This window comes from Mesoplodon mirus, assembly GCF_964341445.2.
Source record: "Mesoplodon mirus genome assembly, chromosome: 5".
NCBI classification, from domain to species: domain Eukaryota; kingdom Metazoa; phylum Chordata; class Mammalia; order Artiodactyla; family Ziphiidae; genus Mesoplodon; species Mesoplodon mirus.
In genome coordinates, this window is record NC_138980.1 from 25987677 (window position 1) to 26059765 (window position 72089).

The window sequence follows — 72089 nt, forward strand, 5'->3', positions numbered from 1 at the left end:
TAGTGTACATGTTGAAGTACATAGAAAACACAATGGAATCTATAGAAACATTCCTAGAATTGATAAGCTAATTTCAGAGTACAAGGTGAATACGTAAAATCAACTGTGTGTCTATATGTTAGCAATAAAAGATTAGAATTTAATTCTCCCCAAATTAATCAACAGATTCAATACAACCCAATCAAAATCCTAACAGACAATTTTCAAGAAATTGACAAGCTGATTTAAAGGTTTATATTGAAAAGCAAAGGACCTAAAATAGCGGAAAACCTTGAAAATTAAGAACAAGTTCAGATCACTTATACTATTGATCTCAATATTTAACATAAAGATTCAATAATCATGACAGTGTGGTATTGGTGTTAGATAAACATAGAAATGAATGCAACACACAGAAACTCCAGAAATAGAATTGAATTTCAACAAAGGTGCAAGTATAATTCAATATGGAAACAGAAATCTTTTTAGCAGGTGATGTTGGAACAACTGGTAATCAGTATAGATAAAAACTAACTCTAATTATTATCTCACATCATATTCACTCACGGAAATGAATCATAAAGTTAAAGACAAAATTCTATTAAACTACTGGAAGAAAACATGGTACAAAATATTTGTTACACTGACTGAGGCAAAGATTTCATGAATAGGACATAAAAAGCATAATTTTAAGGGGAAAGAGTGATAAGATGAACATTAAAATTAATTTTTTTTCTTTTCATAAGGCATAAGAAAATTAAAAGCAAACCACAAACTGGGAGAAAATATTTGCGAAATTTACAATTGAGTCCAGAAAAAATAAAACTCAAAACTGAGAAGAAAAACAGCTCAATAAAAATAGACAAACAACCCAATAAAAACGGGGAAAATATTTGAACATAACTTCACAAAAGGGGATATATGAATAGGCGATAAGTATAAGATGCTCAACATCACTAGTTATCAGAAAAATGCAAATTAAAACCACAATGAGATATTATTATACATCCAGTAGAATAGTTAATGTTAAAAAGACTGACAAGGGCTTTCCTGGTGGCACAGTGGTTGAGACTCCGCCTGCTGATGCAGGGGACATGGGTTCGTGCCCCAGTCCGGGAAGATCCCACGTGCCGTGTGAGCCATGGCCACTGAGCCTGTGTGTCTGGAGCCTGTGCTCTGCAACGGGAGAGGCCACAGCAGTGAGAGGCCTTCATACCGAAAAAAAAAAAAAAATGACTGACAATACCCAGTGTTGATAAGGATGTGTAACAATTCGAACTCTCAAATATTGCTGATAGGAATGCAAACTGTCCAGCTATTTTTTGCAAAAACGGTATTGCAGTATCTTATAAAGTTAAAACATTTACCATAAAAACCAGTAATCACATTCCAAGAAAAATGAAAGCATATGGCCACACACAAACTTCTACAGAAATATACATGGTAGTATTATATGCACATTGTATACATATATAGTGATATGCATACATATTATACATAATAGTTCTAAACTGGAAACAAACCAATTTCCTCAACTGTTGAATGGTTATAAAAATTGTGGATCTCCTTACTATGGAATACTACACAGGAATGAAAAGGAACACAATGTTAATAAATGCAACAAATTTGTGATACATTGACAACATGGATTAATCTCAAAAGCATTATGCTAAGTGAAAGAATTCAAACACAAAAGACCACATACTGTATGATTCCATTTATATTAAATTCTAGGAAACACAAAATTGTAGTGAAAGAAAGCAGATCAGTGATTACCTGGTCATGGAAGGGTGCTAACTTCAAAGGGAAACAAGAAAACTTTTTAGGGTGATATAACTGTTGTGTTTCTTGATTGTGGTGGTGGTTACATGACAACATGATTTTAACATTCATCGAAGTGTAACGTAAATGGGTAATGTTTATTATCTATCAATTATAACTCACCCCCCCAAAATTAATTTCAAAATATGGAAGGAAAAGAGGCATAAAAATTAAGCAAATGATGGCCTCCCTGGTGGCGCAGTGGTTGAGAGTCCGCCTGCCCATGCAGGGGATATGGGTTCGTGCCCGGGTCTGGGAGGATCCCATATGCCGCGGAGCGGCTGGGCCGGTGAGCCATGGCCGCTGAGCCTGCGCGTCCAGAGGCTGTGCTCTGCAACGGGAGAGGCCACAACAGTGAGAGGCCCACATGCCACACACACACAAAAAATTAAGCAAATGAAAAAAATAGGCAATTATTAACTTCAGGAACATTCAAAATTTGTGCCAGGAAAAACAAAAGGATTAGTACACAAACGGTGTATAACAGAGTCAGAAAGTCAATAATAGATATTGACATACCTCCAAATTGTGTTGTGCCTATAATAGGAGCATTTGAGGAAGAGGAAAAGGGATGGTGAAATGGTATTAACTCATCACCTGTCAAAATGGGAAGACAATATATTGTAAATCAATGATCAAAAATAGCATTGTAAACATATTATTTAGAAATATATAAAAGTATTTATATTGGGAAGTTGGATCATGGAGTGGAAAGATAGGTAGTGAACTACCTTTCTCATTTAAAGAATTGTTTATCTTTTAAAGCTATGCTAATATATTTATTTGACTAAAATAATTTTAAAATAAAAATTCTTGATTAAATACTTGATTTATTCAGTTTTTATATTCCTTTATTATTAATAAGAGCATTTAAGTCTATTTTCCCATAGCTTTTTATATTTTTTCTCTAATTTATGAATCATTTGGTTTAAACTTTCTTTTTGATATGGGGATTATGAAGAACACTGTTTTAAATTTTATCAACTGAACATTTCTTTTTACATTTTGATTTCTGGTTTCTAATTTTTGGCTTTGTGGTGAAGGCCATAAGAGAATATATCTTATGAAATCAATGTTTGATTTCATTGATTCAGTTTTCATTTCAAAAACTCTATTATAAAGTTTTTGTTGTAGTCAAGAAAATGGCCAACATTTATAATTATTCCCTGGGCTTAAAATAAGAATATATATTTTCTATTTTCAAGGTGGAAATATGTGTATTTTATATGTATATATATATATATATATATATATATATATATATTTTTTTTTTTTTTTTTTTTTTTTTTTTTTTTTTTTGCAGTACACTGGCCTCTCACTGCCGTGGCCTCTCCCCTTGCGGAGCACAGGCTCTGGACGTGCAGGCTCAGCGGCCATGGCTCACGGGCCCAGCTGCTCTGCAGCATGTGGTATCCTCCCGGACCGGGGCACGAACCCATGTCACCTGCATCGGCAGGCGGACTCTCAACCACTGCGCCACCAGGGAAGCCCTATATATATATTTCTAACTGAGGTATAGTTGATTTACAATGTGATAATTTCTGCTGTACAGCAAAGTGATTCAGTTATATATGCATTTTTTAAATATTCTTTTCCATTATGGTTTATCTCAGAATATTGAATATATTTCCCTGTGTACAAATCAAATTTCTTTGTTGTTTAAACAAAATCTCTGTCATATTTTTTAATTAACTACTTGATCTATCAAATTCTGGGAATTGTATATTAAAGTCCATCATTAAGACATTAATCAACTTCTTTAAAATTTTTTTAAACCTTTGCCTAACCTATTCCTATTCTACATTGCTGTTGCAAACAGTTGCTACATTGTTTTGTTTGATTTCATAACTGTGATTAAGTTTTATGAATTTGTCCTTTGTTATCATAAAATATTCCTCTTTTGTGATTTATGCTTTCAGTTGACTTAATTATTGCTTTATCTGTAATTAATAATGCCACCAATGTTCTCTAATTTTTGCACTTGCCTAACACACCTTTGCCCAATTTCATATTTGTGTTCTTTCATTTTTTAAAATTGGTTTTAAAACTCACTTTGTAAAAATTTTGCTATGTATATGCACACAAATAGAAACTTAAAAATACACATCCAAGTGCCAATAGCCCACAGATATTATTTAGATGACCACATATATAACCCACACCCAGTATTCCCTACCCCCGTCCACAGGCCAGCATTTCTAAGTGGTACCTCTGGTTTCCTATGTCAGGGACACAGCAACTATTACAGAGATTAACTGAGACAGAATTGAGGGTCTGTTCTTAGACCTTACTTTCTTACTATAAATTGACAAACCTTTTATTTGAAAGAAGAAAGAGTGCAGAGTCCTAAAGACTTAAGGATTATACAAAAGGGAGTCAGTGTAGAGCCTTGGAGCTACCGTGAATATCTGTGGGCCAAGTTCACTGGCTTCACAATTTTTCTTCAGATCAATTCTGAGCACAGAACAAGGGACCAAGTATATTTTGTCTGTGACATGGGTGTGAGATGTACTTGATGCAATGGGAAGCAACAAGTCTGAACACTAAACTGATTCCCCTCAGGCTGAGATATCTGTTTCCAGAGAGGATAGGAACAAAGAACACTTAGTATGTGTGCCTTTAATGAGGAGCTGTGGGGAATCCACCTGTCTGAATCTAAGTGTTCTCCTCCAGGGAGAAAATCTTTCTGACTCCCCCACTAGCTGTGACATTCTCATGATTCAGGGTCAGGCAAGGAGCCAGTGGAGACAGGGGTCCCATGATAGCCTCTCACAGCAGCAGAGCAGCCAGGTAAGAAAATCTGGGAAAGCAGGTGAGGACACAGTTATCTCCCACAGAGACAGATTCACACAGACAAAAACACATACATTTACATTTGGAGAAACACACACTAAATGCTTCAGCATCTCACCAAGTTCAAACGGGAAACATCACCTGGTTTAACATGTACAAGCCTTTCCTCTTTCAGGATGTACTGCCCATTGCAGAAGAGAGCAAGCATGTTTCCAAGGTGGAAACAGAAAATTAAGCAGTGGGAAACGAAAGAGGTAACTAAGGGCAGCATTGCTAAGATCAGTGATGGCAGGCTCTTAGAAATTCTGGCCAAAAGCTCAGAGCCAAGAGCCACCCTCTTTCCTCACAAAAGAGACTCTTCTGTCAGACATTCAAGACCCTCCTATTCTGCCCTTAAGCTCCACCGTTTTATTAGTTGCTTCCTTGTGTACCTTCACTGTGGTCTATGACCACATTACAGAAGTGTCTCAGAGGGAGGTTGCTTGGATGCCACATGGAACCCCACAGAGGGGGTCAGCTTGAGCTGCGGTCCAAGCACGAAGCATCCTCAGTTTTAAGGTCCAGGAACACAAACACTCAATGCTGCAAAACATGAGATGTCTCAGAGACAGTCACAAACTAAAGAGATTCACAAGGGACTAATATATGAAACCAGGCCCTCTTACCATATTGACTTGGGGGTTGGGGCCAATGTTGCTTGTACTCCTGGTAGGACTATCTCAGCAAACATTGACAGGAAGTGGCTAACCTTAATGCTGGCAGATCTCTCGACCTAGAGTCTGGGTTATTTAGAGCCTGTACACCTGTTTTGGCCTTTGCCAGTTCCCAGACAATAGGAAAAACCCTACACCATCCTGCTATACTTCTTTCACATTCTACTACCATTTCCATTATGGGAAATAGCTTACAATTAAGACCCTAATATCAACATCTACTCTTTGGAGCACAATGAAAAAGTCTGCACAAATATTGTTTTGGTTTTTCCTTGATGCAACCCCTGTACCCCACTTCTACATTCGACATCCTTTCCCTGAAGTACTTTCTTTCAATAGCTCTGGGTACTGCCAACTACTGCCTTTCTACCTTTTAATTCTGATATAATTTATGAGAAAATGGCTTCAGATCTCAGAATTTTACATTGGTTTTACTAAGTTAACTCTCAAAATGCTGGATACTTTATAGTCACCATACTATATACATCCTGCAACCACTCTCCTAAAAGTATTGCCTGTGACATCCTTTATCCCAGTCAGTCAAGACATTTAACCTGTAAATCTCCTCCCCTGAAATGCCATCTCCTCTCCTCTTTACTATTCGAATACTGTGTATTCTTACATATTCAAAATTCTCTATCTGACTCTTTCTGCCTGCATGAATTCCTTAAGGCTGGGATTATCACTTGGATATGCCCCCATAACTTGACTTTCTCTATGAATCTCCTTTTCCTCTTCAAAAATAATACAAATACCAGTGATCCTGTTTTGGCCAGCACAGGGAGAAAAGAAGTCTCTTCACAGAATGCAGTACATAGCAAACTCACTAGCATGCTTAGCTCATCCAAGCCAACATTTGTGAGCTACTGCAATGACATTTTGATGCTATCCAGTTACAACGTTGAGGGAAAACTGCCAGGCAGATCCTTCAGTGCCTAGAATTAGTATAATCCTGAGAAAATAAGAGAGATCCAGAATGAATTTGAGTGAGTTGTATAAAGTTATTCGGGTAAAAGAACTTATGACTTTAAACAAATAGCTAAATCTCATTGCTTCATTTTTCCCTTCTGCTTAATGAAGCTTGTTATTTTTTAAATTTACATATTTTAAATCTGTAAGAAATGTATGTAAGGCAGGAAGACACTGCCTGGCACTTGGTTATAGTCTCAATAAATGGTTGATAATTGAAACTTGGAAGTAAAACTAGGGAGGAATATAAAGAAAAGGGCATTTCAGCTGTTTCAAGACTATAAATGTTACGCTTTCTTTCAATCTAATCTGTCATCACCTAATTTCCCTGAATCCCAGGTTCTTCATCTCTGATTCTTCTTCTCAGGGTCCTCACTTATGAATGATGGATTACAGAAGTTCCTGGTGGCCTAGTGGTTAGGATTCTAGGCTTTTACTGCTGTGGCCCAGGTTCAGTACCTGGCCAGGGAACTGAGATCCCAAAAGCCATGTGAGGCGGCCAATATATATATATATATATATATATATATATATATATATATATATATATATACACATATATATATATATATGTATATATATATATATATATATATATGGATGATATGGATTAAAAGAGATTGTGTATGTGAAAATAACTTGTATATACCAGATATTCATTAAATGTTATTGAAGTATGAATTAAGCTGCATGAAATCAAAGATAATTAAACAGCTATTTATTTCATTAAAACTCGCTTCATAGAATTATCTAATGTGAATTAATTCTCAATGACAAAACAGTATCATAAAAAATTTGCTCCAGTGATGACATTATCAATCTCATCTACTTTTATATTTGAAGTGTTATTAATTAAGAAATACATTTTGGATCTGGTATCATTAAAAACTTGTAATCTGTAAACAATATATGGAGCCTAATTAAATAAATATTTCCTTTTACTTTTGACCACATCTTCTCCCCTGCAGACATGGGCAGAGACAACCAGACTGGAGTCACAGAATTCATTCTCCTGGGACTCTCTGGGCAGTCAGAGCAGGAGGAGGTTCTCTTTGGGCTGTTCTTGTGGATGTACCTGGTCACCCTCATTGGGAACTTTCTCATTGTCTTGGCTATCAGCTGTGACAGTCATCTCCAAACACCCATGTCCTTATTCTTGGCCAACCTCTCCTGTGTCAACATCTGCTTTTCATCAGTAACAATCCCCAAGAAGCTGGTGAATCACATACTGTGAAGCAAGTCTATCTCTTACATGGAATGTACGACCCAGATCTACTTCTTCATCATTTTCATCAACATAGATGGGTTCCTCCTGAGTGTGATGGCCTATGATGATTATACTGCCATCTGTTGCCCACTCCACTACACCATGATCATGAGGCCCAAACTCTGTGTCCTTCTGGTGGCTGCATCTTGGCTCAGTATAAATCTGCATGGTCTCTTACACACTCTTCTTATGGTGCAACTCACATTTTGTTCCAACAATGCTGTGTATAACTTTTTCTGTGACCCTTATCCTATTCTAAAACTCTCTTGTTTGAATACCTTTATCAATGACCTGATGGTATTCACTGTGGGTGAACTGGTATTTATGACACCATTTACATGTATCATCATTTTATATGATTCCATCTTCTCTAATGTACTGAAGTTGCCATCTGCCCATGGAATAAGGAAAGCCCTGTCCACGTGTGGATCCCACCTCACTGTGGTCTCCCTGTTCTATGGGGCAATCCTGGGGGACTATAAGCACCCTTCATCCTCGTACTCAGTGCAAGATGTGGTGACTATTGTCATCTTCACAGTGGTGACTCCTCTCATCAATCTCTTCATCTACAGCTTGAGAAATCATGACATGAAGGGAGCTTTAAGGAAACTAATTTCATATTCTATAATTTAAAACTTTTAGAACTGAGAGGACTCTTGATAGCATACATTTTTTTCATTTTACAGACCAAGAAACTGAGTCCCTATAGGTGTAAATTTACCCATGACTATTCCTGTAATTAATGATATGTGATCATGGTCATGCTTTTAAATATGAGGCTGATAGGTGCTCATAAGTCATAAAACCATTAGTTATGTATAAAAAGGTGTGATTTAAAAACACTTATTTTACAGACAACAAAAATTCAGGAAAAGACAGGATTGGGTCCAGCAACCCTATGAGACAGTGGCTACTATATGGTCTGAGAATTTCAGAAAACTTTAGAGTTGGCTCTCCTCAGTGTCACCTGTCCTCTATGGCCTCACATTAGGAGATGTTAAATTATCCCCAATTTACTGAGTCACAGAAAAGTTACCTTTTCCAGGGCTGTACAATGAGCAATTATTGGTTACAAATGGTGCTGTTACTTTCAGGGTCTTTGGTCATTACTGAATTAATTAACTTTTCCTCTGTCTTAGGCTCAATGCCTACCCTCTCCTCTCACAGCTCAGAACCTAGCCCTGCACTATTCTTCTTCCCCCACAACCAATCTAACTTCTTGGTGGTTTATTGCCTGGCATGGGTGTCAGGGATGGGTATCAGAGGGTGACGAGCCTCAGACAGTAGCTAGAATTCCTCATATAAATCTCGGTATCCCTTCAAATTTAGATGGGCTAAGAGAAGCAGAGGTTCCCTTAATGCTAAACTGCCCAGAGTTCCTATAACAACTTAGGAACATGAAAACATGAATTAATTACAGGATTTGGATTAGAACCCAGAACTTCTGACTCCAAGTCCAGAGTTTGTTCCAATCCATGGGGAAAGTTTCTAGGAGCCCTTGCCTCTTTTCCTACTCTACACCTGAGGGTTCCCACCTCGTCTTCCCTGGTGTCCAGGGAGCACTCACCTAAATCTCCAGTGGTCATTCTTCAAAAGCCTTCAATTCCTCATTGGCCTTCTCTCCTTTCTCAATCTTCTCTACTCTCGTGAAAAATCAGTACTCATTGTCCTCACTATCACCTTCTTTCCCACTTGGTCCCAACACTGACCAGCTCTTACCATGAGCACAGCAACAGGCTTATTGTGGTTCTGACTGCCTCCTGCTTCCCCCTACACATATCTGTCCTGCACACAGGATCAGTTTAATCCTCCTAAAACATTGATGACATCCTGTCAGCCACTCCTTATAGAAATATTGAAGAGGCCAGGATAAATCCAAGTATTACCTTCAAATACAAGCCCAAGATGACTCGGCCCCGAGCCATACTTACAACTTTGTTTGTCATCAACTCACATAATTATATGTTCCATGACTTTCTCCTAATTCTCTTCCTCTTTCTTTCATTCGTCTGCTGAAAAACTCCCTTGATTTTTTTTTTTTGTGTGTGTGGTAAACGGGCCGCTCACAGTTGTGGCCTCTCCCGTTGTGGAGCACAGGCTCTGGACGCGCAGGCTCAGCGGCCATGGCTCACGGGCCCAGCCGCTCCTCGGCATGTGGGATCTTCCTGGACCAGGGCACGAACCCGTGTCCCCTGCATCGGCAGGCAGACTCCCAAACACTGTGCCACCAGGAAAGCCCTCCCTTGATTTTTAAAGACTCTAATAATTGTGCATTCCCCTTAACTCCTTTACTAATTACATCTCACAGACGTACTGAGCACACAACACAGTTCTTCTTGGATGTAGTAAATGAACTCCCAAATGTATGTTGGTGCCAGTGGGAACCTGACTACATGTGACAAAATCAATGTAGTGTTCTGAACTGTTAAGTTTTATTTTAGAAGTAGTTTAGTGCAAATGTTTGAGATATAATAACATGGACTAATGTTGGTGTTTAAGGTTACATGACTCATTTTGGTCTCATCATATTCTTCCTTGCATTACCCATATCTGCATACATGTCTCCTCTGGTTATTACATTACATATTCACTTTGATAAAATACCATAGATTATGCATGGGCACATCCCATACAATGCTCGGTAGAGTTTTTGTTCATCCCAAATAATCATGTATTGAAAAATCACTGATGATGTGGTAGGCAAGTCTAATGGTAAACTGGGAAGTGAACATTCCTAGACACACAAAAAATCAGAAGGGTAAAAATTTAAATCTAGGGAACTAAAGTACTGAGAAGGTTACTCCAGAACACAGAAAGATTCCACTGCATTCTGGGACCCAAAGAAGCAGCAGGGTTGAATGAAAAGAGCCATGTTTGGGATATAGTTTTATTGCTCATCCATCTCTCCCTCAACTGTCAGTCAAAAGTTGGCTGTGAGAAGGAGCATGAGGATAGAGAGAAATCAGTGAACTTACAATAGGGTACAAAGTCAAAGGGAAAATCACTCTCTATCTACATGGTCCCCACTCATTCAGCTCAAGGGAGAAATCATCATTCACCAGACAGAAGATCCTGTCTGAAGGGGAAAAGAAATCTCAGCAGTGTGGTGTTAGCAGAAAGAGGAAAGGCCTCTGTCTTGCTCAGACTGGCTGTGGTGTGAGGTTATATGCTGTTTAATTCTACCAGAGCCTCGAGTCTTTAAACCTCCTACTTCTGAGGGCCACCTTCAACACCATCTTCACTGGCTCCTTGCATTACTTCAACCACTTAAGGGGAATGAAGGGGAAATAAGAAAAGGGGTTTACTCTAAGGTCCAGGTAGAATCAGCCTCTATTGTGGTTTCCTGCATGTGAGAGTCACACATGACATGAAGTGGTCATAAATTAAAGCTCAGCCTCATGCAGGGCTTTGAGGGACCTCTGCCCATAGAAGCAAAGCAGTGCCAGGCTGGCAGAGTCCCCCCTGGGAGCAGCCAGGAAATCAGGATTGTGTCTGGGAATTCACCCTCCAGGGCCTGAGTTAGCAGAGGCCAGGCCTCTGCCAGGAGCCTCTTCTCTGCAGCTGGGACTCCCTAAAGACACCACCCCCACTTCCCCACAGGCAACTTCCATCTAGCACTAGTTAGCCAACAGGAACAGCTCTTTGTGAGCCAATTAAAACCATTTGGACACAAACCACCTAGAGGGGTGGGATAGGGTGGGTGGGAGGGAGGGAGATTCAAGAGCGAAGAGATATGGGAACATATGTATATGTATAACTGATTCACTTTGTTATAATGCAGAAACTAACACACTATTGTAAAGGAGTTATACTCCAATAAAGATGTTTAAAAAACAACAAAAACAAACAAACAAAAAACATATGGAGGGAAAAGTTTGGCTTCACCTCAATGATGTTGGAATAAAGGCTCATCCTTCTTCCTGGCACATTTCCCCAGATACTGTTCTCCCTGGAGGGAGCAAGGATTGCTCCATGTCACGGCCATTGGAGGTATTTTCAAGTTTCATGGAATCATTTTCCTCTAACTTGTCCTTCAAGTGTCTGTTCCAAGGCCACGGTTTCCATCAGAGTCCAGCACCATCTCTCATGAGCTGAAGAAGCCCTTCCTGCTATTCCCTGGATATTGTAGCCTAGTAGATATTCTTAGTGTTCTGCCTGTAATATCTTGTCTCCTTGTGCTTGAGGGCAGAAAGCTAGGCTTTATATGAACTTTATCTATCACATTGTCAATTGGCCTTCTAGTAGATGACTTTGTTCTCGGCATTGACCTTTTGTCACTTGAATATTGAAAGCTGGCTATGTCTAACTTATGAAATCTGATTCCAAATGAATCTGGTTTTCTAGATTAACTTTTCATTTGTGAGCCACACAGAGGTACACAGTGTATTGCCAAGCCCACCGTCAAAACAGGCCACCTTTTATTCATTCTAAACTTCAAGCATATCCTGTTGCTCATCAAAAACTACTGGTTCAGGTTCATCATGATTTCTAAATGTGACATACAACTGATATAAAGGCACAAACTTGCCCCTGTATTGTGGATGGATATATTTGCCAAGAAGGATGTGAGGTTATCTTTGTTGCATGAAAGTAACTGCAGATGTCCCTTAAGAATTCAGACTTGATGATGCAGATCAAATCCCACAATACAGAGCCATGATTACAACACAAACTCCCTATAGAACTTAAAAAGACCAAAGAACTGCCTAGTGATCCAGTTGTTTCAAGAAATTTCTATCGTAAATAAATTCAGCTTATATCCTTAAAAATTGTCATAATGAAGCCAAAAGTAGTCTCAAGAAATCATATCTAATATAATATTTTGGTAAAGAAATCATTCAAAGCCAAATAGGTAAATAAATTACTCTGACTTTACTACATGAAGTGGGGAGGAGAGGATCAGGAAGGAGGGAACAGGGACATGGTATACTACTGATGACATTTATATGGTCAGGCCACTCAGGATAGGGGTTCTCTTCCTCTCTGAACATCCCCTGCTCAACCATTGCCTGCTTCCCCTATACCCTACTCACACGACTGAACTTCCTACATGCTTGCCCCAGGCCCAGGCTACTGATTGTCCTTATCAAAGGGGTAGTATGGGTCCTGGTAACTAATGCGCCAAACTGATGTAATTCCCTCTATAACTGGCAAACTACACCCCCTACCATCCATTAAGCCACTGATGTCTCTGTTGCTGACTCCAGGCTTCTTCTTTGGTCTTAAACTGGGCAAATGTAGGCCTTAGAGGCCTGCTGGGTGCAGCCCAACAGTTGGCAGAGCCAGCCAGGAGAACAAGGAAACTCTTGTGAGCACTGAGATGTTGGGAAATACAGGATGGGGAATGGAATGTTGCAGGGGTTGTCCACTAGCTTGTGGGGCCTGAAAGTTGTGGGTTTTATCCCGGGGTGGCCGGCCATTCACACGTGGGGTCCAAAAGTTGAGGGGGTAATCCTGAAAGTTGCAGGGGTAGTACTGTAGTGGATGTCTACTAGTATGTGGGACCCTGTAGTGGCTGTGCATGATGAATGGGGGCGGCCAAGAGATCTGGAGAACAATGGCCCCTCATGGCTCTGCTATTGTATCAAAGTGAGCCTTCTGTAATTGGTTAAGCTAGCTCTCTGAAGGAATTGGTATTTCTCTTCCTGTACCTTTGAGATGTATATGATCTACCTGGGTTCTCAGGAACTTTAATCTAATCATATGTGATCTCTAAGAGTAAATGAACAAAAAGGAGCAAGGATTTTAAAATTCTTTATGGGAATAATTATGTTTTGGGAGTGTCTATCTAAAATAGTCTCTCAAGATTTTTGTAACTTGAAACTAAACTAAGTTACATGAAGAGAATTCATTGACTAAGTCATTTCAAAAAAGGTAAAATATTGGAACATTAATTGCTGGGCAGGTCTAAGTTTATCTACTTTTGCCTGCTTAGGAGAATAAGACTAAAGCATTAAGCTTACCAATCAGGAAATGCACAATTGTTTTTTGGTTTTGGTGAGAGATTAAGGTTTTTAAGGGTTAAGATTATAATCAGTCATAATCCTAGTTACTATAACCAAGATTCTTTATTGCTTATATTGTGATAATATGTTTAACTGTGACTTTTTAAGTCTTTTGTCTTTTGTAGACAGTTATTGTTGTACTCTGATGCTTTTGCAAAAGTGCTTCATCTTCCAGATTCATAGGAACGACCTTTTGCTAATAACAGGTCTCTGATAAATTTCAGATTACACTTCAGAACTGGGTAAAAACTTAAATAATCCTAAAGGAAAACCTGATGGCTTCGTAAAAAGTTAATGGAAGGATTGGTTACTGAGTGAACTGGTGAATATGGTTATAATATTTATGGGTTTTGTCTGGAAAGTTTTGATCTGTGTTTTCCAGATAGAGGGATGCCCTTCCCCTCAAGTTAGTTGTGACTTACAGCAATTGGGTAAACTACTCCTGAGGGTAGAATTGAAACATTTTTCTTTTCTCTCTACCTAGTCCCTCCAAAAACTGGGACTCCTGGTTTCTGAGCAGCCTTATCAGGTGAATGGGAAAGACTGTCTCCTGGCATGTGCACGAATCTTGATATTTGGGATACCTCTAGAAGACAGAAATCCACTGAGGTGGAGGCTTATGGCAGGCTTTTGTCATGGCATTCCTGGCCTTGAGAGGCCTTTGGGGAATTCAGTCTGAGACTCCTGAGGACTTCTACCTCAGCCAGCTTGAAGGAGCTGATATGGTCAATTGCAAACAAACTAGTTTTGATTTGCTGTGTTTGGTGGAGATGAGGGTTATTTCAGAGAGAAAAAAGACTATGTTTTAGTGGATGTTAAATTCTATTTCTGTTAGTTAAGGTCTGTATTTATGACAGTTATTGTGTTAACCATGCTTTTGCCCTGATGTTCTGAATGGAAAGAAAATTATCTAGTGAAATTTTCACAGATTATAACTACTCATGAAATGTGACACTGCTTGCTTTAAGTCTGCTGCTAATAGCACATGTGCAATGCTTCTGTGACAATTGAGTGTAAGTGATAAAATGTATAGCCTATAAAGTGTTTCCCCATTAACATATCTCTGAGCCTGTTCATGAGATCAGCGTAGTTTTCCTCCAACGTGAGTGACTAGGTGAAAACAAAGGAGACGTAACAGCGAGGGACATGATCTGAACCTGAGGTAAGAGCCAGCACCCCAGCATTGAGGGATGGATATTTTGAGCATCACTGCTTTCTAACAAGATTTGCAATCAAAAGGGGAAATGATGGAAAATATGCACATATTCAGGTATGTGGGAAGTCAGAGGGCTTATGCATGTATTAACTTAAATTTTACCACCCATTTATGATAAAAACCCTGCAGAAAGTAGGCATAGAGGGAATTTTCCTCAACATAATAAAGGCCATATATGACAAACCCACAGCCAACATCGTCCTCAATGGTGAAAAACGGAAAGCATTTCCACTAAGATCAGGAAAAAGACAAGGTTACCCACTCTCACGACTATTATTCAACATAGTTTTGGAAGTTTTAGCCACAGCAATCAGATATGAAAAAGAAATAAAAGGAATCCAAATTGGAAAAGAAGAAGTAAAGCTGTCACTGTTTGCAGATGATATGATACTATACATAGAGAATCCTAAAGATGTTACCAGAAAACTACTAGAGCTAAACAATGAATTTGGTAAAGTAGCAGGATACAAAATTAATGCACAGAAATCTCTGGCATTCCTATACACTAATGATGAAAAATCTGAAAGTGAAATTAAGAAAACACTCCCATTTACCATTGCAACAAAAAGAAAAAAATATATAAGAATAAACCTACCTAAAGGAGACAAAAGACATATATGCAGAAAATTATAAGACACTGATGAAAGAAATTAAAGATGATACAAATAGATGGAGAGATACACCATGTTGTTGGATTGGAAGAATCAACTTTGTGAAAATGACTATACTACCCAAAGCAATCTACAGATTCAATGCAATCCGTATCAGACTACCACTGGCATTTTTCACAGAACTAGAACAAAAAATTTCACAATTTTTATGGAAACACAAAAGACCCCGAATAGCCAAAGCAATCTTGAGAATGAAAAAGGGCGTTGGAGGAATCAGGCTCCCTGACCGCAGACTATACTACAAAGCTACAGTAATCAAGACAGTATGGTACTGGCACAAAAACAGAAATGTAGATCAATGGAACAGCATAGAAAGACCAGAGATAAACACACGCACATATGCTCACCTTATCTTTGATAAAGGAGGCAGGAATGTACAGTGGAGAAAGGACAGACTCTTCAATAATTGGGGCTGGGAAAACTGGACAGGTACATGTAAATGTATGAGATTAGAACACTCCCTACCACCATACACAAAAATAAGCTCAAAATGGATTAAAGATCTAAATGTAAGGCCAGAAACTATCAAACTCTTAGAGGAAAATATAGGCACAACACTCTATGACATAAATCACAGCAAGATCCTTTTTGACCCACCTCCTAGAGAAATGGAAATAAAAACAAAAATTAAAAAATGGGACCTAATGAAACTTCAAAGCTTGGCACAGCAAAGGAAACCATAAAGAAGACCAAAAGGCAACCCTCAGAATGTGAGAAAATATTTGCAAATGAAGCAACTTTGTCAGTTGGGTTAATCTCCAAAATTTACATACAACTCATGCAGCTCAATAACAAAAGAGCCAAAACCCAATCCAAAAATGGGCAGAAGACCTGAATAGACATTTCTCCAGAGAAGACATACAGATTGCCAACAAACACATGAAAGAATGCTCAACATCATTAATCATTAGAGAAATGCAAATCAAAACTACAAAGAGGTATCATCTCACACCGGTCAGAATGGCCATCATCAAAAAGTCTAGAAACAATAAATGCTGGAGAGGGTGTGGAGAAAAGGGAACACTCTTGCACTACTGGTGGGAATGTAAATTGATACAGCCACTATGGAGAACAGTTTGTAGGTTCCTTAAAAAACTAAAAATAAACTACGATATGACCCAGCAATCCCACTACTGGACATATACCCTGAGAAAGCCATAATTCAAAAAGAGTCATGTACCAAAATGTTCATTGTAGCTCTATTTACAATAGCCAGGAGCTGGAAACAACCTAAGTGTCCATCATTGGAAGAATGGATAAAGAAGATGCGGCACATATATACAATGGAATATTACTCAGCCATAAAAGGAAACGAAATTGAGTTACTTGTAGTGAGGTGCATGGATCTAGAGTCTGTCATACAGAGTGAAGTAAGTCAGAAAGAGAAAGACAAATACCATATGCTAACTCATATATATGGAATCTAAGAAAAAAATGTCATGAAGAACGTAGGGGTAAGATGGGAATAAAGAAACAGACCTAGTAGAGAATGGACTTGAGGATATGGGGAGGGGGAAGCGTAAGCTGTGACAAAGTGAGAGAGTGGCATGGACATATATACACTACCAAATGTAAAATAGATAGTGGGAAGCAGCCGCATAGCACAAGGAGATCAGCTCGGTGCTTTGTGACCACCTGGAGGGGTGGGATAGGGAGGGTGGGAGGGAGGGAGATGCATGAGGGAAGAGATATGGGAACATATGTATATGTATAACTGATTCTTTTTGTTATAAAGCAGAAACTAACACACTATTGTAAAGCAATTATAATCCAATAAAGATGTAAAAAAAAAAACTAAACATAGAATTATGATATGATCCAGCAATCCCACTACTGGGCACATACCCTGAGAAAACCATATTCAAAAAGACACATGCACCGCACCCCAATGTTCACTGCAGCACTATTTACAATAGCCAGGTCATGGAAGCAACCTAAATGCCCATTGACAGATGAATGGATAAAGAACATGGGGTACATATATACAATGGAATATTACTCAGCCATAAAAAGGAACGTAATTGGGTCATTTGTTGAGACATGGATGAATCTAGAGACTGTCATACAGAGTGAAGTAAGTCAGAAAGAGAAAAACAAATATCGCATATTAACGCATGTATGTGGAACCGAGAAAAATGGTACAGATGGACTGGTTTGCAGGGCAGAAATTGAGACACATGTGGAGAACAGATGTATGGACACTAGGGGAGGAAAGTGGCAGTGGGCAGGGTTGAGGTGACGAATTGGGAGATTGGGATTGACATGTATACACTGATGTGTATGAAATGGATGACTAATAAGAACCTGCAGTATATAAAAAAAAATAGTGAGGGAAGCTGTGTATGTGGGTAAGGTAGGAGGTCTATGGGAGCTCTCTGTACCTTCCGCTCAGTTTTGCTGTGAAGCTAACAATGATCTAAAAAAATAAAGTCTACTAAAAATGTTGGTAAAACTGGTTTGGGAGAGAAGATAAAACATCCAATTTAAAACATACTAAGTTTGAGATACCTAAAAGAGACACTTGCTGAGAGGGTGAAAGAGATACTGTTAACTCTGTCAAATAACACTGTTTGGTGTGTTAAATACTGTCATACTATTATTTGGTAGAAAATTTCCTATAAAAATACTATGGATACTAAAAAGTTATTTTGATCAAAAAAATCACCTAATTATTTAATAAATAAAGTGGTTGTTAATGGCCCATTTTACAATGTAAGTCCTGGTGACCAGGTATATACTAACCTGTCTTCTTTTCTGTATTAAAAAAGCTAAGAAGCACATTATTGTACTATAGTTTTGCAAGATGTTGCCACTGGGGAAACGGTAAAGTATACACAGGAGCCCTGTGTGTTATTTCTGACAACTGCATGCGAATCAGTAATGATCTCAAAATAGAGTTTAATGAAAAAAAACAATTAACCAAAGAACAAGGGGATGGGTGGTAGGTAATAAGATAAGGAAATCCTTTCTCTTTCTCTGTGAAAGAATTTGACCTTGGAATAGCATTTTAGCTCTGTTCCCCTGGTAACCACCCAAGAAAGTATGTCAACTGTGTTTCTGAACAATCTTATTTATGTTTCTGACTGCCTTGGTAACATGCTCAAAAGATTCATCAGCTGCATGATGAGGCAACATTGCTTAAGATAAAAATGACTCCTGATTGGTAAAGTGTATTTACACTGGGCAAGTCCCTTGCAGGAACCTTGGAAACTCAGCTCTTCTCATAGGCTGTTACAAGATACATTAGATCTGATAGGGCCTAGGGCTTCAAAGCCAACATGAGTCTTGCTTCCTTGTACCTGAGCTATCATCTGAAACATCTGAGGAGACAGCTGCTGAATAGTTGTATGCACCTCTGAAAAGACCACTCCCACTGAAGGGAAATATCTGACAAAGACCAGCTGTCACACTGCACTCCTTGTATCTATTCAAAACATAAATGAAACAATAAAATGGTGTGAAGCCAGATGAAATTATGGCTGCTGGGCCAGAAGATACTTCTGGACACTTGGAGGATGTGGAGGATAATGGCCCCAAAGTTACACCTGTCTAATCTTAGCTATATATTCTTGGATAGAAGGTATAAGATCTAAATTTTTCTGTATGTTAAGATGCATGGGTACGTTTATTAATCATAATTTTTTACCTTTACCTCTTGGGACAGAAAATGCTCACTTCAACTTAAAGACTATTCTCAGATTTGTCCTTCTGTGTGGGCCATTGTTACCTGGTGTCTGGAGGCCTTGAGAACACACAGAATCACATGCCTTATGAGCATAGTGCTTTAGACACAGGAGGAAATCTGTAAGGGGTATCTTGAAATCTTTACAAAATATATTCTGTGCTAGCAAGAGATTAATATGCCACAATTTGCTAAGTCACATTTCTTGGGCTGATGTATTGCTGAGCCAAGAAATGAAAGAAAGTATTAATGTAATGTCATAAATGATGTGAATGAGAATAGAATAAGTGTGGATTACTTGTTAGAACTGGATCAAATTTAAATGTTTCAAAATATGTGCTCCTTAAACCTAGCCAATGATTTGAGTCCTATAGGACAAGATTAGATTTGGGTTTCAATGTTATTAATTGGTAGAGGTATAATGGTATGCAGTACTGATTACACATGCATGTTGTTATGTATTAGACAATTCATTAATTAAACCTCTTATGGGAAAACTTTTAAAGATGATGTAAGGACTGGAACCATGGGGATGACGTGCAGTGTGACCCCTGAAGTCTACTGGTGGTAGAGCAAGCAGTGTGCTTCCAAGTGGGGTCATCTGAAGACACAGAGCTGTGCCACAGCTCTGGTACACAGCTGAGCAACGATGAACATAGCATATAGCGAGAATGTAGAGTCTGTGCTCAGGATAAATTTCTTTTTCTTTATTAATTTATTTTATTTTATTTATTTTTGGCTGTGCTGCATCTTCGTTGCTGCTCACAGGCTTTCTCTAGTTGTGGTGTGAGGGGGGCTACTCTTCGTTGAGGTGCGTGGGCTTCTCATTGAGGTGGCTTCTCTTTCTTGCCGAGCATGGGCTCTAGGTGCGCAGGCTTCAGTTGTGGCACATGGGCTCAGTAGCTGTGGCTTGCCGGCTCTAAAGCACAGGCTCAGTAGTTCTGGCACACAGGCTTAGTTGCTCCAAGGCATGTGGGATCTTCTAGGACCAGGACTCGAACCCGTGTTCCTTGCATTGGCAGGCGGATTCTCAACCACTTAGTCACCAGGGAAGTCCTCCATACACTCTTGTTGAAAGACTTACGGGGAAATAGGTTTGTTCTTGGCGGTTGTCTACTTGCCTTGCTCTCATTTACGCAGATGCAGAGCTACAAGTCACTGCCCTGTAGGAACGTCGGTTTCCTCCTGGAAGAACCAGGAACCCAGGAGCCAGCAGCCCAAGGAGCTCGACCACGAACCCAGAATGGGGTCTGGACAAGTGATAGGCTCAGCCAGGGCTCTCCTCGCAGACAAGCTCGAAGAACTACATTTCCCAGAATCTTTTGTTCTCGCATGGACTACATTTCCCAGAGGGGCTCGCGACTGTCCCTGCCCCGTCCCTCCCGGACCTACGTGGGGCGTAGGGCGTCGGTCGTTTGCCGTTGGCATGAGCTAATTACTCGCCAGAGGTCCGCCGAGGCGGCACCGCGTGGAGTCCCCAGCGGAAGCTTCTGTCTGGCCGTGGCAGTTCCGGAGCCTCCAGCCTGCGGCCCGCGGAACCCCCGATGCCTGGGCGAGGTGAGCGGCGGGGGGTAGGCAGGATGCGGGAGGGAGGACCGGGCTTCGGGAGCATGCGTCGCCGGGGCATGGGGCACAGGCCCAAGAGACGCGAGCCGGGTCTTTGTGGGCTCCGGCGGGCCGAGAGCCGGGCACCCCTGGCTCTGTTCGCCTGCCGCCCCCAGCCATCCCACTGACGTGGCCCTGAACGAGACAGGTCGGACACATCGTCCCCATCGGCTGGACCCAGCCACCCTCCTGCTTCTTCCCGACCAGTTCCCAGCGCGCTACCTGCTCAGCGCCTGCCGGCATTTGAATTTGTTTCGGGCTGGCAGTGAACGTGAGAAAATTATTTCCTCCCCTTACCATCACCCCTGCACTTCCGAGTGACAGGCTTGTTTTACGCGAGAAGTGAGTCGCCGGCTTCCCCCAGTGGCAGAGCCAGGACTGGACCCAGGTCTTTGGTTTAATGGGCCCTTTCCTCAAGACAGCAGCCCCTCCCCGCCATAGGAGAGCTGATGTTTTCCCTTTCCGAAGCAGCTTTCTCTAGAAATCTGGAAATTGTTTCCTTGACAGGAGGGGGAGGAATTGGGTGGGAATGCTTGAGGTGGAGAAAAGTTGTCACATGCACGCAGGGAGGTTAGAGCAGGTGCTCTGGAGCCCGCGGTGCTTGGAACCCTGGTGCCACCCTCCCTGGCTGTGTGGACTGGGACAAGTTGCTCCCACTCTGCCCTCAGTTTCCTGATCTATAAAATGGGGTGCTGACAATGCCAACTGTGCTGTGGGACTCGATGTATTGATAGGTAGTGCCTGGCACGCGGTGAGGCTCAGGGAGTTGCTGCTACTGCTGATAGAGTCCTAGGACTTTTCCTCTGAGCCAGGGAAGGAGCTGGGCCTGGACCAGGATGACCCAGCCCTTCTCTCTGGTCCTGTCTAGCCCTCGTTCCTTCTGACTTCCTTCTCTGGGGGCACTTGGCATCATTTTCAAGTGGTATAAAGGTTTCAGAGCTGCTGATTCTGAGGTCTAGAAAGCAGAAGGGGCTTCCTCCTGGTTCCCTTTTTCTTCTCTCAGATCTGGCTTCTGGAGACTTCTCCCATCCTAAGGTGAAACTGCCCAGAAAGAGGACATGGCTCCTGAACAGAGGGAAGCAAGGTCTCAGGTGAGTTCATTGCCATCTCAGGTCTTAGAGATAGATGGTTTTTTTTTTTTGTTATTTTACCCACAAACTGAAGTTTTCTCCCCAATACAGTCTTCACCAGGATTTGGAGCCCATGTCCTTCTGCCTTGGAAGAGTTGGTCCACCCTGGTGGATGGTGGATTGCATAGGGAATGCTTGCCTCCAACCCCCCAATCCATGGCTTGTGTTTCTCTTTTTTTTTCTAATAGACACTCTTTTATTCATTAATCTCAATTCACTGTATGATTACTGAATTGATAGGTAAGATGCCACATGTCTTATACCACTTGGGGTCAGAACAAACAAACATGCACACTTGGCAGAGTTCCTTTCTGGCCTGTCTCCTTTGCTCAGTCGTGTCCCCCTCCCTACCCTTGGCCAGAATGCTTTTCTTTTTCTTTCCGCCCCTGAGAAATCCTCATGATACCTTCGCCAGGCTTTTCCCAGTCCATAGTTCTTAGTTTTTCTCCATCTTAACTTTCTGGATCATGTGCCTTGCTTCTGTCACTCTCTTGAAAACTGATGTTGACCTGCCATTTTCAACTTTATGTTGTGAGAATGAGGGTGGGACCCCATCCAGGTGAGCCACTGTGTGAACAAAGGATAGCCATGCTGGTGGGGACGTAGATGGAGAGGTCTCTTGACTCCAAGAGCAGAGAGAAGACTCCTCAGGAAGCAGCAGTGAGAGTTTCATGGGATATTGGTAGTGGAGAGGCAGTGTATACAGTGATTCCTCAGTGGGGCTTTTGAGCCAGATGGCCAGGTTTGTGCCCATCTCCTCTGTTGCTGTTAATGGGTCTTGGGCAAAAAACTCCACCTCTCTGTGCCTCAGTTTCTTTCCTCTCTGTGCCTCAGTTTCTTCACCTGTAAAGTGAATACAACAACTGGGCCTACCTCAAAGGGTAGATGAGAGGATCCTGGGAGTTAGTGCATGGAAAGCGTTCTTGTCAGGGCCGGGCACATAGTAGATGTTCAATATGTGGTGGTTGTGGTAGCTAAACGATATTATTCTAGTTCATGATGTCTATCTATCTACTGTTGGTAGATAGAAATGACTATAGTGTCCTTCCTTTACTCATCCTCATCTAACAATAGTAGTTAACGTTGCTGGGGAATATCCTGAGGGCTTCACCTTTGTTCTCACTGTCATAGCGAAGCAGAAGTTATTACCCCCATTTTACACTTGAAACTGAGGCTCAACGAAGTCAGGCAACCTGAAATCAAACCCAGGTATGTCTGGCCTCTAAGTTCATGTTAGTTATCATCCAGCCTTTCGTCTGGTACATCTTTCAGAACACAGGGCAGGCCTGGCTCCCAAATGACCAGAGTTCTCTGCAATGTGATGTTGTGTATCTTTTGGACCCATGAAATGTGGTAGTGGTTGATCTTCTGAGACTGTGGCTAGGACCTGCCTCTGCATATTTGGGCTACTTTTTTCTAAGCCCTTCCCGTTCCATTCCAACAGAGCCAGGCTGCTCTCTTACCCAGAATCTTCTCCATCCCTGCTTGTGAGTCCTATGTGACATTTCTCCCTAACCTCACCTGCTGCCGATACGTCAGTACTATGTGGAATTGTGTGTAAAACTCAGTGACAGGACGTTTAAGACCAGAGAGAGAATATACCCACCAAGTGCTGGGTTAAAAGAAAACTTCAGTTATCGTCTTGTCTCTGCCATTGGTAAAGTATGTGACCTGGTGTCTTAACTGCCCTGGACCTTGTGTTTCTCATCTGTAAAATGAGGATTGGACGAGGAAATAGTATATGGTCCTGTCCAGCGACACTTTTCTTGTTCAAATTGTTTCACGCGTTTTTCTTGTCTGCCAGTTGGATTGTAAATTCTTTTGAGGGCAAAGATCATTTCTTGTATTCCCTGCCATGTGCCAATAAATTATCTTATTATACATGCACTGCATGTTAATGTTAAAAATCTCAGAGAATAAAAACGTAAAATCACTCTTACCCCAACATCTTGAGATAATCATGGTCATACCTTTGGTACGCAGCCCTCAGAATAATTGTCTGTGTACCTTTATTTATTTATTATTTATTGATGTACATGTGTACATATGTATGTATGTATTTTTTATTTTCTCATTTTAGCTTTTTATTTTGATAAAATACACATAAGATTAAACTCACCACTTTAACCATTTTTGAGTATATTGGCATTAAGTGCGTTCACAGTGTGGTGCTACCATCACTGCTCTTTACCTCCATTGTATGGATTATCATTTATTACTTAAGCCTATGAGATAGGCGTTGAGAGGCAGTTCCTTGGATTGGAATTCTACCTCTACCACTGACCAGCTGTGATATTGTGATTTATAATACAAAATATATATTTGGTCTTTGTCCCTGTTCCTGGCACATAATTTCCAAAACCCTTGTGATTTCCTAAGTGGTTAGTAATATATGCTTTTTATCCCTGAAATTACTTCAGAGCAATGAAGGCACAATGGGTGTGTTTTGTATCCACACCAGAGTTTATGTTAATGAGGTTACTTTTGTACCCCACCTAAGGATGCGGGCTAATTGCCAGGGGAATCAACCTTGATTAAAGTGTTGGAATTTTCAGTCCTGCCCCCCAATAACCCCTCTTATCCATCTGTCACCACCCTAGGAGATGAAAGTTGAATCAGTCGCCAATGGTCAGTGATTTAATCAATCGTGCCTATGTAATGAACCTCCATAAAAACCCAGAAGGGTTCAGAGTTCTTCCAGGTTGGTGAACATGTAGAGAGTCAGAGAGAATGGTGAATCCTGAGAGAGCATGGAAGCTGTGCACCCCTTCCCTGTGCCGCTCTTTCACCTGCCAGTTCCTATATCTTCTTTTATAATCAACCAGTAATCTAGTAAGTAAATGTTTTCCTGAGTTCTGTGAGCCACTCTGGCAAACTAATCAAACCTGAGGAGAGGGTTGTAGAAACCTCCAATTTATAGCCAGTCAGTCAGCAGCACAGGTAACAACCTGGACTTGTGATTGACATTGAAAGGGGGCCAGTCTTGTGGGAATCTGACACTATCTTCAGGTGTCAGAATTGAGTTTAATTGTAGGACACCCAGCTGGTGTCCCACAATTGCTTGGTGTGTGGAAAACCCCCCACATCTGGTGTCAGAAGTGAAGTAGTGTTGTATTAAGAGTAGCGGAGACATGCAGGAGGAGTGAGTTTTCCCTTCATACCAGCTGTGTGACTTGGATAAATTTCTCTTTGTTTTCTCTTGTGTAAAATGGACACAATAATAGTACCTTCTTCATAGGGTTGTTGTGAAGATAAAATAAAGATATACACTAAAGGTTAATATAAAGCTCTAAGAATAGTACTTAGCCTGAAAAAAGCATTCAATAAATTATAGCTATTTTAATTTCCATTATTACTGTCCTCAAGCTTTAGGGAGCACAGAGTGCCTTCAGTTATTTAAACTAGCTCCCTCAGTGATTATTGAGGTTGTTTCCATTTCTTTGCTGTTACTAACACCATGATAAATGTCCTTGCATGTGCATTTTTGTTCAGTGTTCATTATCAAACAAATATAGTAATTGGAGAGTTAAAGAGTATGCACATTTTAAAGCTTCTAATGTATGTTATCAAATTGCCAACAGGAAGATTATTCTAATTAACACTCCCACTAATGGCCTTAATACCTCCACCCATCTCTTGTAGCAGTTAACTCGGAGCCGGGTTCATACTTCATGCTACTCAGTATCTATTTGTCATTGGTCAGTTGTTCATTAAGCAAATGACCTGGAACCTTCAGAACCTAGAATAATGTAGAAGCATTTCATGGTAGCCCGTCTACTCCCCACTGCCGCCTTTTTCACCCTGTGTGATGGGTGGTCCTGGGTGAGCTGAGATGCTTGTCTCTACAGGTGTCAGTGACGTTTGAAGATGTGGCTGTGTTCTTTACACGGGATGAGTGGAGAAAGCTGGCTCCTTCTGAGAGAAACTTGTACCAAGATGTGATGCTGGAGAACTATAGTAACCTTGTCTCATTGGGTAAGGAAATTTTCCCTGTAGATACAGAGTTCAGAAATTGGGATACCTCAGCATCTGATTTCCTGGGTAAAAGCCCTGGGTCATTAAAAACTTTAGCTGAGTTTTGCCTTAGCACTGTGCAAACTGGATCTCCATAAATAAACCTGAAAACCTTTTTCTCCCTCGTAGGTATGGAATTGCCCCATGGATGGGACAATCTACAGAGCTGCACATTAGAAATTCCCTCACTGCAGGCAACTTTTTCCCACTATGACTGAACTATGATGTGTTTGCTCATCTCTTAACAGAGAGCATCCCTCAACCTTTTTCTTTGACCCAACACTGGCTTTTTTCAATTCTCTTTTACAGGGGTCAGCAAACTTTTTCTGTAAAGGGCCAGGGAGTAAATATTTTCAGCTTTGTGGGCCACATATAGTCTCTGTAACGTATTCCTTTTCTTTTTTTTTTCTTTGAACCATTCTTTGCTCAAGGGCCATGCATAAACAGACAGTGGCCTAGATTTGGCCTATGACCCATAGTTTGCTGACTGCTGCCATCTTTCAAAGGGAGTCAGATAGTGTTTTCTCATTTTAAACAAGCTACTTGGTACATAATCCTTTCCACAGATACCTGTTACAAATATTAATTTAATCTGTCCATTTAACATACATTTAACAGTATATACATATTCCCTCTTGTATAGAAAGCTATTAGCACCCTGTTAATCAAGTCTGCATGTTTATCATACTTCACTAACATACAACTAAATGTTACATTGCCCCTTGCTTTTACCCTAACACACCCCTCACATTGTGGGGGCACAACTGGAGCATCCCACAGAAGTTCTCTGTATCATCCTTTGAGTTTTCCGCTCAGATCTCAGATACCTCTTTGTGTCAAGGCAAAATCAAGTGTTTTTTTTCTTTTTCTTTTTTTTTCTTCTTTTTGGTCTATGAGCAGGACTCCCATTTTCCAAACCCGAGGTGATCTCCCTGTTGCAGCAAGGAGAAGATCCCTGGAAGATAGAGAAAGAAAGCCCTGGAGGCTCCTCTCTAGGTGAGTGGGTGCGGAATGTCTGCAGGCAGCAGTCTGGTAAGTGAGTGCATGTGCAACTCGGAGATGTTGGTCGGGGAATTTTCTGCAGGTTCTCAGTCCTGAAGAAGTTTTGGAGAAGGGATGCTAAGGCCCCTAGTCACAAGCTTCCTCTTCTTCTCTGACACAAGTGAATCTCTCAGGATCTTTTCTCTTGTGATTTCCTGTTGTTTCAGAGGAGGGCTACATTGTCATGCATTCATTCAGCAAACTTAGTGCATTTAAGGAACTGCAGATAATTCATTCAGACTGAAGCTCAGGGTATATGGGAAAAGAAAGAGATGAGGAAGGAAATGAGATTAGAGAGCCAGGTGGGGGCCACACTATGAAGTGCTTTGGTACAGTTCTTAGGGATGGGAACTGTCCATGGATGACTGGAAATAATTGAAGAGTTTCAAGCAGAAGAGTTGTATGGTTGTTGATATTTTAGAAAAAATAGTCTGAGTCTGAGATACTTGAAACGTCCTTCAGTAAAGGCTAAAGAAGCTGAGGTGGGTCCCTACACTGGCACACAGCACCACAGTCAGAAAGCAGCAGCCCTGGTGTGGGCAGAGCTCCAAGCTACGTGAAGGACTAAAGCAAGTTACGGTGCATTATTATGACATATCGCCATTTATGTGTAAAGAAAATTACGTGGGTGTTTGTCTATATGCATTATGTGCGTGTAAGTGCCAAGAGAAAGGTCGGGGGACACCTAAGCTGGTAACTAGTTACATTTGGATTGGGACTGAGAATGGGCATTGATGAAAGGGGACTTTAGTTACATGCAATGTTATTAAAATTTTCACAGAGAATATATTCATGAGTCCTTATTACACAGTTTCAATTAACTAAGAATGGTTACTTTGGAAACACTGTTGGTCCTAGATTTGAAGTGAGGAAAAACTAGAGGTGGGAACCTTCTGGAGATTATTGCCTAATGTAGGCAAGACATTACCTGGAGGAAGGCATGTGCAGTGAGTTCAGGAAAGAGGAGAGGTCCCTTTATTAAGGGTATAGGACAGGTTCGGTGTGGGATGGGTTTCATTTGAAATGTTAGTGAAATATGGGTAGAGGTCACCAGTGGACAGCTGTAGAAGGTAAACAGGGTCAGAACTCAACAGGGAGGTCAGGGAGCCATCAGTGCAAAGGTGGCATTTGAAGCCTTGAGCTGAGCAGATGAGGGACCGGAGGAGAGGACAGAGTCCCAGGAAACCTCAGTGTTTATGAGGTGGGTTAAGAAGGAAGAATCTATGGCTGAGCCTGAGAAGAAGTCACCAGAGGAGAAAACTGGCAGATTCGGCTGTCATGGAAGTTGAGGACTGAGAGCTGTTGACTTGGGGAGGCCAGGGCTCTGGGGGAGCCAGGTTCTAAGCCTCGCTCACTGCTTCCCTGTCCCGTGATAAACAGCAGTGCAACCTTGGACAGAAGGATGCAGGTCCTGCCCTGGCGGAGCTCAGTGGAGGTGGAGGCTAATCGCACACAGGGCTGTGGAATGACAGCCTCCGGTGAGGACCTCGGGGGAAGAGCCGCAGGTGCTGTGAGAACGGGGAACAGGAGGAGTGCTGTGGGCAAGGCTTCCCGAGGAAGGGCCGGATCCCACATTGTGAGAAGCGTTCAGGCACAGGAAGAGCATGTCCGAGAGTCCAGACAAAGGAAGCCGGTGTGTGGAGACGGGAGCAGGGAGAGGGAGCCGGGACCTGAGAGCCAGGCACAGCCTCTGAGGAGTTGAAGTACCCTGGCCACAGGCCCAGGTTTATATTGTGCAAGGATCAGCCTGCAACCAATGTGGAGCCACCTGGCATAGACGTAGTAGGACTTGTCTGAGGTTGCTGTCGGGTCCAGACGAGTCAGTGATGACCCCTCACAATGCGGGCCCAGCAGAAGGGCTGTGGGACAGGCTGTCTCGATCCCTAAAGCACCCACACCTTTAGTAGAGCTCGTTCTTCCCCGTATAATGTGAGATCTTTTGAGGTGGGAACCACACGTATCTCTCCTTTTATCTTTTAACTGTCACTTGGGAGAAATATTCTAATTTTGTGGGAACTGCTAGAGACCACCACAAAGTAAACAGAGAACACAGGCAGCAGGAAACCAGTGGAGAGTTTAGGAGGGGCGTCAGGTGTGGACTGAGTATGGCGTGGAAGATCAAAGGAAGAGATGGAAGAATTGTTCCCTTTCCATTTGCCTCGGGAGCCTCTGATCCATGAGGAGTCCCCCTTCCTGAGTGAAATGTTAGTTGGATTAAACTGAATAGAAAGTATGACTGGAGTCGAAAGCTGTCCAGAGAGACCCTGAAGACACCTAGTGGTGATGTCAAGTCCTTCTCAGAGTTGGGAAACTGTCCCCAAAGGAAAACTCTGAGGGGGTGTCTGGAGGAAGTAAGGCCATCAGAGCCAAGCAGTGTGTGCATTTCTCTTGATGGGATGAACCTCCTCTCTTTGGTCAAAGGAGACAGTGAGATGGGGCGTCCTGGGTGTGCTGGCATGTGGTTGTGTCTCTCCTGCACCCCTGGCGAGTCTCCCATTTGCCTGGACTAAAGTGCCCTTGGAACAGTTTCCCTTCCAAGGGGAGCTCACTTCCCTGTGAGCTTAGGTGAGGGACCTGGATGTTCTTGGAAGTACCTTGATCATTAACTGTAGGCCAAAACCAAAAACCAACCCTTTGAACAACCGGTGACAGAAAAGCTTATGCTTCCAGGGTAGGACTCCTAGAACCTCTAATTGCCTCCAAGTGTGTTTTTAAAATATAATTTTCACTTCAAGACTCCTCACAAATAGGAAAAACAAGACAAAAAGGGAAAACAAACTGTCATCCCTGGATCTGTATGTTTCATGTTGAGAGATGGGAGGAAATGGCTCAAAGGGTACACGTCTCATCTGAGTCTCTTACTTAAGAAATGAGTCCAAAGTCTAATCACTATTCTGGCATATTATGTATATAAGTTATATATATATATAAAATAAGCATAATGTGATTCAATCAACTTGAACGTCTCATGAGTTTGATTTACACCTAACATGAAAATATTCTTTTATTCAAAAAGTTTAAAATCCAGGGATGATCTAGGTAAACAGTTACCTCCAATGAAAAGGTGTTTTTCTTTCTTTGTCTTTTTCTCTTCCTTTGTTATATTTATGCAAGAATTCAGGGCAGACTGAACCTGGAAGGGTGGTCAGCTAAGGGGTTGCTTGTGGACTGCCTTCGACTCACTGAGACTTGCTGGGGCTTCATCTGCACAGAGAATAGGGGTCTTTTTCTAATTTGCAGAAAGGTGCTGTAGGGGTTATAGCGGCAACCTAATGAAATATCATGCAGTGATTTTAAGGAGTGAATTTCTTACAAGGTGAAAGTTGAGCCCAAATGCTCTGTGGCCCTGTTTACTATGTTTGATTTAGTCTTGTTCTCATCCCCTGCGCTCCTCTTCTGCCACCAACATCTACTGTCCTTGTAGCTGCCAGAATGGTCTATTTAAAAGATAGATCAGGTCATCTCACTCGCATGCTCAAAACCTCTAGTGGCTTCTATCACATAGAACACAATCCAAAGCCCCCAGCGTGGCCCTCAGAGGCCTTTGTGGTCTGGCCCCAGCTACCTCTTCGCCTTCACCTCCTTCCTCTCTGCCCTTCATTGGAGAACTCTAATCACCCTGGCCTCCTTGTAGTTCATCAGGAAGGCCAAGCAGGCTCCCACCTCAGGGCCTCTGCACTTGCTTTTTCCTCTCCTGGACCATTCTTCGTGATGGCCAGGAGCCCACTTGACTCACTTCCTCACACTATACAGGTTTCTGCTCAGATGGCACTTTGTCAGTTAGACACAGCTCATCCTTTGTTCTTTGTCCTCCACAGGACACAGGTCCTTTGTCCTCCACATTCTTTATCCCCTCACCATGCTTCATTTTCTCTCAGAGTACTTATTACTGCCAAAGAGTACATATTTATTTATTATCAGCTCTTCCTCTGGATTGTAAATTCCCTCATGCTGGGTTGTCTGTTTCATTTGTTCCCATGTCCCCAGTACCTAAAATAGTGTCTGGTCAGAGTCAGCTTCCAGTTAGTGAATGTATGAATGACTTGGTTAGGTAGTCGTGATGGAGACCGAAAAAAGGGAACCAGTTGCAGAGATATTTGGCAGATAAAAGCAACAGGACTTGGAGATGGTTTAGATATGGAAGATAGAGGAGATGGAGTTGTCAAGGATGCGTGCTTGGTTTGTGGTTTGTTCTGGGATGGACAGTGATATCATTCACTGAGATAGTGGTGCTAGGAGATCAGAATTGGGGGATGGTATAAATATGGTTTTGGATGACTTAAATTGTCTTTGGTTGACCCAGTTATTCAAGTGGAGATGTCAAATAGCCTGTTTGATTTGGAGTTCCACCCCTTATAATATACCCTGGGCATTAAATGTAAATTTGGGAGACCCTGTCACTAAAGATAATTGAAAGAGTGGTTGAGTTTGAGTTAGCCTGTGGAGTGGATTCAGAGTACAGCAAGAGCAAGAAAGAGCCTAGGACTCAATCTTGAGGAACTCTGGCATTTCATGGCTAGGCAGAGAGAAATGAACCCATAGGGAAGACAAGGGTAAGGTGTACTATAGAAGGAAACTCGGGAGTCTAGTGTCATTGAAGTCAAGTCTCATAAAGGATGGTATCAGTAGAGGTAGGGAAAAGGAGATGAACTTGAGACATATTTAGATGGCAGAATAAACAAGTCTTGGTAATTGATTAGCAGAGGGAGAGGTGTGAAGGATGCCTTTTAAAGTTTTGATTCAGAACTGGTGCCAATTACAGAGACAAAAAGGTTATACAGGTTGGGGGAGGAAATAATCATAAATTCAGTTGAGCTGTCTTTGAGACACTCAAGTTGCTGTTTTGAGCTGGGTTTTGTATAATTAGGTATGGAGAGTAGAGAAGTCTTGCCTAGAGTATGTTTATAGATGAAGCTGGCCTGTGAAAAGGGTACAGAGTGAAAAGAATCAGGGGCCTAGCACTCAAACCTACGGAACTCAGGTAGAGGAAAATGAGCACACAAAGGAGATTGAAGCTGGTGGAACATGAGAAGAATTTGAGGCAAGTTCAGGGTCACTGTAGCTTAGGTAGTGAGCATCTGAAGGAAAATGAGGGGTCACTATCAGATGCTGCTGAGAGGTAAGTTAGGTGGGGACTGAAGAGAGCATCTTGCCTTTGTCACATGAAGGTCATGGTTGCCTTAGAGTAGTGGTAAGGACAGAAGCCAGAATGGAGCCCATGAGGGGTGAGTGAGCAGGAGGAGATAAATATGTGTGGGATACGACAAGGTGAGATGTGACATGGAGGCAGTAGCTGGAGAGCTCTTCTATGCAAATATAAACAAATATTTCTTGTTTTTCTCTGTCCACTCCAATTATATTATACAGCACACATTATTCTGCCCCTTTCTCTTGATATATATTGAAACTCTTTCCATGTCAGTACATAAAGAGCTTCCTCATTCTAAGGAGTAGTTCTACGGCCTTCAGCTAGCTCTCTTCTTGGCTGGCAGAAGAGGTGATTTTGGTTGTATGTGGCTTTGGATAATGTTAGCCCATTGGGTCCAGTTTGGGCTAGAATTTTATAAATGCTGTGGTTTCTAATTAGCAATATGGATATTGGTTTAAAGCTGTACCTTTATCGTGTACCCATATGATGTCCTGGTGTATTACAGTTAGAGTTAATCCAACTGTCCATCAAAGGAATCTGGTTGAATAAGCTGAGGGACATTCTCATGGTGGAATTCTCACTGTAAATAAGAATGAGGAAGAATTCTGTAAATTCCACTGTGGGGTGATAATATTACTAAGTAGGGGAAAGTGCAGAACAGAACAGTGAGAATAGTTTTATCAAAGGAAGGAGGAGATACCAAAAAAGACAAAGTGTATATTTGCTTATATTAAAAAAAAATAGAGAAGCCAAAAAAAAAAGGATAAAAGCAGATCTATAAAAATGGTTACCTATAAGGTGAAGGAAGAAAAAGAAAAAGGATTGAGAGAACAAGGATAGAATGTAGAATTTTTTTAAGGTACCTTGTTTTTATAATGTTGACTTTGGAACCATAAAAATGTTTATAGGGCTTCCCTGGCGGCGCAGTGGTTGAGAGTCCGCCTGCCGATGCAGGGGTTCGTGCCCCGGTCCGGGAAGATAACCACATGCCACAGAACGACTGGGCCGTGAGCCATGGCCACTGAGCCTGTGTGTCCAGAGCCTGTGCTCCACAGCGGGAGAGGCCAAAACAGTGAGAGGCCCAAGTACCGCAAAAAAAAAAAAAAAAAATTTAAATTATAAAACAAGATTAAACAAAAATGAAAAAGTGTTCCATAAATATTGAAAGCAAAATGAAACAAATGACCCTAATTGTGTTTCAGGTTGTTGGCTTAGTCACAGAGAAAAATTATCTCAAATGCTTTTAAATCACAGCAGCTTGAATAAAGATCCTTAGTGATTTATATAAATATTGTGGTTTATAATAAGTAATATATATTTGGTACAGAGCTCCTAAAACCCTGGGAATTCCTAGGTGATGAGAGCCACAAAGGTGTCTTTGTTATGTTAATGAGGTTTCTTTTGGACCCTATCTTAAGATGGGGCCTGGTTGCCATAACCAATCATGTGATTAGAGGTTTGAAAGTTGACCTCCAGGGAGGGGAGGGGGACTGGAGGTTGAATTAGTTGCCAGTGGCCAATGATTTAATCAATCATGCCTGTATAATGGCGCCTCCATAAAAACCCAAAAGGACAGATTCAGAAAGCTTCTGGGTTGGTGAATATGTGGAGATCTGGGGAGTGTGGTGTACTTAGAGAGGGCTTAGAAATTCCATTCCCTTTCCCCATACATTGACCTGTGCATCTCTTCCATCTGGCTGTTCCCAAGTTATATCCTCTTACAATTAACTGGTGATCTAGTAAGCAGAATGTTTCTCTGAGTTCCATGAGCCACTGTAGCAAATTAACCAAACCTAAGAAGGGGGTCGTGGGAACCTCTGATTTATAGCCAGTTGGTCAGAAGTACAGATGATAACCTGGGTTTGTAACTGGTGTCTGAGGGAGGCAGGGGGCAGTCTTATAGGACTGAACCCTTAACCTGTGGGATATGATGCTATCTCCAGGTAGATAATGTCAGAGTTGAGCTGAATTGAGGACACCCAGTTGGTATCCAAGTATTGCTTATTATTGATGTGGAAACCGCCCCCCCCCCACCACATTGGAATTGGGTGAAGAACATGTAATTAATACCTTACAGGCAAAAATAACTTCAAACAATAATGTTGATTTTGGTGGTTATAATAAAAATATGTGTTTATGTTTACAAATAGAGTTCTTATCTTTGAGAAATGTGTTCTGAAGTATTATTGATGAAATGATATAATACAGAATTAGCGTACTTTAGCATATGCTAATGAAAGAGACGTAAGGGAGTTGTATTAATTTTCTCAGCCTGCTCCAACAAAGTGCCACAAACTGTGTGGCTTTAAACAACAGAAATTTATTGTCTCACAGTTTTGTGGGGCGATTCTCCCTCTGAAACTCCAGGTAGAATCCTTCCTTGCCTCTCCCTACCTTCTGGATGTGGCCAGTGGTCCTTGTTCCTTGGCTTGCAGCTGCATCACTCCAGTCTCTGCTTCTCTTGTCACTTGGTGTTCCCCTGGGGTATCTTGACATGGTCTTTCTGTGCTTGCCTGTGTCCAAATTTCCCTTTTATAAAGACACCAGTCATATTAGAACCTACCCTAATCACCTCATCTCAACTTGATTGAATCTGCAAAGTTACTTAACCTTACCAAATAAGGTTATATTCTGAGTTATTGGAAATTAGGACTTCAACATATCTTTTTTGGGTGATGCAATTCAACCCATAATAAGGTAATAGATGAAACAGCATTAGTGATTGTTGATGCTGGCTTGGCAATTCATTGTACAATTCACTCCACTTTTGTACATGCTGAACATCTTCCATAATAAAAAACTGTAAAAATCAGAATTACCAACAACAGAATTTCTAAAACAGCATTTCTCTTTTTCACCAACACAGGCATTCTGGAATACATTTACAGATGTGTAGTTCTGCCCCCATCGTGGTGTTGTGTGTAATTCTCAGCATATAGCTCCCTCAATTCTCTGACTCTAGAAAACGTTACGAGACTGCAAATGCATGTGACATTTTTATAGGAATAATTTTGAATCTGACCACCTGTAGGATAAGGTGGGAAGGATATAGGTCTGGAAAGTTGGCTTGGGTTCAAAGATTTTGATGCTGCCTTTAGCCCTCACACTATCCCTCCATCTAATCTATGGCTAATCCTTTAAAATCCCATTTTAGACATTTCTTCCCCCAAATTCTGGCCACCACTAGTACGCCTTCCCAGCTTGTACTTGGTACTATCTGAGGGTAGTTTGGATGTTGTTGTAAGCTCACATTTTCATCCATTTCTGTCTTGTGTTTTTGTTGTATAAATTACCACACTTCTCCTTTTTTGTCTCTAATGCCAAACTGGGAGCTCCTTAAAGAAGTTAACTGTTTCTTTTCATTACCAGATCTGGAATGTCTTGTGGATCACATGCCTAAGATAGAGCCTGACATGTTGTAGGTGCTTTTTAAGTATTTGCTGAATGAATTAAATAAGGAGCAGTCAGTGCTTTTTGAAATAATAAGAGGAGTTCTATATAGTCAGAAGGTTAAGTTCAGTGGGAAGTAATACTAGAAAGGTGAGAAACAGGTCAGAGGATCACCTTGAAGGTCAATAGCAATAGTCACTATTGAGTAAGGAGATCCTGAACTTGGATGTATTAATGATGGTTGTTAGAGACATCTTAGTGAAGAGATTCAAGGGAATTTGATGACTGACTAGACTTGGAATGCAGGGGAGAGAAGCTTCTGAGATGAAACTAAGAATTGATGGCAAAGGAGCTGAAGAAGTTATGATATAATTCAGAACTTGGAAACACAAAAAGAGTTTGAAAGGAATGCACTGGATTCGGATTTGGACAAGCTGAATTTGAAGAAAAATCCTCAAATGAAGAGTCTAGCAGGCAGCTGGAAATACCTCTGTAAAGTGTTTTGAGGCTCAGGATAGTCATTCAGATAGGAGGTGTGGGAGTGGATGAAATCATCTAGGGAGAGAAGGTTGAAGAGAGACTCACAGAGTTTCATAAGCACCAAGGGAGGAGAAACTAGACCTAATGACAGGAACTAGTCAGGGTGGTGGTCATTGGCGAAATCACCTGTTCTCTAAACTTCTGACCTAAGTCATAACCTTGTTCATGAGTTAGCTCAGGCCCAGGCTTGATTCTGGGAGAGAGCAAAAGTTGAACTGCACTTCAGGAGACATATCTTAGACCTACAGAAAACTTTAAGCAGACCATAAAGAACAGTTAGGATGTCCATAATCCAGGACTGATGTCCCCTTCATTGGGAAACATGACTGTTTTAAGTTATTAGTCCCATTCTGGACTAAGGCATTGGCACTTGAAGTAGAGTTGAGGTGAGTTTCCCAGTATTGGTATGGACCCTTGTAGCTATAATTACTTGCATTAAAAAATAAAAACTCCCCATGTCCTGTTTCTCTATTCTCCCTTAAACAGAACTTTTCAAAAGCATTTCTATACTTGATGTCTCCATGTTCTCACCTCCCATTGTTTCTTCTGTGCACTCCAGTAGGGCTTTCTTCCTTACTAGTCCATGAAAAGCAGTTATTAAATCCCAGACAGTCTCCATCTTGGCACAATCAGGGTTAAGTTTTTAATTCTTAAATTGTTTAACAAAGTTGATCATTGCCTCCTCACTGGAGTACTTTCTTCCTTTGGCTTCTGGACCACCATACTCTTCTGCTTTTCTTCCTTTTCTTGCCCTCTAGTATTACAATGCCTAAGTGATTTTTTCAGTTCTTCAGCTTCTTTTTCTTTTTTGGCTGTGTTGGGTCTTCATTGCTGCGCACAGGCTTTCTCTAGTTGCAGCAAGCGGGGGTTCTTTGTTGCGGTGCACGGACTTCTCATTGTAATGTCTTCCCTTGTTGCGGAGCACGGGCTCCAGGTGCACAGGCTCAGCAGTTGTGGATCATTACCTGGTCCATAGTACGCAGTTAATAAATATTTGTGAATGGAAAGGATGTCTCCAGCATATGCAAATATAACAAAATAAGAAAAAAAAACATGTAGTGCTCCAGAAACTGCATGTAGTTCAGTATACATGGCAAGAAACCAGGGGAGGGAGATGAGTACCGAGGTGAATAAAGGTCAGATCATGAAACACCTTGTTGACCATGTTAAGTACTCTGGACCGTACTTATATACAAATCATTGAAGATAATTTGGAGGATCTTACAGAAGTTTGCAACATGGTAAGATGTGGATTTTAGAAAGATTACTGTGGCTACAGTGTGGAGACTGAATTGACAGCAAGATTTGAGGTGGGGAGACTAGTTAGGAGTCTATGGTGGAACAGTAAAGCATGAGAAACAGAGTACCATTTAGGTACCCGAGCCCAGTGCTCAGGGCTCTAGTAAAGTTGTTGGTTGTAAAACTGCAGTCCTTACATTCAGACCTAAGGCAGGGTCTCTAACTTTGCCTTATAAACTACAATCCAAAATTTTGGAATCTTGCTATTTTCTTCCCAGCTCGTGTAGTAACCTAGAACCAATGACTGATGTTCACAGGGAAAGTACTCCATTTTTACCACTGCCTCCCACACTTGTGCCCAAATAATGTTATTGAAATTTGGATCACTTAAGCAAGACTTAGATGGATAAGGAAATTGAAAGGTGTTGAACAGAAAATAAAAAAAAAAACTCCTCTTTCTGTTACAACAAATAGTAAAGATTAGAGAGCAGATAGGTTTTGTGATTGGCTAAGTGAAAAAGAGCTATTACCCAAAATGCACATTATGGTCTCTTCCAGAAGATGTGGTTCCTAATTTAATGAGTGATTTATTGATACTTACCTATATATGTATTTTAAAATGAGTGTTATTCTCACTTGCTCGGCTTGGCAAATATCAGTGCCTTAAAAAAATAGTAAAGATGGGTGCATTTAAAATTAGTCAGAGAGGGTGTGTAGAATGGGGGAAAAAATCCCAAACCCTAGGGAAAGCAGTTTTAAAGTGGAAATAGAAAGTTACCCATGAAGGAAACTGAGAAGTTAACACTGGTAGAAGAAAAGAGAAAAGCAGAATATATTATGTTCACCAAGCAGAGAGAATCTGTAAACAGGTGAGAAAGTGAATGTCAGATAGGAATCTCAAAATACAGTGAGTTGCAAAGGAGCCCTTTAAATGGTTACTCTAGCCCAGGAGAAAATGCCAAAATATATGTATACCTATTCCCCACCAGAATTTAATATTCAATGAATTGTGTCCTTACCCAACTTTAAAATTTATTGAATTTAATTCTGTTTTTTACCACCTTATCATGTTAGCCCTTTTTACCATTTTGTTTATTCCTGTCTTATTGATCTTTGACTCTTTTCTATGCTGCTTGCATAGCATCTCCTGCTTGATAAATGAGCAAGGCTGCTTTCTTATCTTGCAACTTTTGGCTTCATGCCTACCTGTTGGCACCTCTGTAGATTAATTCAGTAATTACTTCCTGTTTGAACTGGCTCTGAAACCCTCCCACTGCTTGTATAATGTACTGTCCTGGAAGGCAACTTCTCATGCAAGTCTTGAATCCTGTGTGTGTGTGTGTGTGTGTGTGTGTGTGTATGAAATTAATATATAAATAATTGAGATTATTTGACATTGTTCCAATTAGGTATATATAAGTTATTAAGGAAGGTTAACAAAACAAACATTTTGTGTATAATTCAGATGCCATTAGGAGGATCTGTAGGTGAATAGGGCATGCTAATCTGCTTGCAGAGAACATTAGGGTAGAAAAGGAAAGTGAAAATATTTAGATATAGATAAATATAATTACATATATAGAATATATAGATATATATTTTTAACACTGTGGTGAGTGCCTATAATAACAGGAATGCTCTGTGGAAACTCACAGTCAAGAAGGGACTCAGAGTTAACCTTTGGACTGAGTCTGAAGGATACAAAGGAATTTGGCATGAGGGAAAAGGGATGAAGACTTTCCAGATTAGGAATGATTACACAAAGAAGAAAAATGTCATGAAGATAATTTAGGATTCTATCATAGGCTTTGGACTCTGATCCCAGGCTGCCTTTTCCAATTCATGGCTCCCCTTTGAATCCCTCTTCTCCATTTTCCATTAGCCAATTCTTCTGATCACTCTTACACTCACCCTCTTTAAATGGGTTTGTTTAATCTTTTCTCCACCCTGTTGTTCTCAACTCATGTTGATTGATTCTCTGTACTGCTTAAATCTCCTAAGTTTTTCTTCTTACTGTTTTTGGCCATATACCAAGACCTTATTTAAATACCATCAATATTCAGTCTATACATTTAGTCTCAGTAGCCAAATGCTGTATCACATGGAACATCTTCAGTTTTTTCTTTCCCTTCCAGGATGGAAGAACAGTTATAAAACCACAAAGTCAACTCAAACACAAGGTTCTTCATTTCAGGAGCTGATAATGAAAAGATCCAAAAGGAATGGACCCTGGGACTTCAAATTAGAAAACCCCTGCAAATATGAAGACAGATTAGAGAAAAAGCAGAAGAAAAAAGAAAGTGTTCAGATAGTTTCAGTCGCTCACAAAAAAATCCTCACTGTAGAAAGAAAACATAAAAATACTGAATTTGGCCAAAACTTCAGCCCAAAGTCAGTCCTTGTTAGGCAACAGATGGTTCCCAGAGAAAACACCCCACCAAAATGTGAAATACAAGGAAACAGCTTCAAACAGAATTCCAATTTATTTAATCAACAAAAAATCAACACAGCCGGGAAACGTTATAAATGTAGTATGTGTGAGAAAACCTTCATTAATACTTCATCCCTTCATAAACATGAGATAAACCATAGTGGAGAGAAATTGTTTAAATGTAAAGACTGTTCGAAAGCCTTTAACGAAAGTTCAGCTCTTATTCAACATCCAATAACTCATACTGGAGAGAAACCCTATATATGTAAAGAATGTGGGAAAGCCTTCACTCTCAGTACATCCCTTTCTAAACCCCTAAGAACACACACTGTGGAGAAATCCTATAGATATAAAGAATGTGGTAAATCCTTCAGCAGAAGGTCAGGCCTTTTTATACATCAAAAAATCCATGCTGGAGAAAACCTCTATAAATATAATCCAGGTAGGAAGGCATCTAGTTGCAACACATCCCTTCCTGGATGTCAGAGAATGAATTCTAGAAAGAAGTCCTATTTATGTAATGAATGTGGCAATACCTTTAAGTCTAGTTCATCCCTTCGTTATCATCAGAGGATACACACAGGAGAGAAACCTTTTAAATGTAGTGAATGTGGGAGAGCCTTCAGTCAGAGTGCATCTCTTATTCAACAGGAAAGAATTCACACTGGAGAAAAGCCTTATAGATGTAATTAATGTGGAAAAGGTTTCATTTCTATTTCACGACTTAACAGACACCGACTAATTCTTCCTGGTGAGAAGTTTTATAATTGTAATGAATGTGGTAAAGCCTTAAGTTCCCACTCAACACTTATTATTCATGAAAGAATTCATACTGGAGAGAAACCATGTAAATGTAAAGTGTGTGGGAAAGCCTTCAGACAAAGTTCAGCTCTCATTCAACATCAGAGAATGCATACTGGAGAAAGACCCTATAAATGTAATGAGTGTGGGAAAACATCCAGGTGTAACTCATCCCTTAGTAATCATCAGAGAATTCACACAGGAGAGAAACCATATCGATGTGAAGAATGTGGGATATCTTTTGGCCAAAGATCAGCTCTTATTCAACATCGAAGGATTCATACAGGAGAGAAACCCTTCAAATGTAATACATGTGGGAAAACTTTTAGACAAAGCTCATCACGTATTGCCCATCAGAGAATTCATACTGGAGAGAAACCCTATGAATGTAATACATGTGGGAAACTTTTCAATCACAGGTCATCTCTTAGTAATCATCATAAAATTCATCTTGAAGAGAACCCCTAGAAAGTAGGTTTGCATGTATGTGTGACATTCTGAAACCAAAGCTCATCAGAATACATGAAAGTGATGTAATAAATGTAATGGATATGAAAAGCCATTCTATGATTTAGTCATCAAATAATAAATGCCAAGGATAAACCTATGTAATAGATAATGAGAAAAGTGGAAATTGTTCAGTCCTATCAGACACTTTATAATAACCTAAAATGAAGAATTCCGGACTGGAGACATTGACTTTGGGCATTTGTAAAGTAATTGTTTTCTCTACAGCATCGCATACTGCATATCATATGTCATTGTTGTAAACATCTGGGTGATGAGGGGAAGTGTGCACTGGATTTCCTGTTAAACTATAAACTTAATACTTTTTAAAAAATAACTGACATTGTAATAGTATATAAAAGATGTGGTCAAAGAAATTATACATTTTTAGAGAAAAGGACCAAATGAAAGTTACAAATGAATTGTAAACTACCTCTGACTTTCTGGGGTTTGTCCTTTTCCTGACTTGATGTCAAACTTTGTGCCTGGATTTCATTTAAAAGTAGAAATAAAAGTCTGTTCTCTTCCTTTGTTCTTCTAGTAATTGCTGTGAATTGGAAATTTTCTACACAATTTTTAATTCTGTTCTCAGAATTATTTTTTTTGCTCTGAAGTCATTTATTATGAAATTATACATGCTATATACTGTGAGCTGTCATCTTAAGTATATTAAATGGAAAAAGAAGCAGTTTTCAAGTTTAAAGCTATTAAATTATATTTAATATATATTATACATATATATTTAATAACATATATTCTAAATTCACAGCAGAAGGGGCTGTCAAAAGTAGTTTAATGAATCTAGCATATGTGCCAAAATATTGGAAGGTACATCAATCACTTCATGAAATAAAGAGTATGTTTTTCCTACTTGGTGTTCTCTAGTGTCAAACAATTTTAAGAAAACAAAAGGAGTAATTTATAAGCAACTCAGTAGTTTGGTTGGTTGGTTGTTTGAGTCCCAGCTTTGGGACATGTACTATGCTGCACACTGGGAATTTTAAGAAAAAAGTCACAGGCCTTCAAGAAGCCATGAATGGAGGAAAGGGGATGGAGGACTATCAGATGAGTAAAGCAAATTATTATGTCACTGTATGTAAGTGTGGTTGTTTTAACAGGCAGATAGATAGGTTGTGACAATATGTTGCAGTGCAAGAAAGTTGTAGAGATGTGGACGTGATGAAGGAGAGACTGAATGTAACCAAGGAAACGTGGTGACATCAGAGAAAGCTTTCCAGAGGCAATGATGCCTGAGCCAGGTTTTGAAAGAATAATAAGAACTCTCCAGAGGATGAGATAAGCATTCCAAATAGGAGAGGTAGAGGTGAGTAATACCATGACACCTTTATGGAAACTCAAGTATAGAACTAATGAGCAGGAGAATGGCAGATGTTAAAGTCTGAGTAGAAGGCAGAGGCCAGAACACAAAGGGCCTATTTGCCATGAAAAGAAGTTTGGATTTTATCCTGAAATTGATGGAGTCAGTTAAAAATGTTAAGTAAGGAACATTGTTCTGGCAACAATGTATAGAGGGTGTGTTTAGTATGTATTAAAGCTGTATAGACTGATGCCTAGAAATCTGGGCTATGGTAATTCAAGTGATAGGTGAATGAGAGTCCAAACTCAAGCAGGGATAGCATATATGGAGAACAGGAGACAAGATAATGGATTAGAAACAAGACATGTTGTTCACAAGCAAAGAGATGAGGTTGGTGAATGAGAAGGCTAAGCTGACTCGAAGGTAGGGTTGCCAGGTATCCTGTGTATACTGGATATGTCTCGTATTGAATGACTTTGAACTTCATCCTGTATTGATTTTGTCAGGTCACCCTTATTGTAATAAGTTGTGCTTTTTCCCAGTAATGAAAATCGAGCAGTTGAAACTATTTTTCTGCTTCAGTAATTGGCACTTAAATGACTTAGGTGGCAATGCTAGCTGAAAATTGTATCTCCACAAAGACCGAAACAATCCCTTATAGTCTCTCTCATATTTTTGGCGGAGGAAAGACCAAAGTTGGGGGGGGGCGGGGTGGGTGTAGGAGAAGGTAAATAAGAATTGAGAGTCTTCTTTTCCATATTAAAGAAAGGAAAAGACTTCTTTTTGTCACGGTCTCAAGTTGTAAGCAAGTAATCACCATTAATTAGAGATTACTTTGGATCAGTACACATGCTCTGAAAATCAACAGTGGCCATGCTTCTGACAGTTAGCAAGTTAAAGAGACTGCAGCTTCTGAAAGTCAGCCAATTTGTTACTATCCCATGCCTGTAGACAAGTCAGTCAGCAGATACCTCAGTCTAGTGACCATACTTCTGAAAGTTTGCCAGTCGATAACAGCCTTATTTCAGTGATCACACTAACATAATTGAAAGTCTGTCAATCAATACACACCCCTGCTTCTGAAAATCCACCAATCCTTGAACGAAGCTTCCCAAAACCTTGTATGAGATCAGCTGTGGCTTTCTTTGGGAAGGTTCTTCCTTGCGAATACAGCTCTCGCTTGCAGCCATACATGATGTCCACCTTTTCCGCATCACATATCAAAGTTCAATTTATTGTTAGTTGGTAACAACTTCTACAGTTCAACCCCAATTTACTGTTATAACTTTAGCCTCGTGAGTGACAAACATAATCATGATGCCATGAGACTATCAAATTCAATATTTTCAATTTCTGTGGTGTTTGCTATCATCTAGTATTTGAATCCCAAATGCAAATGTAAATTCATGATTCATTTTCAGAACATTGGTTATGTATTAAATGAGGGAAAAAATCCTTTTGAAACCTTTTCCACAGCATGAAACTGTTCATTCAATATGAAAAAGTGATAGAAAGTCATTTATAAACCAGTATCTATTAACAGCTAAACCTAAGAGATATAGGATTATCTCAGCTATAAACAGATAAAATACATTTTCTAATTAAAACAAATTCGGATGAAAATAAAATAATCACAGCAGAAGTTGTAATGACCGTCCACCTTGTGTATCATCATTATCAATCTTTTCAGCACAAATGACTGATCAAACATACCAGGAGTATTTTCTGATTCTAAAATTGCAAAAAAATTTTAAGTGCCAGGATAAAATGCTGTAACAATAAAAAAATGTAATAGCTCTACTTACTATTACAGAGATTATTAAAGATCTAAAATGCCTTGTCTTTCTACAACACAGCCCAAGTTGCAAGTAATCACAATACTGAAAAATAAATCCCTTTGCTTGTATGTTTTTGTCGTGAAAAAGGCTTGCTTAGAAGGCTGCTGCTCACTTATTGAGTTCATGAGAAGTGTACTGCTTTCCATAGAGATAATACAAATGCAAATTATGGTGGATGTGCAAAAGTGCAAACAATTTATTCAAAGTTGAATCAAAGTGCAATGGATTCTATGCAGGGTGTTGGCTATCTTGCCCATACTCAACATTTCTGCATAATTCTGCACAGACAACACCTGATATTCTTTCTGTTGACACTGGAGTACTTATTGTGAAGCTGTTGCATTACTTCAGCATTTCAACATTTGAGCAGTTAAAGAATTTTTGTGATTTTGTTTGCATTTCATAATCTTCAACTTTCTAGCATTCCAAAACTTGTTTGGAATTCCTGTTTCAGCTATGACATGTAAACAGCTTGCAAGTGATCGCTTGTATCCTTACAAGAAGAAAAATTTGGGCAGGCTGAAAATCAGTGACTTTTCTTTTATCTTCCTGAGAACTGAGGTTGGTGGGCAAATTGCAACACTGAAATCTGGAGAGACAGGCATATCCAGAAAGATACATCCAAGATCTGCTTACCTGGAACAGAAATTACTGAAGCCATAAACTGGTAGAAAGATTTAAATGCTCATTTTGATAAATTGCTGAAGGTTGTGTGGACTGTCTTGAGAGTGAGAAACTCCTGGGGGGCCACAGCCTTAAGAGTCCCCCACATTTCCATTGTCATTAGATCCAGAAACCCGGTTGGATTTGCATGGTGGCAACCTGAGAAATATTCCCTCAGGGCTCTAGTGGAAGAAGAGTAACCATTGTAAAATACACCCAGAGTCTTCTCCACCAAAAATGCCTACTCTCCTGGGGAAAAGAGTTTCTAGAGTCTTATGGTAGCTGAGGTAAGGACACTCCTCCCACTTTAGCCCCCTTTAACCTTCCTGTCTCACTAAGGAGGAGAAAACAGTCAAATAGATGGGGTTGGGGGGGATTCAAGGAAAAAGATTGGGAATGCTGCAACTAGAGGAGGGAGTATAGGGCAAGGAACTTGGGAAAAAGCTATACCACCCGATAAACATTTGCCCTAGACATGGGCCTACTAAAACTGAGATTTAATTGGAAGATTATAGAATCCTCCTCCCCCATCCCTACTCCCACCCTTACCCCACAGCTTGCCAACATACCAACAACACTGGATTACAGCAGAAAGAGAGATACAGACTCTCCTTGAGGAGGAGTGTTTAGGGAGTGTTTAGTGTTTTGTCAATAGTGGAGACAAAAACAAGGATACTAGAGGAATTTGAAGTCTCTGGCACCTATGGCTGCCTAACTCCTAGCCAAATTAACATAAATCTAGCGGGATAAAGCACCATGACCATGTGGGCTTTATCCCAGAAATTGAAGATGTGTACAGCATAAAAAAAGCAATCAATATAATACATTGCATTAGTAGAATGAGAGCAAAACACACACACACACACACACACACACACAACCATCTTGATGCAGGAAAAACATTTCACAAAATGCAAAATCCAGTCATGTAAAATTACTGAACAATTCAGGAATAGAAGGGAATTTCCTTAACATGATAAAGTACAGTGATGAAAAATCCACAGCTAACATCATGTTGAATAGTGAAACACTGACAGCTTTCCCCCTAAGATTAGGAGCAAGAGAAGGGTGCCTGATTTTGCCACTTCTATTCAACACTGTACTGGAAGTTGTAGTCCGAGCAGTTAGGCAAGGAAAAGAAATAAAAGGCATCCCAATTAGAAAGGAAGAATTTCTCAATTTGCAAATGACATGACTTTATATATAGAAAAGCTGAACAAATACCAAAATTCAATTAGAATTCATAAATGAGTTTAGCAGTATTTCAGGATATAAGGTCAACATGTAAAAATCAGTTTTATTTCTATATGCTAATAATAGAAAATTTAAAAGGAAATTAAAGCAATTTCATGTATAATAGCATCAAAAATGATAACATACTTAAGGAGAAATTTAACCAATTAGGTCCAAGACTCGCACACTGAAAACTGCAAAGCACTGTTGAAATATATTAAAGAAGACTTAGACCTAGACCTAAATAAATGGAAAGATATTTGATATTCATGGATTGGAAGACATAGTTAAAATGACAATACTACCAAAATGATTTACAAATTCAATGCAAATCACTATCAAAATTCCAATAGCGTTTTTGCAGAAGTGGAAAAGCAGATCCTAAAATTCATATGCAATTGCAAGGGATCCCACATAGTGGAAATAATTTAGAAGAAGAACACATTTGGAAGAAGAACACTTCCCAAGTTCAAAACTTACTACAAAGCTACAGGAATCAAAACAATGTGGTATTGGCATATAGAAAAAACGTATAGCTCAGTGAAATCAAATTGAGAGCCTACGTATCTATGGTCAATAGATTTTTGACAAGACTAAAAAGACCATTCAATGGGGGAAAATATAGTCTCTTCAATGACTTGTGCTGAGACTACTGGATATCCACATGCAAAAGAATGTATCTGACCCATACCTCACAACACATACAAAAATTAACTCCAAATGAATCAAAACCTAAATGTAAGTGCTAAAACTATTTTAAAAACTATAAAATTCTTAGAAGGAAACTTAGGTGAAACTCTGCATGACCTTGAATAGGGCAACATTTTCATAGGTATGACACAAAACACAAGCAAACAAATTCAATCAAAATTAAAACTTAAAAATTAAAATTTTGTGTATCAAAAGACACTATCAACAGAATTAAAAGACAACTCACAGAATGGAAAAAGATATTTGCAAATATTTTCTAAAAGCCTCATGTCTGAAATATTTTTTTAACTCATAATTTGACACAATCCAAGTAAAAAACACAATCCAATTAAAAAGGGGCAAAGTAATTGAATAGACATTTTCCTAAGGAAGATATACAAATAGCTAATAACCAAATGAAAAGATGTCTGACATCATTAGTCATAATGCAAGAAATGCAAATCAAAACCACAACGAGATATCATATCACACCCATTAGGATGGCTATTTTTTTTAATAACAAATGTTGGTAAGGATATGGAGAAATTGAACCCTTCGGCATTAATGGTGGGAATGTTAAATGGTGCAGCTGCTGTGGGAAACAGTTTGGTGGTGTTAAATACAGAATTACCATAGACCAAGAAATTCAACTCCTAGGTATATACCCAAGAGAATTGAAAACATTTGTTCCCATAAAAACCTGTTCACTACTGTTCATAGAAGCACTATTCACAATAGCCAAAGGATGGAAATAATGCAGTATCCATCACTCAATGAATGGATAAACAAAAGGTAGTATATCCATACAATGAAATATTATTCAGCAAGAAAAAGGAATAAAATGCTGATACAAGCCACAACATGGATGAATCTTGTAAACATTATGCTAAGTGAAGGAAGCCAGACACAAGACCACGTATGATTCCATTTATGTGAAATACCCAGAATAGGCAAATCCAAGAGACAGTAGATTAATGGTTTCCAGTGCTGGGGAACAGATGAATGAGGAGTGATTGCTTCATTGGTACAGGGTTTTCTTTGGGGAATGATGAAAATGTTCTGGGGCTACATAGCGGTGAGGGTTGTGCAAAAGTGGTTGTACTAAATGTCACCAAATTGTGTTGACTGAAAACAAATAGACTGCCAGATATTTCTCCAGAAAAAAAATAGGTTTATTCAGCAGAGAATTACAGTTCAGAGTCTGCAACCGTGGCAAGTCACATGCGAGTTCCCCAAATAGTGAGAGAAGTAGAACTCAGACATCATCTGCTTCAATTCTGGGAAATCTTTACTTTCAGGTCACCAGATGATGTACAGGTCCAGTCAGGGTGGGAATTTTAGAGTCTTCAGTAAGAGTGGGTTGTTATTGGGTCCAAACCAGAGCATTCTCTTGTTATCAAAAAAAAAAATATTGAATTTCCAGTCTTGTTTTTCCTTTTTTCAGGCCAATTGTTGAAATTCTCTGGTCCAGTTTTCCTCAGTTATCATTTGAGGAACTATCCCTTTGGACCATGACAGAGGTTTCGCTGGTTTTGGTCCCTTTAATAGCAGCATTCCTTGTGGAAATGTCAGTAAGATAAATTTCCCTTAGCTTCTAGAGAGTCAAGTTTAGAATGTCCTGAAATCTTAATGGCTAAAGTGGCAGGTAAAAGTGTTGCATCCAATAACACCTAAACATAGGGGCCATTTTCAATTTTATTTCAGCTGGAAGTAAGGAAACCATGTTGCTTCTACCACATTCCAAAAGCATGAGCTACACCAAAAGCATATCTACTATCAGTATAAGTATTGGCAGTTTTGCCCTTGGCTAAAGTACAGGCCTGGGTAAGAGCTCAAGCCTGTGTAGGCCTATTAGGCTGAATTACCCATAAGTAAAGATGCTGCCTCAACCACCTCAAAGGAAGTTGCAGTAGAATACCCAGCACGATATTTGCCACTGTCACCTTTTAAATAAGAACCATGGGTGAACCATGAGAAACCACAGTTACCCAAAGGAATTTCCTGCAAATCATCAAGTGAAGTCAAGAGGAGGTTCTTCAGGGCTTCCCTGGTGGTGCAGTAGTTAAGAGGCTGCCTGCCAATGCAGGCAACATGGGTTCGAGCCCTGGTCCAGGAAGATCCCACATGCCACAGAGCAGCTAAGCCTGTGTGCCACAACTACTGAGCCTGTGCTTTAGAGCCAGCGAGCCACAACTACTGAGCCCGTGTGCCACAACTACTGAAGCCCATGCTCCTAGAGCCCGTGCTTCACAAGAGAAGCCAGCACAATGATAAGCCCGTGCACCGCATCAAAGAATAGCCCCCGCTCGCCGCAACTTGAGAAAGCCCTTTCACAACAACGAAGACCCAATGCAGCCAAAAATAAATAAATAAAATAAATACATTTCTAAAAAAAGAGAAAGAGGAGATCCTTCAGCGTTAAGCAGTTGTGAGGGACTTCATTGGTGATGGACGGGAAAAGAGTAGTAATGCTAAGGTTATTACAACATAAAAGAGTTATATGAGGAGCAGTTAACAAAAGGACTTCATAGGAGGTGAGGTGGCTAACTGAGAAATGTTGAGTGTGATGAGAATTCAGGAGGGTTTCTACTGCATGAGGTACAAGGATGATTAAAGGGAATCCCACAATGATTTTCTTGGCGGCCTCAACCAAAAGGGCAGTGGCTGTAATGGCTCTAAGGTGTGCCACAGGGTCCACCTGCTGGCTATAATACCCTATGGGTCAGTGGTATCCCAAGGGCATTCCCTTCCTTTTCATATACAAAAAAGAAAAAAGAGGATCTGATAACTGGGATTCCCAAGGGCAGGTGGGTTTCTCAAGCTCTCATTTAAGGCCTGAAAGTTTGTTTATGCTGTTTGGCTCTTCCCATAAAACTGGGTCAGAGTTGTTGTTGTTGAGTAAGACACACAGAGGTTTGTCTTTAAGAGAGAAATTTGACTACTAAGAACCTGCTGTATAAAATAAAGAATTTAATTTAATTTAAAAAATAGAGAACTTTGGAATAGACTTTCAGCAATAACTGACTAGCCTGAGAAAACCTTGCAGTCAATGCTTAGATTGGGGTTTTGGGAAACTCAGGACACCATGAAAGCTATCTGGAACTAGGTATAGCTTTTGTTCTGATATCAGATGCCCTAAATCTCAAACCTGGGTTTGGGCAAATGGCAATATTTCCTTGGCAACCTTGTGTCCCTTTAAGACTAAAAGCTTTAGGAAGTGGGTGCTGTCTTCCTGTGAAGCGGTCTGAGGAGAGCAAAGAAGCAAATCATCCACATGTTGCAACAAAATAGAACTTCTGGGAACTTTACATTATCCAGATCAGCCTTGAGAAGTTTTGAGAAATAAGAGCTCAGTAAAACCCTGAGTCATTACTGTCACGGTGAATTGTTTTTCTTCCAAGTGAAGGCAAAAACGATAGACAATAGTCCATCTTCATCAACTGGAATACTAAAGAATGTACTTCATAAATCAAATGACAATAAAAAATTTACATCCAGTGGGAATGGATGTTAGTGAAATATGAGGATTAGGAGCAACAGGGTGTGGAGGGATGACAATGTTGTTTATTGCTCTGAAGTCCTGAACAAACCTCCACCCTCGGCCCTTGGGTTTCTTCATTAGTAAACTAAGGGTATTGCAGGAACTCTTACAAGAAATAGAGTCTTTGAGACTTGTAATGTCCTATTCTGGGTTTTATGCCATGAAAGGCTTCTTTACTTATAGCATGTTGATTAATTCTGGGAGAGGTTTTGAGGGATCTATTTGAATTGATGCACTGTGTATTTTGCCAATATCAGTTGGAGATTTTGCCTATAAGGGAGGTGGTTGTTGATTCAATAGGGACAAAGGATCAGTGTTCCCAGAATCAGCTCAGAGACAGAGCTGATAAAAGATGTCAGAGTCATTTAATTCATCTGGTTGGCTGCTTTGATAACTACTATCAAATTCCAAAATTATTTTCCCCTTTCAGGGGAGAGAAATTTTAGCATGATGCTTCTGTAAGAAGTCTCAGCCTAATATAAATGGATAGCGGCAGAGGAACTAAGGAGAAAAGAGTGTGCGTTTCTCAAAGGGCCTAAACGAAAGGGAATCAGTTCACAGGCAGGAACCTCTTGAGGTTCATTAAAGATGCCCACTGTTTGAACTGTATTAGTACTCCGAGGCAGGGGCTGCTTTATAGTAGTGGGGTTGAGCACCGAGAGGGTGGCTGCAGTGTCAGTTAGGATGAGAAGAGACCCATCCCAAATCTGAAGGAATGTTTCTCCAAGCTGATTAAGAGGGAGGATTGGGAAGAGCCCCTGTAGTTCCTTGGAGCCCAACAACTGGGAATTGGGAGGAAGTTGGAAAGCCTGGTTAGAGGGCTGATGGTGACTGAAGGGCTTGTATCTGTAACAATCTCTTTTCCAGTGCCCTGGCTCTTTGCTCTAATAGCAGAAACTAGGAGGGTTTTTGTTTCATTTAGGGAACTTTATTTGCTGAAGTTTACGATTAAGAATTTTGGCAGTTTTCCTTTTAGGTGACTCATCTAGAGTGTGAGAGAGCTGGTTTGTAAGAATAACTAAATCTGGAGTGGACATCATTTCCTATTCCATCCTGTTCTTTTTTACTAGAAAGGAAAGACCCTGGTTCAGACCATTAATAAACAGAGTTACATCTACCTGGGTGGGATCAACATCTGAAGGAAGACCAGAATTTTCTTTAAAATAATCTGAAGTTGATTGTAATAGCTATGAACAGATTCATCAGATTTGTGTGTGTAAGCCTGCATTTTATTCCAATCAATAGGCTTTGGAAAAGCCCTAGGAATTGCCCGATGAAGTCACCTAGAAATTGCCTTGGCCTGAGCATATAAGTTAGCAGGTTGCTCTCCTGCTTTTAATTCTAGAGACCTTTCAGGACTTTCCCAGTCAGCAATTTTCATCCAATGCTGGGCCTGGCCTTCACCAACAAGCATATGACCTAGCTGATGTAAGTCAGAGCACAAGATTGGTAAGATTGTTATATGAAATTCCTCAGCAAATCTGTGAGGATCTTTGGTTACTTTGGGACACTCTTTAACTATGGCTCGCAGTTCAGTTTTAGCCCAAGGAATATTTAAAGTTAAGGGTTTAACCTCTGGATCCTCAGAAAGCTCAATTCTAAAGGGACAGGTTCTGATAGATTCAGAGGAAAATGGGGTGAGGAGATTTTCAGGGGGAAAGGGAAGTTCAGCGAGGGAGTTAGTGTGGAGGACCTGAGGGTACAGAGGAGGAATAGGCAGTATAAAGGGGAAGGAAAAAGATGGCCCTGAAGGCAGGGCCTGAGCACAAGGTCCCAGAGGAGGGAAACAAGATGGCGCTAAAGGCAGAGCCTGAGACAAAGAGGCTGCAGAAGAAGAACGTGAGGCTTCAGAAGCTATTTTTTCCTTCTTTAATCATTTGTTTGCCTCAATTAACCTTAAAATCTTATTTTGCAGAGAGGCAATTTTAGGCTCCTGCTAACATTTGGAAGCCTCAAAATACCAATAAAAATAAGTGTTTTGTTCAGTTTTAGAAGTTTTATAGGTAAGGTTGTTCAGTGGGGTTTTAAGAAAGGTAAGTTTGGGGATTTCAAAGGTTTCCCGTAATTGCCTTTGGTTAGGTTAGTCTAATTTCAGAGTGCAGTGAGCAGCAGCTGGAAGCAAGACCATGATTGAACCCTGATTGCAGCAGTGAGAGTGCCAGATCTTAAGCACTAGATCAGGAGGGCCAGCGGATAACTTCTGAGCCCCATTTCTTGTCTGCCTTGAAAAAAATTTTGACAAGGAGACAGAAGGTAGAGAGGAAAGTAGGCATATATTAGAAAAGCAGAGTACATGCCAACACAGGCAAGGTTGAGTTCAGAGAAAAGTCACGCCTCTGGGAAGTTTAAATCATTTGTAAGGGGGCAGTCTTCCAGGTCTTTGTTTTTCTCTGGCCAATCATCTTGCTTTGTCCTTTGACTCAGGGCCCACCCCTATGTGCACCCCTATGTGCACACGCATACTTTAGCCAAGATGGATTTTAGCACAAGGACCTTTGGGAAGTTAGTAAAAGTTAGTATAGTCTGGTGTCCCCTCCGTTTTTTTTTTTTTTTTAAACATCTTTTTAAATTAATTAATTTATTTTTATTTTTTTTTTTTAGCTGTGTTGGGTCTTCGTTTCTGTGCGAGGGCTTTCTCTAGTTATGGCAAGTGGGGACCACTCTTCATCGCGGTGCACAGGCCTCTCACTGTCGCGGCCTCTCTTGTTGCGGAGCACAGGCTCCAGACGTGCAGGCTCAGCAGTTGTGGCTCACGGGCCCAGCTACTCCACGGCATGTGGGATCTTCCCAGACCAGGGCTCGAACCCGTGTCCCCTGCATTGGCAGGCAGATTCTCAACCACTGCTCCACCAGGGAAGCCCTCCGCTCCCTTTTTGACCCCCGAGGATCCTATCTGTGCATGTGCAGTCAAGATCTCCCTGACCCCAAGGATGAGAAATATGTGACCTCTTGATCTTTTGCCCAGGCAGTGCTTAGCCTATTCCTGTTGTTATTTCTATCTTGAAGTATAAACAGGAGGCTGGCTGTAAATGTCTATCTGGAGCCCATCTCTACCCTGCCTCAAGAAATATGTACAGGAGGCTAGTTGTAAATGTGTGGCCTGGGGCCCATCTATCTCCTGCCTCAGGTCCACATAGAAATGCACATGAGGAAGGACCACAGATTTTAAACATAAAATCAGCCAGGGCCCCTGTGGTTGAGGGGTGGGGGGGAATGCTCCTTCAAAATGTTTAGATAACTGGGATCCTATTTCCCAGAGGTCTTTCTCTAGAATAGAAGGATAAATTACACACAAAAAACCCTAACAGCTCAAACAGCCTGTAGGCCTAACACCAGCCAGTTCCAAGGGCACGGCCTAGCTCTGAAAGACTCAGGCCAACTGCTTAACAGCACAGATCCAACAGAAGAGCCCCTGTTCCAATGGGAATCAGGCTGAAGGCAAGGGAATTCCAGTTGGAGCAGCCTGATTGCAAAAGAGCCGGGTCAATGTGCCAAATAAACAAGGCTTTAATCAGAGAGGACAAAGCCTTAATATAGATCCTGAATAAAACCGGGAGAGCCTCAAAGTAAAGAGGGCAGAAGCTCAGATCCAGGAGAAAGACCTACCCTCAAACCCCAGGGTCCCAGCAGGCATCAATGAGGTTAGTGTTGGTATCACACTTGTTTGCTTGCCCACCTTCCAGTTGTCGGGGGTCTTCTCTGGGTCCCTGTGTGGGCCAAAATTGTTGACCTAAAATAGACTGCAAGTTATTTCTCCAGCAAAAATGGGTTTACTCATGATCATCAAAGAACTGCAATTTGGCGTCTGCAACCATGGCAAGTCACATGCAAGTCTTTCACATAAGGAGAGAGGGGGAAAGGAAGTTGGGAGGGTTTTAGTAAACAAAGAGTTCCTTAGAGGAATTGAGAATTCAGAGTCTAGTGGCTTCTCATTTACTGAATTGTGACAATCGTTCGTTGGCTGAGCTCTTGCCAGACAAGAGGAGGAAGTCTTCTTCCTTTGGGGTTCCACTATGGTTGTAGAGTGTGAGAGCTTCCCCTTCTGGCCTCCTGGCTCTATTTTAGTTGAGGTTTCTGTTTATTAATTTTTTTTAAGATTTGTTTATTTTTGGCTACGTCGGGCCTTAGTTGCGGCACGTGGGATCTTTGCTTGGGGCACGCGGGATCTTTCAACGTGGTGTACGGGCTCTTCGTTGTGGTGCGCGGGTTTCTCTCTAGTTGTGGGGTGTGGGTTTTCTCTCTCTAGTTGGGCTCCAGGGAATGTGGGCTCTGTAGTTTGCAGCATGCTGGCTCTAGTTGAGGTGCACGAGCTCAGTAGTTGTGGCATGCGGGCTTAGTTGCCACGCAGTGTCTGGGATCCCAGTTCCTCAAGCAGGGATCAAACCTGTGTCCCCTTCATTGCAAGGGGGATTCTTTACCACTGGACCATTAGGGAATTCCCCTGTTTATTAATTTTTACAGGCATCATCATCCTTTGATTGAGCATTACTGGGCGTCCTGTCCCTCCTGGCAAAGTTGCAGCAGGCGCTTCTTCCTTTAGTTTCTTTGACCATCATAACATAGATATATGTTATTATCTCTGTGTCTCTTTCATTGCTTTCTGCACATGTCCTATGAGATATTTGTCAAAAACAAAACACTTCTCCTCTGTGTCGATCCCACTTTCACAAGTCTTCCTCTTAAACAACTTTTACTGTCATTCACACACACACACACATGCACACACACAAACATGTCACTTGATTTTCACTTTCCTAACAATAAAGAATATAAGGCAAAAAATATATGAGAATTGTATCACTGGTCCAATATTGCTTTTCAGGGGGAGATTATGAGCTTTGTGAGAACTTCACTTGAATGTGTGGCCAACTATAGGGCTCCATTCACTAGTCCTGAAGGCGAAAAATCCTTCGAGGAGGTCGAGACTTTGGGCTTGTTTGGGAAATCCCAGGTGATTGCTGGGGCTCTGCCAGGTCCCTTGGGTGTGTACCAAGGACACGTTGATAGGCCACTTAGGAAGGTGTAGTCACTGGCATACCAGGATGTGGTTGTAGCACTCCAACCTGGGCTCAGTGGCCCTTCCCCATGGGACTAACTCTTGGTGCTGAAGGGAGCCATTGTGCCCTGAGGAAGATTCCCAAGAGCTCCAGATCCCCCAAGGATGCCAAGACCTTCAGTGGCTCTCCTCCAGAGAGCAGACCGAAGAAGCAGACCCAGGCTCACCAAGGGCTCTGGGGGCTGCCACTGGGGTTTTCATCTATGGGCAGGGAGCTTCCTGGGACGGAATGACCCTAACCCTCATCCCCCCTCTCCCTGTTCCCCATCTGCCACAGGATGCTAGCAACCACTTCACACTGTTTGAGGGCATGGAAGTCTCCAGGAGTCTCAGTGGAATACCATGATGCCCTGTTGGCATGATGACCCAGAAGCCAAGGGCACCTCTTACCCCACATTACCCCAGAAACCAGTCAGGGGAGTCAAGATGCCCTAGATTCTAGGATGTGTCTCAGGAGCACCTGACTTATGCTCATAATTTCCTCTATCTTGTACAAAGGAAATAGTATATTTATAACTGATATATAAGGCTCTTGTCTAATTTGGTCATCAGTGTCTTCTCTGGATATGCTTCTATTGATTAATTTATTCTTGTTATTGTTGGAACTGAAGTATTTTATTTTTGAACTGGGACAAATGCTGTCGATTTTAATTATTTTTTAAAAATTCATGTATAATAGCTCAGAGGAAGAAGGTTGTCATCATGAACCTTTATATATGGTGAGCCCCCAAAACAACCATTGAACTTGGGGAAATAATTTATTTGTCCATCTTTTAACAGAATTCAGGGAAAAAATAAGACATAACTCTAATTTTTTTAAATCCTCATTGCCCTTTGCCTCTAGGTTTCTTTCTATACATTGAACAGATCATCTTCATACCACTTCAGGACCTAGGCATCACCTGTCCTTGGAATGTTCTCCAACAAGAAACTTTTTTTTGTCCATTTGTTTGTTTTTTTAAATTTTTTATTGGCGTATAGTTGACGTAAAATGTTGTGTTACTTTCTGCTGTACAGCAAAGTGAATCAGTTACACATATATCTGCTCTTTTTTAGATTCTTTTCCCATATAGGTCATAACAGAGTACTGAGTAGAGTTCTCTGTGCTATATAGTAGGCCCTTATTAGTTATCTATTTTATATATAGTACTATGTATGTGTCAATCCCAATTTCCCAATTTGTCCCCTCCCCCATTTCCCCCTGGTAACCATAAGTTTGTTTTCTACATCTGTGACTCTATTTCTGTTTTGTAAATGAGTTCCTTTGTACCATTTTTTAGATCCACATATAAGCACTATCATATGATATTTGTCTTTCTCTCTCTGACTTACTTCACTCAGTATGACAATCTTGAAGTCCATCCATGTTGCTGCAAAAGACATTATTTCATTCTTTTTCATGGCTGAGTAATATTCCATTGTATGTATATATATATATATATACCCTATCTTCTTATGCACTCCTCTGTCGATGGACATTTAGATTGCTTCCATGTCTTGGCTATTGTAAATAGTGCTACAATGAATATTGGGGTGCATGTAACATTTCAAATTATGGTTTTCTCCAGATATATGCCCAGGGGTGGGATTTCTGGATCATATGGTAGTTCTATATTTAGTTTTTTAAAGAACCTCCATACTGTTCTCCATAATGGTTGTACCACTTTACATTCCCACCAACAGTGTAGGAGGGTGCCCTTTTCTCCACAACCTTTCCAGCATTTGTTGTTTGTAGACTTTTTGATGATGGCCATTCTGACTGGTGTGAGAGGACACCCCATTGCAGCTTTCTTTCTCAATTGGGGTATAGTTGTTTTACAATGTTGTGTTAGTTTCTACTGTACACAGTAGAAGTGTAGAGTTCCCTGTGCTTTACTGCAGGTTCTCATTAGTTCCTCATTGTAGTTTTGACTTGCATTTCTCTTAGAATTAGTGACGTTGAACATCTTTTCATGTGGTTTTTGGCCACCTGTATGTCTTCTTTGGAGAAATGTCTATTTACGTCTTCTGCCTATTTTGTGATTGGGTTGTTTGTTTTTTTGACATAGACCTGCATGAGCTGTTTGTATATTTTGGAGATTAATCCCTTGACAGTCACTTCATTAGCAAATATTTTCTCCCATTCTGTGGGTTATCTTTTCATTTTGTTTATGGTTTCCTTTGCTGTGCTAAAGCTTTTCAGTTTAATTAGGTCCCATTTGTTTATTTTTGTTTTTATTTTCACTACTCTAGGAGGTGGATCAAGAAAGATATTGCTGCAATTTATGTCAGAGAGTGTTCTGCCTATGTTTTCCTCTAAGAGTTTGATAGCCTTATATTTAGGTCTCTAATCCATTTTGAGTTTATTTTTGTGCATGGTGTGAGAAAATGTTCTAATTCCATTCTTTTACATGTAGCTGTCCAGTTTCCCCAGCACCACTTATTGAAGAGGAGTCTTTTCTCCATTGTATATTCTTGACTCCTTTATCAAAGATAAGATGACCATATGTGTGTGAGTTTATCTCTGGGCTTTCTATTCTGTTCCATTGATCTCTATTTCTGTTTTTGTGCCAGTACCATACTGTCTTGATTACTGTAGCTTTGTAGTATAGTCTGAAGTCAGGGAGCCTGATTCCTCCAGCTCCGTTTTTCTTTCTCAAGATTTCTTTGGCTATTCAGGGTCTTTTGTGTTTCCATTAAAAATTGTAAAAGTTTTTGTTCTAATTCTGTAAAAAATGCCATTGATAATTTGATAGGTATTGCATTGAATCTGTAGATTGCGTTGGGTAGTGTAGTCATTTTCACAATGTTGATTCTTCCGACCCAAAAACATGGTATATCTCTCCATCTGTTTGTGTCATCTTTGATTCCTTTCATCTTATAGTTTTCTGAGTGCAGGTCTTTTGCCTCCTGAGGTAGGTTTATTCCTAGGTATTTTATTCTTTTTGATGCAATGGTAAATAGGATTGTTTCTTTAATTTCTCTTTGTGATCTTTCATTGTTAGTGCGTAAGAATGCAAGAGATTTCTGTATGTTAATTTTGTATCCTGCAACTTTACCGAATTCATTGATGAGCTCTAGTAGTTTTCTGCTGCCTTCTTTAGGATTTTCTATGTTTAGTATCATGTCATCTGCAAACAGTGACAGTTTGACTTCTTCCTTTCCAGTTTGTATTCCTTTTATTTCTTTTTCTTCTCTGATTGCTGTGGCTAGGACTTCCAAAACTATGTTGAATAAAGCGGTGAGAGTGGACATCCTTGTCTTATTCCTGACCTTAGAGGAAATGCTTTCAGTTTTTCACCCTTGAGTAGTATGTTATATAATACATAATTTTTAAGTATGGCCTTTATTATGTTGAATTATATTCCCTCTATACCCACTTTGTGGGGAGTTTTTATAATACACAGATTTTGAATTTTGTCAAAAGCTATACCTGCATCTATTGAGATGATCATGAGTTCTTTATTCTTCAGCTTGTTAATGTGGTACATCACATTGATTTGTGGATGTTAAAAACCCTTGTATCCCTGGGATAAATCCCACTTGATTATGGTGTATGATCCATCTGATGTATTGTTGGATTTAGCTTGCTAATATTTTTTGAGTATTTTTGCATCTATGTTTATCAGTGATACTGGCCTCTAATTTTCTTTTTTTGTGTGTGATACCTTTTTCTGTTTTGGTATCAGGGTGATGCTGGCCTCATAGAATAGGTTTGGAAGAATTCCTTTCTCTGCAGTTTTTTGGAATAGTTTGAGAAGGATGGGTGCTAACTCTTCTCTAAATATTTCATAGAATTCACCTGTGAAGCCGTCTGGTCCTAGAATTTGTTTGTCGGAAGTTTTTTTTTTTAAATAAATGGATTTATTTATTTATTTATTTATTTATTTATTTATTTATTTATTTATTTATTTTTAGTTGTGTTGGGTCTTCGTTGGTTCACGCGGGCTTTCTCTAGTTGTGACGAGCACGAGCTACTCTTCATTGCAGTGCATGGGCTTCTCATTGCAGTGGCTTCTCTTGTTGCAGAGCATGGGCTCTAGGCACATGGGCTTCAGTAGTTGTGGTACGTGGGCTCAGTAGTTGTGCTTCCCAGGCTCTAGAGCATAAGCTCAGTAGTTGTGGCACACGGGTTTAGTTGCCCTGCGGCATGTGGGATCTTCCTGGACAAGGGCTCAAACCTGTGTCCCCTGCAATGGCAGGTGGATTCTTAACCACTGCACCACCAGGGAAGTCCCTGTTGGGAGTTTTTTAAATTTTTCTTTATTTTTTCAATTTCATTAATAGTAATTTGTCTGTTCACATTTTCTATTTCTTTCTGTTTCACATTGTACATTTTGGTAATTTGTCCCTTTCTTCTAGGTTTTCCGTTTTATTGGCATATAGTTTTTCATAGCAGTTAATTATGATCCTTCGTATTTCTGTGGTTTCCGTTTTAACTTCTTTTCTATTTCTGATTTTATTAATTTGAATCCTCTCTCTTTTTTTCTTGATGAGTCTGGCTAAAGGTTTATCAGTTTTGCTTATCTTTTTGAAGAACCAGCTCTCATTTCATTGATTTTTTGTTTTGTTTTGTTCTGGTTTTTTAGTCTCTATTTCATTTATTTCTGCTCTGATCTTTATAATATCTTTGTCTCTGATTACAGTCTTTGTTCTAAATTCTATTTTTATTATATAAGTATTGCTACAACAGCTTTCTTTTCATTTCCATTTGCAAGGAATACTCTTTTCCATCCTCTCACTTTTAGTCTATGTGTGACTTTAGATCTGAAGTGAATGTCTTGTAGGAAGCATATTTATGGGTCTTGTTTTTATCCATTCAAGCCACTCTATGTCTTTTGATTGGAGCAAAAATTCATTTACATTTAAAGTAATTATTGATAGGTATATACTCATTGCCATTTTAATTGTTTGGGGGTTGTTTTGTAGTCCTTTTTCATTTATTTCTTCTTTCCCTCACTTCCCTTGTGATTTGATGACTATCTTTGGTGTTATGTTTGGATTCCTTTCTCTTTTGTGTGTGTGTATCTATTATAGATTCTTGGTTTGTGGTTACCATGAGGTTTATATGTAACAACATATATATATGATTATTTTAAGCTTAAAATCTCTTACATTCGAACACATTTAACAATGCTGAATTTTTACTCCCCTCGTCCATATGTACTGTTTTCTGCATCATATTTTACATCATTTTGTTTTGTGTATCCCTTAACTACTTATTATAGGTATAGATGATTTTACTACTTTTGTCTTTTAACCTTTCTACTAGCCTTATAAGTGGTTGATCTACACCTTTACTGTATATTGCCTTTACCAATGAGGTTTTTCCTTTTATAATTTTAATATTTCTAGTTGTGATCTTTACTTTTCCACTTAGAGAAATCCCTTTAATAATTGTTATCAATCAGTTTAGTGGTGCTGAATTCTTTGAGCTTTTGCTCATCTGTAATATGCTTTATCTTTCCTTCAAATCTAAATGATAGCCTTGCCAAGTAGAGTATTCTTGGTTACAGGCTTTTTCCTTTCATCACCTTAAATATATCATGCCACTCCTTTCTGCCCTGCAAACTTTCTGCTGAAAAGTCAGCTTGTGGTCTTACAGGAGTTCCCTTGTAGCTATCTAGTTGCTTTTCTTGATTCTCTCTTCATCTTTAATTTTTGCCATGTTAATTACAGTGTCTTGGTGTGGCTCTCTTTGGGTTCATCTTGTTTGCAACTCTGTGCTTCCTGGACCTGGATGTCTGTTGTCTTTCCAAGGTTAGGGAAGTTTTCAACTATTTTGTCTTCAAATATGTTATCAGTCCCTTTCTCTCTCTCTTCTCCTTCTACGACCCCTATGATGTGAATGTTAGTATATGTGACATTGTTTCAGAGGTCTCTTGAACTATCCTTATTTCTTTTAATTCTTTTTTTCTGTTCAGCTTGGGTGATTTCCACTATTCTGACTTCCATTCACTGCTTCATTCTTCTGTATCATCTAATCTATTGTTGCTTCCTTCTAGTGTATTTTTTATTGATTGTTGTATTATTCAGCTCCATTTGGTTCTTTATATTTTCTAACTCTTTGTTAAATTCTCACTGTGTTCTTCCATTCTTCTCCCAAGTTCGTTGAGCATCTTTATGATTATTTCCTTGAACTCTTTATTGGGTAGACGGCTTATCTCCACCTCACTTAGTTCTTCTTCTGCAGTTTAGCCTTGTTCCTTTGTTTACAACACATTCCTCTATCTCCTCATTTTGCTGAATTCTCTGTGTTTATTTCTGTGTATTAGGCAGTTCAGTTATGTTTCCCAATCTTGAAGAAGTGGCCTTATGTAGGAGATGTCCTATGGGGTCCAGCAGCACCCTCCCCTCTGGACATCAGATCTATATGCTCTAGGGGTGCCCCCTATGTGGGCTGCATGGGCCCTTCTGTTGTAATGGGGCTGACAACTGTGGGCATGCTGGTAGGCAGGGCTAGCCCCTGGGCTTACTTAGCTATTAGGCCCTGCTTTGTGTGTAGGCGCCAGCTTGCTGATGGGTGGCATCAGTTCACAGTGTGCCTGGCTGCATGGCCTAGGGGACCTAGAGTTGTGGTGACCCACTGGTGGAAGGGGCTGGGTCCCAGCAGCTGGCTGTGAGCCTTCGGGGACAAGGCCCAGGACTGGTGCTGGCCCACTGGTGAGCAGGGCTGTGTCCCTTATGGCTGAATTCTGAGCCTGGGGAGTCCTGGGACTGGTGCCAACCAGTTGGTGGACAGGTAAGCTCCCAGCACTATTAGGCCTGAGGGAGGACTCCAAATGGGGTTTGCCTGCACCAGTGTCCTCATGGTAGAACGAACTTCCATAAATGGCTCTCACCTGTGTCTGTGTCCCCCGAGGGAGTCCCAGTTGCCTCTTGCCTCTCCAGGAGGCTCTCAAATATCAACAAGTGGATCTAACCCAATCTCCTTTCAAATTACTGCCTCCACACTTAGTCTTGAAGCCTGTGAGATTTTTCATGCGCTGTATAAGAACAGAGTCTCTGTTTCCTACAGCTCTCCAACTCTTCCATACACAAGCCCCACTGGCCTTCCATGTCAGGCATTCTAGGGGCTCATCATCCTGGTGTAGGACCCCTAGGCTTAAGAGCCTAATGTGGGGCTTGGACCCCTCACTCCTTTGAGAGACCCTCTGCAATTATGATTATCCTCCAGTTTGTTGGTTGTGGATCTTGACCATACCTTGTCTCCGCCCCTCCTACCCATCACATCGTGGTTCCTTCTTTATATATTTTGTTATGGAATATCATTTTTGGCTAGTCTTTAGGTCATTCTCATCAATAGATTCTCTGTAACTAGTTGTAATTTGGCCTTTCTGGCAGAATATCTGTCTGGCAGAACATCTTCTGTCCATCTGTCCAAACATCCAGTCATCTGAGGTTTGTCCTTCTGTCTGATCATCCATGTGTCAGAACAGCCATCTGTTAGTATGTCTGTCCACCGTTTGGAACATTCATCTGCCTCAACATAGGTCTCTGTGTCTGAATACAAGCATACTGTGGAGATACTGTAGGTTCAGTTCCAGGCCACCACAATAAAGCAGACAATGCAAGAGAGTCACATGAAGTTTTTGGTTTTCCTGTGCATATAAAATGACATTCACATTGTACTGTAGTATATTAAATGTGTAATAGAATTATGTCTAAAAAATAATGTATATACCTTAATTTAAATGTACTTTCTTGCTAAAAATTGCTAACCATCATCTGAGCCTTCAGCAAGTTAGTTGTAATCTTTGTGCTGGTGGAGGGTCTTGCCTCACTGTTGATGGCTGCTGACTGATCAGCATGGTGGTTGCTGAAGGTGACTGGGGTGGCTGTGGCAATTTCTTAAAATAAGATAATAATGAAGTTTGTGGCATCGATTGACTTCCTTTCACGAATGATTTCTCTGTAACCTACAATGCTCTTCGGTAGCATTTTACCAAGAGTAGAACTTCTTTCAAAATTGTAGTCAATCCTCTAAACCCTGCCACTGCTTTATCAACTAAGTTTATGAAATATTCTTAATCCTTTGTTTTCATGTCAACAATCTTCATAGCATCTTTACTAGGAGTAGATTCTATCTCAAGAAACCACTTTTCTTGCTCATCTGTATGAAACAACTCCTCCACTAAGTTTTATCATGAGATTGCAGCGATTCGATCACATCTTCAGGCTCCACTTGTAGTGCTAGTTTTCTTGCTATTTCCACCACATCCGCAGTTACTTCTTCCACTGAGGTCTTGAACCTCTCAAAAAGTCGTCCACGAGGGTTAGAATCAGCTTCTTCCAAATTCCTGTTAATGTTTATATTTTGACCTCTTCCCATGAATCACGAATGTCCTTAAATTTACTTTGCCAAGATCCATCAGAGGAATCACTACCGATGGCATCTATAGCCTTACAAAATGTGTTTCTTTCTTTCCTTTTTTTTTTTTTTTTTTTTGCTGTGCTGCATGGCTTGTGGGATTTTAGTTCCCCAAAAAGGGACTGAACCCAGGCCCTTGGCAATGAGAGCATGGAGTCCTAACCACTGACCACCAGGGAATTCCCAAAATGTATTTCTTAAATAAGAAGACTTGAAAGTCAAAATTACTCCTTGGCCCAGAATGGATGCAGCCATGAAAACATTAATCTTGTTGTACATCTCCATCAGAGCTCTTGGGTAATCAGGTGCATTGTCAGTGAGCAGTAATATTTTGAAAGGAGTCTTTTTTTCTGAGTGAAAGATCTGAACAGTGGGCTTAGAATATTCAGTAAACCATTTGAAAACAGATGCGCTGTCATCCAGGCTTTGTTGTTTCATTTATAGAACACAGGCAGAGTAGATATAGCATAATTCCTAAGATCCCTAGGATTTTCAGAATCGTAAATAAGCATTGGCTTCAACTTCAAATCACCAGCTGCATTAACCCCTAATAAGAGAGTCAGCCTGTCATTTGAAGACTTAAAGCCAAGCATTGACTTCTTTCTAGCTATGCAAGTCCTAGATGACATCATCTTCCAGTATGAGGCTATATTAAAAATCTGTTGTTTGATATAGCCACCTTCATTAATTATCTTAGCTAGATGTCCTAGATTACTTGCTGTATCTTCTACATCAGCCCCTGCACTTTGATGTTGTAGAGACAGCTACTTTCCGTAAACTCATGAATCAACCTATGCTAGCTTCAAACTTTTCTTCTGTAGCTTCCTCACTACTCAAAGCCCTCATAGAATTGAAGAGAGTTAGGACCTTGCTCTGGACTAGGCTTTGGCTTAAGGCAAAGTTGTGGCTTGCTTAATCTTCTATCCAGACCACTAACACTCTTTTCATATCAGCAATAAGTTTGTTTCACTTTCTTATCATTCATGTGTTCAAAGGAGTAGCACTTTTACTTTCCTTCAAGAACGTTTCTTTGCATTCACTACTTGGCTAATTGTTTGGCATAAGAGGCCTAGATTTTGGCCTATTTGGGCTTTTGATATCCCTTCCTCCCTAAGTTTAATCATTTCTAGCTTTTGATTTGAAGTGAGACACATGTGATTCTTCCTTTCACTCGAATATTTAGAGGTCATTGTAGGCCTCTAGATTGACCTAATTTAAATATTGTTGTGTCTTAAGGTAGAGAAAGGCCCAAGGAGAGGGAAAGAGATGGGGGAGCAGCCTGTCAGTGAATCAGTCAGAACACACACATTTATTAATTAAGTTCACCATCTTGTATGGGTGCCATTCTTGGCACCCCAAAACAATTACAATAGTAATATCAAAGATCACTGATCACAGATCACCATAACAAATTAAATGATAATGAAAAAGTTTGAAATATTGCCAGAATTAGCAAAATGTGATACAGAGACACCGAGTGAGCAACTGGTATTGGACAAAATGGCATAGATAGACTCACTTCATGCAGGGTTGCCACAAAACATCTGTCAGCACACCTGTCTGCTGAAATGTCTGTCAGAAGAATTGTTTGTCTGAACTTTCCTCTCTGTGAATAACTGTTCATCTGCCTAACTGTCCATTAGTGGGGACATCCATCCATCTGAACACTGGTCTGTCTGAACACCCATCTGTCCACATGCCCATCTGTCAGAAAGTCTGTCTGCCAGAAAGGTTCTCTGTCAGAATGTGTGTCCATGTGTTTGAATGTCCATCTGTAAAAATGTCTTTCTGAATATTAATCTGTCTAAATATGAATCTATCAGAATATCCATTTTTCAGAAAGTCCATCTCAGAACATCTGTGTGTCAGAACACCCATCTCTAAGAATGCCCATCTGTCTGAATGTGTATCAATCTGTTCCAATGTCCATCTGTTTGTATGTCCATCTTTCTTAACTTATGTCCATCTGTCTGAACACCCACTGTCCGAACATCAGTCTGTCTGTGCGAACATCCATCTGTCTGCATGCTTATCTGCAAAAATGGCTCTCTGTCTGAACATCTGTCCATCTGTCCAACCAACCATCTGTCTGAACATCTGTTCACTTTTCTGAATGTGAGTCTGTTTAAACGTCAGTCTGAAACCCTGTCCATGTGTCTGATAATCGTGTTTCTGAATGTCCGTGTGTCCAAAACTTGTCTGTCGGAACATCTGTCAATCTGTTGAAATCAGTCTGAACATCTGTCTGTCTGTTATACCAAGCAGGACTCTTTAGGACCCTCTCAGGTATACAAGCCCACCACCCCGTGCTCCGGCTCTCTTAAGTAAAAGGCTTTGCTTCAGGCTCCCCTGAGTCTCAAAAGCTGGCTCAAGAGTTAATGATTAGGAAAATGCGAACATGTAGAAACAAAGAATAGCTGTCAGGCAGGGAAACTGGTAAAAATTTAAACAATAGATCAGCCATATAGCAGAGGCACCAGACCTTCCATTTCTCACTGAAAGACATAGCTAATAATGTCTGACGCACATTCCTAAGTTGTTTTTACAGAAACCAGATTCCCACCAGATGGAAACTGCTGACCACAAGTACACAGACTCTGAACTCATTGGGACCAGAGGTTGATGATTCAGATTCTTGAAACTTCACCCTGTTACCTCACCACCAACCAGTCAGAAGAGTGTCCATGAGCTGATCAGACACCCTGAAACCCACAACCCTAATGTTGCCTTTAAAAACACTTCCCTGAATGCCATTAGGGAGTTCTGGTCTTTTGAGCAAGAACTGTCCTTTGTCTTTGCTTGGTGCCTTGCAATAAGCACTTTACTTTCCTTCACTACAACCAGTGTCAGTAGATTGTCTTTGCTACATGAAGGGCATGTAGATCCAAGATTGCCAGTAACATCTGGACATCTGTGTGCCTGAACACCCATCTGTTGGCACACCCACCTGCCAGAAAGTCTGTCAAGGGAGGCATGCCTCATTGGAAGGCCATCTTTGGAGAAGAGCCTCCACACACCTTTATTAACCATTCTGGAGGCAGAATTGTGTGGTCTGCCATTTATTTGGGGCTGTGGACAACTTTCCTATTCTCATACATCAGGCCGCTCCAGGTTTTCAGTTTTTGCCTTAATTTGTAGTATGTGGCCTCATGGCCAAGAGATGGTACTCAAGTACCCTTTAGATTTAAGGTTGGTTTTACATTTCATGAATCATTACCGTTCTGATTTAAGGTTCTGTTTTACTGGATTCCTTATGCCACTTACAGAGGCTGGCCACTGACAAACAGTTCTGGTTGACAAATCAGCTGAAATATGTCATTACCAGAATTCAAAGCCATGCCTAATGCTGGTCTCTGTGGGCTAAAGTACAGAGATTAGTGCATGGGGAAGCCAACTTTGCTCAGAACCAAGGGTCCAGTTAAAATGCTCATGTGCTGTTCTCCTCAGATTTTTGCCAGCAGACACATAAGAGATTAGGAAAAACAGAAAAATATAGAAGACAACACAAGCAAAACATTCTCTGACATAAATCATAGCAATGTTTTCTTAGATCAGTCTCTCAAGACAATAAAAATAAAAGCAAAAATAAACAAAAGGAACCTGATCAAACTGAAAGCTTTTGCACAGCAAAGGAAACCATAAAACTGGGAGAAAATATTTGCCAGTGATGTGACCAACAAGGGCTGAATTTTCAAAATAGACAAACAGCTCATACAACTCAATAACAAAAAACCAAACAACCCAATCAAAAAATGGGCCTAAATAGACCTAAATAGACATTTCTCCAAAGAAGACATCCAGATGGCCAACAGGCACACAAAAAGATGCTCAATGTTGCTAATTATTAGAGAAATGCAAATCAAAGCATCAGTGAGGTATAACCTCACACCAGTCAGAATGGCCATTATTAAAAAGTCTACAAATAATAAATACTGGAGAGGACTTCCCTGGTGGTGCAGTGGTTAAGAATCTGCCTGCAAATGCATGGGACACAGGTTCAAGCCCTGGTCTGGGAAGATCCCACATGCCACAGAGCAATTAAGCCCACATGCCACAACTACTGAGCCTGTGCTCTAGAGCATGCGAGACACAACTACTGAGCCCACGTGCCACAACTACTGAATCCCACGCACCTAGAACCCATGCTCTGCAACAAGAGAGGCCACTACAATGAGAAGCCTGTGCACCAAAACAAAGAGTAGCACCCACTCACCACAGCTCGAGAAAGCCCGCATGCAGCAACAAAGAACCAACGCAGCCAAAAGGTAAATAAATAAAACAATAAAATAAATCAAAAAAATAATTAATTCTTTAAATAAACAAATAAATAAATACTAGAGAAGGTGTAGAGAAAAGCAAACCCTCCTACACTGTTGTTGGGAATGTAGATTGGTACAGCCACTATGGTAAACAGTATGGATGTTCCTTTAAAAACTAAAAATAGAGTTACCATATAGAGTTACCAGCTATCCCAGTCCTGGGCATATATCTGGAGAAAACTATAATTCAAAAAGATGCATGCATCCCAATGTTCATAGCAGCACTATTTACAATAGCCAAGACAAAGAAGTAACCTAAATGTCCACCAACAGATGAATGGATAAAGAAGAAAAGAATATGTGATATATATATATATATATATATATATATATATATAATGTGGACTATTACTCAGCCATTAAAAAGAATGAAATATTGCTATTTGCAACAACATGGACGGACCTAGAGATGATCATACTAAGTGAAGTAAGTCAGTCAGAGAAAGACATATATCATATGATATCACTTATATGTGGAATCCAAAATATGATACAAAATGAACTTATTTACAAAACAGAAACAGAATCACAAACATAGAAAGCAAACTTGTGGTTACCAAAGGGGAAAGGGGAGGTGGGGGATAAATTAGGAGTCTGGGTTTAGCAGATACAAACTACTGTACATAAATTAGGTAAACAACAAGGTCCTACTGTATTACACAGGGAATTATATTCAATATCTTATAATAAACCATAATGGAAAAGAATATATATATATATATATATATATACACACACACACACACACACACACACACACACATATACAACTGAATCACTTTGCTCTACACCAGAAACTAACACAACATTATAAAGCAACTATACTTCAATTTTTTCAATTAAATTTTTAAAAAAGAAAAGAAAAAGAGTAGACTGGAAATGTAAGGCATTTTTGACTCTAAATTAGGGGATGTTCAAGGATTTATTGTATTTCTTATTGGTGCATATTTGAAGAAAGTTTGTTTTGCTTTTCTCCTAAACATTACTCCTATAATGACATAAAATTAGTATATATGTAAAGGTTATCATCAAAACACTAAATGCTGCGGTACAGAGGCCCTTGCAGTCATCTCTTACTTTAATAGTATTAATGTTGATGATTTATGCACTTTCAGCTAATTCTTCTCTGTGTAAAGCTCACATTTTTGTATCAGTTGTTCCCCCAGGTTCATCACTGTTAGCAAACACGTTGATGTATTGTCATGAAAACAACCGTGCCAACGATAATAATACATACATAAGTGTAGGGTCCTGCGAATAAGAGCAGAGGATTTAGGAGACTGGAAGGTGATGAGACTTATGGCACATGTCAACAGACACAGAGAAGATGAACTTCATTTAGGAGATGAAAACCAAAGGAGACATTTACAGACATCAGGAATTATATGTTCTGATGTCTCTAAAAGAGCTCTCATGAGTAACAGAGATTGGATGAAGCCAAGCAAGGGAGTGGGAATTCCACCAGGCACAAGAAGCTTCCTTCATCTCTCATAAGGTTTTGATCTCCTTTCCCTAGCATCTCTCCTCCACACACAGACATTCATAACTGTTCTCAAGAATGACTATGTGTGTTCACCCTCTCAACAGATATAAGGAAATGGCACACTACTAAAACACCAGTTAATAAACAAAAGTTGGAACATATCCTGTCTTTAAGAAGAAAGGTACCATTGAGGGTGCCTGGGAGGGGATATATTGTCAAGCAACTGTGAGGACACATATACATATGCATATGTTTGTATGCATACATACAAGTCTGTTGCATGTGCATGTGTGCATTATTCCAGAGAAATAAATTTTTGTCAGAAATTTCATTACCAGAGTTGAGGAATACCCTCTAGAACCTTGCTATATAAAGTGTGGTCCTTGAGCAAGCACCATCATCACCTGGGAGCCTTTTAGAAACTCTCAGGCTCTAACTCAGACCCACTGAATCAGAATCTGCATTAACAAGATCCCTTATGATTCATGTACAGATTAAATGTTGAAAATGCTGATCTACAATACTTTTTTCAAAGAGCCTAATAATCACTCATGAAATCAGTTTAGGCTGTTGGACCCAGCCCTTGAAAGAAAAATCAGGACAGGGGGATGGAAGAAGAGATGGCAGGAGATGGAAAGAGAAATGGAGAGAAAGCGAATCAAAACAAATAGGAGATATGAGAGCATATTGCAGTTAATATGGATAAGTATTATTTCATGAGCATGTGGTTTCCAAGGTCACCATAGCAGAGGAGCAGATATGGAGGCTGCACACTGGCTTTATACAGCCTAAACCAGAAATCTATGAATGCCCACAGTCCATTGGCCAGATTTAGTCACATGGTTCCAACCTCACTGCAAGGAATGCTGGGAAAAAGAGAGGAGCACATGAATATTCAGTGAACACTGTCTCCTCCACAACCCATGCACTGTTTTACCCCACAAACTTGAATGTGACTTCTATGAGAGATTTATCTGTTAGGCCTCCCTGCTGGATCCCCAGCCATGAGCTCTGTACCTGGCACAGAGTATGCCCTTGTTAAATGTGTAGAGAATGAATAAATGTGCCTTTACCATTAAGTTAACTAGATACTGAGATTACAAAAATAAATCTGATGCCGTTCCTCTTTTCAATGAGCTCCCAGGATTCTTCTCTCACATTTTGGAAAAAAACAGGTTTCAGAAAGTTCACCTTGCCATCTCTATATCTCCTAAGAACTTCCTTTGGCCTTAACTACATCAATCATCACTTCTCTCCCTTGGTCATTACTCTTACTCTACACTTACAGGATTCTCCTGCTGCTCTCCAAGTGGCTTCACATCGTCCCAAACCTAAAATAACCTTCTCTCAAAACTGCTTCCCCTACATGGCTCCACACCTCCCATTCACATGCCACAGTCTTCTATCCTCACCTATTTATACTCTATTTAAAATGCTTCCTCAAAAGCTATTGGTGACATCCTAATTTTTAAAGCAGATTTATTGATATATAGTTCACATACCATACAATTCACCAACTTAAAGCTCAAAATTCAGTCATTTTTAGCATATTCACAGATATGTGCACTCATCACCACTCAATTTTAGAGCATTTTCATCACCTCAAAAAGAAACCCCATACCCTTTAGCAATCACTCCACATCTTCCCACCATCCCCTACCAGCCCTGAGCCATCATTAATATACTTTCTGTCACTCTCTTTTCTTTCATATGAATGGAATCTTATAATATATGGCCTTTTGTGACTGGCTACTTTCCTTAGCATAATGTTTTCAAGGTTCACCCATGTTGCAGTGTGTATCAGTACTTCATTGCTTTGGTTTTTTTTTTTTTTTTGGTGTACATGGCCCTCTCACTGTTGTGGCCTCTCCCATTGTGGAGCACAGGCTCTGGACCCGCAGGCTCAGCGGCCATTGCTCACGGGCCTAGCCGCTCCGCAGTATGTGGGATCTTCCCGGACCGGGGCACGAACCCATGTCCCCTGCATCGGCAGGCGGAGTCACAACCACTGTGCCACCAAGGATGCCCCCTTCAATGCTTTTTATAGCCAGATAATATTCCATTGTATGGATATGCCACATTTTGTTCATTATTCATCAGCTGATGGACATCTGGATTATTTCCACCTTCTGGGTATTATGAATAACACTGGTGAGAACATTCATGAACAAGTTCTTATGTGAACATGTGTTCATTTCTCTTGGATATATACCTAGAAGTAGAATTACTAGGTCATATGGTCATGTGGTAACTCCATATTTAACATTTAGATGCTGTCAGACTGTACCATTTTAATTCTCTCAGCAGTGGACAAGGGTTCCAGTTTGTACATGTCTCACTAGACTAGTTATTCTCTAACTTTTTGATTTTAGCCATCCTAGGGGCTGTGATATCATACCTTATTATGGTTTTAATTTGCATTTCCTTGAAAATGAAAGACTTCCTAACTTTTTAATTCATTTTTTTCCCTCATTCTTTATCCAATGTGTCCTTTCTTTAGCTTTTAACACAATTCTTGACACAACTCAGTTCTCTCCCCTTATATGGTACCTGAGATCTGCTGCTCACCCCAGGTTCTGTTCCTGAATCTCTGGCCTCTTTTTCTCAGTCTCCTTCACTGTCTCTTACACCCACC

General features: G+C 40.3%; 2 protein-coding genes across 3 annotated transcripts; both read left to right on the plus strand.

Moving 5' to 3' along the window:
* Window positions 1-7245: 7245 nt before the first annotated feature.
* Window positions 7246-8175, plus strand: LOC309805267 (olfactory receptor 1f45-like; the record flags this gene model as incomplete). Its single annotated transcript, XM_082623199.1, is given in 2 exon segments — window positions 7246-7506; window positions 7510-8175. Coding segments are annotated over 2 exon segments (927 nt in total).
* A 12375-nt stretch (window positions 8176-20550) lies between these two features.
* Window positions 20551-27005, plus strand: LOC309805503 (zinc finger protein 354A-like). 2 transcript variants are annotated; one of them, XM_082623420.1, is made up of 4 exons: window positions 20551-20673; window positions 21725-21812; window positions 25700-25826; window positions 26766-27005. In XM_082623420.1, the coding sequence occupies exons 2-4, from the start codon at window positions 21780-21782 to the stop codon at window positions 26903-26905; spliced, it is 300 nt and encodes a 99-aa protein (XP_082479546.1). In that variant the 5' UTR covers window positions 20551-20673; window positions 21725-21779; the 3' UTR covers window positions 26906-27005. The 2 variants fall into 2 exon arrangements, with proteins under 2 accessions (XP_082479546.1, XP_082479545.1); XM_082623419.1 differs by having other exon boundaries at window positions 20551-21812.
* The last annotated feature ends 45084 nt before the right edge of the window (window positions 27006-72089 follow it).

Excerpts from the sequence above, each read along its gene's own strand:
- LOC309805503 (XM_082623419.1), top strand. The coding sequence starts at position 21,780 with ATGGCTCCTGAACAGAGGGAAGCAAGGTCTCAG. Across the intron at positions 21,813-25,699 it reads AGAGGGAAGCAAGGTCTCAG|GTGTCAGTGACGTTTGAAGA; the intron begins GTGAGTTCATTG and ends TTGTCTCTACAG. Across the intron at positions 25,827-26,765 it reads TAGTAACCTTGTCTCATTGG|GACTCCCATTTTCCAAACCC; the intron begins GTAAGGAAATTT and ends GTCTATGAGCAG.